This window comes from Talpa occidentalis, unplaced genomic scaffold (genome assembly GCF_014898055.3).
Source record: "Talpa occidentalis isolate TD23 unplaced genomic scaffold, MPIMG_talOcc4v2.1 talOcc4.4, whole genome shotgun sequence".
Lineage (NCBI taxonomy): Eukaryota > Metazoa > Chordata > Mammalia > Eulipotyphla > Talpidae > Talpa > Talpa occidentalis.
In genome coordinates this window covers 39,172,428-39,244,516 of record NW_023604295.1, presented here as the reverse complement: position 1 = coordinate 39,244,516, position 72,089 = coordinate 39,172,428, and the positions used below count along the sequence as shown (strand labels likewise).

The following is a 72,089-nucleotide window of genomic DNA, read 5'->3' as shown; positions in this document are numbered from 1 at the left end:
GGAAAAATAGGACATCAAAGTGACAAATAGACAAGGATGTGCTCCCGCAGACACCACCTCCTGTCTGTGGGCTGAGTACCTGCCTCCTGTCACAGCTTTTTCTGCGTCTGACACCTTGGTCTCACCCACGCTGGGGTGACCAGGGAGGTGAGGTGGTGAACAGGGGCAGCTGCTAGAATTTATGGGACCAGTGCAGCCCCTTTTCCCACCCTCGTGGTAGGAAGGGGAAGCATGATCCATTTCCTCCTGGGTAAACATTTTCACAGGAAGCATTTATCAAATGTCAGCAGGGGCAGTGCAGGGGCCTGGGATCAGTCAGACAGGAGCTGCTTCCCTCTCCTTTTCCAGGCGCAGGCCTGGCTTTTCTCCTCCACGCTCCCATCTTGGCACATCTCTGTCTTGTGTCCTCTTTCTTCTCAACCAGCGGAGCTGAGGACAAGAGGACAGATCCTAGAACGTGCAAGTTTACCCCATCCTTTTTAATAAACATGGTTTCTGTCAGGCAAGGCAAGTATAATGAAGCAGATTGCTCAGAATTTTCCAGAAGGAATGCTGATAAGAAACTGTCTGGAAAATGCTCCAGTAAATAAAGCTCCTTGAACCCCTGTGAGCCGGGCACTGCTGGCCTTGGGCTCTGCGGCCACTCCTCCTGCTCTGAGGGAGGCCCTGTGACTCAGACTTGACTCCTCAGTTTGGGGAAGCCTGGCCAAGCAGGATGGCCAATACAGGGGTGTCTCTTGGATTTTCAGACTCCAGCCTCCCTCTACTGATGCAGAGGAAAGAAGTCTCTCCTTACCACACACAATTTCCCTCATGGTGACCACAACTTGTCATCTTCTCCTTCATAAGGAACAGTTTAAGTAGAAAAGCCAGAGGGACTTGGAACTCCACTTTGCGGCTATGAGCTGAGTGACCTTCAGCAAGTTATTTAACTGCCTTATGCTGACTTTCCTCACCTCTTGCTTCTTTTTCTAAGTTACTGGATTCCATTCCCTATGCATTGTTCTAAGTGTGGGATAAAAATGTTAATTTCTTGTAAAGTTGTTGTGAGAATTAAATGAGAAGTCAGGGAAACATTTAGAATCTGCATAGAATTAGTACTCAATGATTGCTATGTCATTGTTACTTCTGTTTGTCTCTGGAGAAAAGCAGAATTTGAGCGTGTGGCTGACTCTCTCCTGTCCTGACCTTTTCACCAGGTAAGGATTGCTGTCTTCCCAGATGTCTCTGGGAACCACCATCTGTTCACATACACTGTATTTTAGTCATTCAAGGAAAATATCCTGAGTGTATCCTTTATGCTGACACATAGATTGAGCATAATGGAAGATGCCAGGAAGAATAAGCAAGGCACCAACTAACGGGCAGCTTATAGGGAGGGAATTATACCTAACTGCAGGTAGGACACCAGCAGGTGAGATGGAGAGAAGGGGGTCTGAAGCAAGGCAAAGAAAGGCTTTGTAGATAGCCTTTGGGCTGTGACTTGAAGAAGATTGGAGAACTTGCTGCATCCAGTAAGGTGGGAAGAGGGCCCTGCATGAGCTGTGAGGCCCATTGCCAAAGCAAAGGAAACCATTTTAGTCCATGAATATAAAGTCTTTGGTCTTTGGGTTGTCACATTTTTTATTGCACAGACATTTTAAAGCCTCCATTGTACTGTTGATAATACTTTGGGCCATTTTTCATGTACATTATAATGTCGGAATATTACAAAAATTGAGTGAGTCAGACAGAACCAGAATTATGATGCCTGCTTTCTGGATAAGGAAACTGTGACTCAGAGAGGTAAAGAATTTGCCTGAGACCAACAAGATGGCCAGTGGGAATGTGGTTGCCAAGCTCAGGTCTTTGGTTCCGGGTCCAGAGTACTTTCTGTGTCAAAGCCAGAAAAGCTTCAGTTTGGTCCCTGGTCTCAGCTGAGACCCTATCAGTGCTCACCAGAACTCTGCAATAGTACCCTTAAGGTTCCCCTGTTGTCATCTGAGGACCTTCACTCCATCTTCTGTAGTCACATCTTACACACAGACTAGGCTTCCTAAAGCCTTTTAAGGCAAGTTATGCCTCGCCTCAAGTTCATCTCTTTTAAAAAATATATAATTATTATTATTTTTATTGAAGTATTTTTTTTTTTCCATCCTTGTTAGAGTGTTGATAGTATAGGATTCCTCCTTTTGGTGTGGTCATCATAGTGCACCCATAGTCCTTCACCATAGTCCACTGTGGTCTTTCCTCCCCCATTCTCACCCCTCTCTCTGAATGCCTCAGATCTATGGTCAGCTTTCAAGGGTTGGTTTTAAAGTTTGTCTTTGTCTGACCTTTTGTTTAGTTTCTCTATATTTCACATATAAGTGACAACATCCACTATTTATCTTCTCCCTCTGGCTTATTTCACTTAGCATAATCCCTTCCAGCTCCATCCATGTTGTTCAACTGCCATGAATTTATCTTTTTGATAGCTGAGTAGTATTCCACTATGTATATATCCCACATCCCCTTGATTCACTCACCTCTTTTTGGGCATTTAGATTGTTTCTACATCTTAGCTATTGTACGCAATGCTGCAGTGAACATAGAAGTGCAGGTTTCCTTTCAAATTAGAACCAACCCAAACTCTCACACCTATTCTTCTGGGCCCTTCAGAATCTATCCTGCCCTTATGGTGTCCTCAGCTTCCTTTCTTACTGACCTCCCTTGTGCTTCTTGTATGTGAGACAATGAATTTCTTGTGGTTCCTCAAGTGCTCCAGTCTGTCTCCTTGTAGTTTTGTGCCACATTAGCTCTGCTATAAGAACACTTGGGTTTGAAATTCAGAACCAGCAGTTTGGAGATTGAGAACTCACTCCTGAATCTTGCTGTGCCTCAGCTTACTTATCTGTAAAATGGGAAAATAATAGGATTCATCTTGACAGGGTTGTGCAGACTCAACTATACTTAGTATATACTTAATATATGTAGTGCTTAGCCCAAGGACTGCACACAGTAGGTGCTCAGAAAAATATTGTGGCCTTTCCCAGGGCAGGCACTACTTTCCCAGCTGGTGAAGTTTTGTGCATTCTCCAGGGCACCTTCTCGTCTTGCCCCTCTGGGAAATCTGCCCTAACTGCCTGAGTGTTCTCTCTCCTGTGCTCACAGGTCTCCTGTACGATCTCCTCATTGTACAAATCCCTGCTAAGTCAGCCTCCTCACCACACTTGGAGCCCTTGAGGGCAAGGTCTTGACATTTTCGAAAGTTTGCCACGCCCAGCACAGCCCTGACACACAGTAGGTACTAATATGATTTTGTGGCAATTGTGAATGATAGACGTGCAGGACTGGCACTAGGGCTTGTTGGTGGCATGACATGAATGATCTGGGTGACTGTGCTTGGTGACCACTGGTGACAATGGATACCTCTCTGCTCTTTTGTTTCCCAAGAAATAAGATTAATGTCCTTGGCCTCCCTGGTGGCGCAAAGTGTTAAGACGCTACCTATGAAGCTATTGGCAGCCACTGCAACATGAGTTTGATCCCCGGCCAGGGAGCTACCCACATGGGGCAGCAGACCTTTCCTGACTAACCCGCTAGTCCCCTCAGCACTGTATTTCAGTCAGTCTGCCTGTTCTGTTCCCTACTCTGTCTCTGGTGTATCCTCTCACCCCCTAAACCTCTGGCCTGTACCCCAGTTCTTGTATGCATAAATAAATCTTTAAAAAAAAAATAAAATGAATGACCTGCCTCTCCTGCGTGACAGGGCAGCCCAGAGATCACAGTACCTACAGAAAGCTTTGGAAATGAAAGAGTTAACACCCTATCACAACCACTGGCAGAACAAATTTACCTGGGGGTGGAGGAGTGACGCTCAGTAAGGACAACCTCATTTGGCCAGGTTTTCTCCAAGGCTCTGTATTTCTGAGTTGTACTTGTTGTTATAGATGCCCTCACTCACAAATTGTACAAGGTTTAGGACCCCTATATCCTGGTGGCCCCTGGAGTTAATCTTTTTCTCTAGTGAACTTCTTCATCTTCTCTGCTTCGGGAGTCAGGGAGGAAGACCAGAAGCTGGGGCCTCTGTCACTCTTCCCTCTTCTGACTCCTCCCCCCACAAACTCCCCCACAGGTGCTTGGCAGTTGTGGGAGCTGCCTGCCTTGCCAAAATCAGTGCAAAGCCCCTCCCATTGCCTGCACTCCCTGTTCCTCCCCCAGGGTTCTGGGCTCCTCTAAACCTCCCTGTGAGTTGGCTCTGTACCATGCCCCACCCTCCCCACACGTCTCCCTGTCTCCCTCACTCCACCCCATGTGGGGCCAGCCTCTTGGAGTGAAGGCCTTCTTGGACTGTGGTGTTGCAGCCTCTCCTTCGGAGGGCTGGCCTTGGGCTCCACAGAGCAGCTATGGCACCGGCCCGGCTCCCACTGTCACCAACACCGCAGCCCCTGACTCAGAAGGCCACCTGCCCCTGAGCAGTTCCCTTACGTGGGGGGAGGGAACAGCGGAGCTGGTGGGGTGATGGCAGACACATTTAAACTATTTCCTTAGGGAGGAAACGTCACTTTTATAAATGCAATATTTAAGGCGACCTATACACACCCTGCAGGGTGTAATTCTCAATCCTGGTGGCACTTTTGAATCACTGGGGGAGCTTTACAATGTACTGAGCTTGGGTTCCGCTCCCGAGATTGTGTGTTAATTAGTGTGGGATGCAGTCTGGGTACAAGAGCTTTCTAAAGCTCCCAGGTAATTCCACTGTGCAGCCAATATTGAGTGCCTCTGTTATAGGGAACACACCTGTGAGTATAAAGGCAGGAGAAAAGTGAGGGCTGGCATGTAACCATGCTTGGTTCTTTTTGCCTTGAAATGCCATTGCCATTCCTTTTTCCAGCTGAGTGCATGGGAAGCAGGCCCAAAGCTCTGTGTGGTGGCTTGGGGTCACACTGACTCGACCTGACCCCACACCCAGGAGAGGGAGGAGTCAGGGCAGAAACGGTGATTTTTAGGGTAACAGAGCCAAATAGCAATCATTTTGGTGTTAGCTAGGCCTGAGTGAGAGGTCATGATCTTGTCCGGAGCTTGAGCCAAGGGTTTAGTGTTTGTATTCCAGCTGAGCCCTGGTGCCACCCCTGCCTGCTCCTCAATCCTGGCCCATCAGCTCAGAGAATTGCGCCATCATGCCCTTGGCTGTTTAGTCATGGAATTCACCTACCCCAGACTCTGCCTTTTCTTCTCTCCAAATCCAGTTGGTCACCATATACTGTGCATTCACCCCCCTGCCCATGCCCTTAACCACCCTCCACCCGGGACCCGCTGCCCAGCCCCACTTACAGTATTTATTGTTTCTCCTGGAAGCCCCTGCCTCTGCTTCTGGGCTGCCCTGTGCTTCCTGTTTTCTCCTTCCATTCCAGATCAATGTTCCTGTGTTAGTAAGTCTCCAAGGGAGCCAAGAGTCCAAACTGTCTGTGATTGCCTGGGCCTAGCACAGGGGTTCCTGGTGCCTTTCAAGGACCAATAGCATCAACAACACTTGGGAACTTGTTAGAAATTCAGGTTGTAAGGTCCCAGCCCAGACCCAGTGAATCAGACTCTGGGGGTGGGACTCAGTGATCTGTTTTAACAAGCCCTCCAGGTGATTCTCATGTGTGGCCTCAACAATTGAATCCACATTCCCGGTGTGTGGCCTTCCCAGCCTTCCACACTCTAGCCCCTATTTAACTGTTTGCCTAATTCTCAATTATGACACCTTCTCATACCCCTTCCTATGGAACTCTGTGCTTACTGATCCCTCTCTCAGAAAGCATTTTACCCAGATAATTTTAATGTGTATCTGAAATTGAGACCTTCCTCCAAAAGCAACCAGAGGAAAACTGTGGTGGTAAGAGACAGGAATGTCAGTTAGGAGATGCAGTTCTGTACGAGGGCCCTGACCTAATTGATTATTCACCTCTGGGTGAATCACTTCCCTTTCTTGGTGTCTGTTTCCTCCAATGCCAAATGGGGCATTGTTTTAGATCAGTGGATCTCAAAGTTAATCATTGCCTGGGCCCCACCTTCAGATATTTCTATTTAACCATTTTGGGGGGTGTGTGTGGGATTTTAATTTCAGCCTAGGTGGAGAGCCCCTCTCTTAGGTCTTATCTCAGGGCCCAGCAACTATGCCCAGTGGTTCACGTTGGGAAGAAAGGATGTCTGACTGTTCAAACACGTGGACTTGTCTGCCCTGGCACCTATTAGTCTCTCTTCCCTGTAGGATGGACCCCACAGCTGTTGTTAGTGATGAAGGGCACATGAAGACACCCTGTCTAAGAGCAGCGGGCCAGGGGCATCCAAGACCTACTATAGTCAGGTGACTGTATGCTGTGTTTGACCATGATGGAGGAGGCCGATTAAGGACCAAAAATCCTCCCCAGCAGCCTGGCAGTGGTCACTGAAAGGCCCATTCTTTTGCAACCTCAAGGCCTTACCTCATGCTTCTCAGCTCTAGAAAACCTTGTCACACTAGCACGATGGGTGACAGGGTTTTTCTTCACAGACAGTTCAGGGTCTTATTTCAAGGCAGGTGTGAAAAGAGTGCATCTAAGAAGAGGAGGACAGGCTGCATCAAGGGCAGGTGAGGTCTGACCCTGGATAAGAAGTTGGGCCCCAGCCTGCGGTAGGTAAAATAAGCCAGGTGCAGGGTGAGGGCTGGACATAGCAAACAGCTTGTTGTTTAGGGGGCAGCTGGGAGGGGAAGCCAAGGCTTCTATAAGTACCTCTCTGATCAAGGTGTGATTGATCCCCAGAGACTCCCAGCTGTCATCCACAGTGGAGGCTTCCATTTAGCCACACATCAGGCTGTTCCCTTCAAAGGGAACAGGCCCACGAGCAGTCCAGAGCTGAGACCTCCCCACCTCAGGGCCAGAAGACTGGAAAATGTGACGATGGCAGGAAGTTGCCTGAAATCCTCATCCTCATCCCTCCTGCCTCCACCCCACACACAGTGAGCCTTCTCTGCTGTTCTCTTCCATTCACTGCCCCACAGTGATGTCCTCTCCCCAATACATAGCTTCCTAAGGCCAGCTGCTGCCAGAGGAGGGAGACAGCCATGCTTTTGCTATGAGAGGGGATGCCCCTCAGGGAGCCCCAGTTGTTTTGCAGATGAGAAAACAGTCCAGGGGTGCAGTGTCTGGCCAGACCAGGGTGCCAGGGTGGAGGTTACATTGTCTGGAGCTCGGAGCACCAGCCCATGCTCCCTAATGACTTCACCGTCCAGGCCATGGAGGAAGAAAACATACTTGGAAAAGGAGCTTTGTTTTGACTCCTGACGCAGGCTGGGCCTGGCTTTCCCCACTGGAGGTGATGTCACAGGACACCGGGTATGACTACCTTCCCTGTGAGGGGCCTGGTGAAGGCTGAGAAGGGGTAGATCCCCAAGGTTTTGCCCTAGGAAAACTGAAATTTTTTGAGTTTGAATATCAGTCAAATAAAGCTTTCTGGTTCCAAGGAGAGAGAGACATCTTTAATGTCACCCACCTGGAAGGCTCACAGAGAGCATGGGATCCCCTTTGCAAGGCCATTGTTTAGCTGCCTTTGAGGTAAATGGATCAGAAAGTCTGATTCCATTTCCTTGGCCTGCCTGGGCTGGGGAGGAGTAAGGGAGGGGCTGGGCCCTGCACTTGAGCTGTGCTTTGGTGTACCCTCAGCACTCTAGCCAATGGAAAAAGACCTAGGGGACATTTTCAGACCCCTAAACTATAAAGGATTCAGAGAGATACAAAGTTGGAAGGCAACGTAGACAAAGTTAGTATGTGTTTGCTTCAACTTGTCTGATCTGTTAGCCTTCCAGGTGAGGAGACTGATGCCCTGGGGTGCAAGGTGATGGACTCCCCAGGATACTCAGCAGGGTAGGCCCCAGACAAGCCCTCCAAGGTCCAGTGCATGCACTCTCCTGGGCTCCTTGCATGCTTTCCACCCCAGGATGTGATGGTGTGTCCTTGGGCCTGCTCTTAATACCCATGTACTCTGGGAGGGCTATCCCAAGCTCTGTGATTTTTGGCAAATCTCTTAACCACCCTGTCACTCAATCCAACCCAGCTGGGAAGCCAGGCACGACCCAGCTCCTGGGAAACCAGCTGTGGCACCCAAAGAGCCTGTCTCTGCCAAGCCCTCCACAGGTTTGGAAAGAAGAGTTGGTTGGGCAGAAAGGTTGGGTAGAGTTTGACATGACTTAGCAACACCCCAACACTTAGCTTGGCCTATGTACCCCCCCACCAAATATCTAGAGAGAAGATACAGAAACAACCTAAATGATGAGCCTTGACAAGGTCTTCACTGGTTCCTTCCCACACGAATCTACAGGATTTGTTTTAAGAGGAAAAAAAAAAAAGAAGGTTGAAAAGGATTGAAATGAGGCCAGACATGGTGACTGCCTCCGGAGAGAATGGGCCAAGAATCCACTGCCAACTGCATCAATTAAGGCTGCCCACGGAAACCCATTGAAGAACCCACAGTTTAAAAATGCTATTTCCCCCCTCAGAGAATCTTAGAAGTGGCAGACGCCTAAGGTATGTCCCACCCTTAAAGAGGAAAACGTAGGTTCAGAAAAGAGAGAGAAGGCTGGGATGTTGCCGAGGGCCAGGCAGCAGGCTGGTAGTGCCAGGGTGAAAAGAAACCCCAGCTCTTTCCTGCCTGAGCAGAAGCTCAACTCTATCATGTGCGCTGTTTGCACAGGTGAAGATCAAGGCGACAATTCTGTATTGGTCAAGCAGCTTGCCAAAAGAAAGCATGGGCCAGACCCCTGGCCTAGATAACAAACTGCTTTGACTGAGGAATCACACTACCTTTTGAGCTCCTGGAGGGATTAGAGGGAAGCCATCTGAAATGTGGCTGCAATTCCAAGTCTCTTCAAGGGCTGCTTGAAGCAAAGTGACCACGGAGGAGTGTCTGTACAGGACCTCATACCCTGCCCTCTGAGGTTCCCAGCTGACAGATGCATCAGGATGGGAATCACACTGGGAGAAAGCAGAGGCCCCAACCAGTGCTCGGCAATCACAGTGCTGCTGCTGGGTGGTCAGCACAGCTGTGGGTCTCGCAGAGCCTGGCCCCAGTGGGCGATGGGAAGTCTGCAGTAGGAGAAGTTAGACAGGTAGGGATTCCCCTGCCCCACCCAGTGAGTGACCAGTGTTGGAGCCCTGGAGCTTAGAGGTTAAGAATACAGGTTTTGCGGTCAGAGGTCCTGACTCAACCTCTTTTTAGCTGATGAACATGGGCAAATTACTTAAGGCCTTTGAGCCTCAGTTTCCTCATTAATAGGATGGGGATTAGAGCACCTGCCTCATAGATCATTGTATTACTGTTTTTTCCTTCAGGGATTGTTTCCAGACTCTGTGAACCTGCTGGTTTATAGAATAGGAAACTTTCTTTTGGCATTCAGGAGAGATACAATAGAGGAGGAACAAGGTCTATGGTGTCTTTTTATGGGACATCATTTGTCTGTGTTACTTTTTCAGGTGGAATAGAGGAGGTAAGAGGTGAGGTGGCTTCCCGGGCAGCCTGCAAATATAGGACCTCATAAATGCTTCCAAAGTTCAGAGGGGCTTCCTCCTTTTTAGCACGTGTGCTGGAGTGAGACCTGTCCATTCTCCATGGTCACACAGGCTGCTTTTACCCAAAGTTCCCTCTCATACTGTGACATTCTCTTCAGGTTCCTCACAATTGGCCTCACACTGTGAGAAAGGGCGAAGACAGCTAACGTCAGGTCTAGTTCAGGCCTTGCCTCCCTGAGTGTGATCTATCACTTGCCTCTGGGAGCTGCCAAGGTCTTGGCACGCTCTACCTGGAGCTGGGTGTCCTCTGTGACCGTCCTTTCTCTGCAAGCTTGGGCTTGCTGGCTCCTCTGATTCCTTCGGAATATTCCTGGTCCCAGAGTTGCCTCCTCAGCCTTAGGGTGGGACTGCACCCCAGGGCTCTGATTTGCATGAGGATTAGGAAAAGGCTGCACTTTCAGGCAGTACTAGAGAGGGACTGTCATCAGGAGGTGGCTCAGGATCTGTCCTCAAGGTTTGGACAAGGTACAGCTTTTTTCCTCCTACCTCCACATCTACCTTACTTTTAAAACTGAGGTAAAACTACCTTCATTTTGCCTCAAAATAAACTTTGAACAAATACCTAAGAATTGAAAGGGAGGGAGCAAATTGTTTACCTTCTTGCAATAGGTCTTCATATGACCTGATTCCACATGAGTTCTTAAAGCAACAAACTGGCAGAGGCTGCTAGCAGCTGAGGAAATCTCCTTCTCTTTTTCTTAGTTATTGGCCAGGCTGCATTTCTCAGACTCCCTTGCAGCTAGGCATGACCATGTAACTGAGTGATAGTCAATGGAATGTGAGAGGAGTAAGGAGATTGCTTCCAGGCCTGGCCTATCCACATACCTCAGGTGCACGCTTTGTGGTCTGTCCCCCTTTTGACTGAATAGGGATAATGCCCAGGTACCCCTAAAAACCATGTATTGTAATGGCAGTGTCCATAGAGTCTGGATTCCTATGGAGCTAAGTGAAGGAGGGCAATGGATTGAGTTATTCACTGGTTCAAAACTGATTTGTGAGCAAGGAACAAACATCCACTGTGTATGAGCTCTGAAAATGTTTGCAGTCTGTTTTCTAGAGCAGCACACTTATACTAACTCATACAAAGACAATCATTTGAGCTGGAGAGACAGCCTCTAATCCATGCACCATCCACTGCCTATATGGTCTTTCTCAATATTTAATGTAATTTTGTTCTATAAAGTCACTGCAAACCCTGAATTAGCAAATACTGAGCCATTGCTCCGAGGAGAAATTCAGTACTAACTTCCTATGAACCTCTGGTCACATTTTTGTCAACTGAGGAACATGTAATCGGGTTTACCATATGTTTCTGTTTTAAGACAACTTATTTCAATATATTATTGATTCATTAATAATGAAGTGAGAGCCAGCAGTACTATAACTCATGCCTGGACGAAACTTATCTAACACACACATGACTTGCTTCATCAGGCATATCACAGCCTTCTTGCGCTCAGGAACACTAGACAGCACGTTAGCACTATCCTTGGGGATTATTTTAAACAGTGAAATCACTTATAAAAAAGCACAAAAATGCAGAAAGAAAAGTGGCTCTAAATAGACTGTGAAAAGGCTGCCTTCCAGTATGAGCTGAAACAGGAAGGCGCAGGGTGGAGCTCAGCAGGGCATGTGTGTGTGGGGAGACTCAGATCTTTCATCTCCAATCTTTCATCTCAAATGTCCATGGAGGACTGCCAGTGCACCACGTGTATTGACTTTGGGCCTACGAACAGGGGAGTCCACAAATGATAACGATAGATTTTTAACTGGATACCTTCAGAGTCCGCTGGCCTAATATCTTGTGCAAATGCTGGCTGATAAGGAACAGTGGAGTCAGATGGATTGAGGGAGATCTTTGGTTAGTACTGGGAGTGCGGCATGGGGTCTGGAAACTGTGTGTGGCTCCAAAAACTGTGGCTCAGTACCTGCTCCACTGCTTCTGCAAGGATGCCTTGGGGCTGGAGCTGGCACCAAGCTCTGGCCATCAGGCTGCAATTCAGTTAAAAAGAATCCCTGGCAGGATATAGGGTGCCAAGCTCACAGGGCTGCTTTTTAAGACAGACCTTTTGTTGCATGAAAGCACCATGTTCTCTTTCACTTTAAGTTATTGTACATACTGTTCTCTCTGAGTGCAACTCTTGGCCCCTCCACCCCCTTTTTTCTTCTTCCCCTTAAGTTGCCTGCCTAATGCTTCTCCACCCATCACATCTTGCTCAATTCTTCCAAGTTTGAATTAGGTCAGCTTTATGCCTCTTAGTGTGCTCTGTTTCCACCAGTTTAGTGTTCATTATATAATATAATTTTCTCTGTCTTTGACTAGACTGTAAAATTCATGAGGGCAGGAAAGTTTTCTGTTGTAATCCCAAGTTCAACTGTCTTAACTAACAAAGATGTGCATTGGCCCTTAGAAATAAACATTCTAGAAAGCAGATTGCTTCGTTCAGTGATTCAGGGAAATAACCAAGGATCTACTTTCTTTTGATTTGCCTTCTAAATGTCAGTTTCCTTCTAATATAGGCTCCTGTTCTGGTTACATGGTATAGCTAAGGAACCCCTCCCCCTCCCCTTCCCTCCCTTCCCCTCCCTGCCTTTTCCCTCCCCTCCCCTCCCCTCCTCTACCTTCCCTTCCTTTCCTTTCCCTTTCTGTCATGTGCAGAGAAAGAAAGAAATCACAGATTTTTTCTCTTCCAATCATCAAACAAAAGTCCCAGACTTCTGTCTGATTGGATGAACTGATGTTATGTGTCTACTCCTGAACCACGGAAAGAGGAAGAGGATGACTATGGTCGATTTATTTATTTATTTATTTGTTTGTTTGTTTATTTTAAAGATTTATTTATTCATGCATACAAAAGCTGGGGTACAGGCCAGAAATGCAGGGGGCAGGGGAGAGGATTCACCAGAGACAGAGTGGGGAACAGAACAGGCAGACTGAATGAAAATATACTGCTAAGGAAGCAGCGGGTGAGACAGGAGAGGTCTGCTGCACCATGTGGGTTGCTCCCTGGCTGGCTGAGGATTGAACTCATGCTGCAGAGGCTGCGGATTGCTTCATAGTGCGGTGCTTAACCCCTTGCACCACCAGGGAGGCCCGACTATAGTTGATTTAGATCTTGGAGATAATGCGGGACCAGCAGTACAAGACTGAATGACTGCTATAGAGTAGGGGAGGGGTGGAATAAATGTTGGGGAGCCAACCAGAGAGTAAAGAGTGGTGGCAAGAATGTTCCTGAGAGTCCTAGATGAACTGGCAACCGGGACAAATTATCAGAGAAGAAACACCAACTTCCACATGGATCCAGAGAGCTACCATTTCCTTCTTAGTGAATTTGCAGCCAGGCTGGCATGACTTTGAGAATGAAGAAGGCCCAGATGAGGTTAAAGAGTAGGGTGGATGCCAGATCCTGCTGAGCTCTACAGGCCATTTTAAGATTTGAGTGCTCAAGCACGAGCAGGTCATGTTTCACCATGAGATGAGAAATGACAGCCAAGCTCGCCATCATTGGCACAGCTTCAGCCTTTGCATCAAGTTAGAAGAATGTCGCTTACCTTTCAAAAACCTTTCATGTTAAAAAAACTAGCAACAACAAATGTTGGTGAGGGTGTGGAGAAAAAGGAACTCTTCTGCACTGTTGGTGGGAGTGCAAACTGGCCCAACCACTATGGAGAGCTGTGTGGAGATTTCTTGACCTACTAAACATAGAGCTTCCATATGATCCAGCAATTCCACTCCTAGGTATTTACCCAAAGGACACAGAAACATCAATTCCAAAGAGCACCTGCACCCCTATGTTTATAGCAGCACTATTTACAATAGCTAAGCTTTGGGAACAGCCCAAATGCCCAAAAATAGATGACTGGATCAAGAAGATGTGGTACATATATACCATGGAATATTACTCAGCATTCAAAAAAGATAAACACATGCAATTTGCAGCAACATGGATGGCACTGGAAGGGATCATGCTCAGTGAAATAAGCCAAAAAGAAAAAGAAAAATACCGGATGGTCTCACTCATAGCAGGAATCTAGAAAACTTAAATAAGGGACCAGGAAAATGAATAACTATAAGAAAGTGAAAATCAAAATCAACAAAAAACTATGAACCAGAGACACTTTTGGGGGGGTGGGTGGCGGGAGGGGAGGGATTGGGGTCAGAATGAAGGGGTTGCAATTGTATGGGGAATATAAAAATAAAATTTATTATTTTTAAAAAAAATTAAAAAAAAATAACAAAAAAACCCCAAAAACCTTTCATGGCGACAACTGAAAATAATATAATAGGGAGACTGCCCAAATGTGTCTGCAGAATGATTGGCCAGACCTTTGCTTTTCTAAGAGAAGTGATTGTGAAAGACCATGCTCTCCAAACCAGCCGGGCACATGATCTTTTGGGGATGGTGACCTAGAGGAATACGTTCATCCACAGGATAAACATGGCAGATTTTCATGGGATATAAGTTCACATAGTTAGTTAATAATAGTTAATAATTTGAAATATTCTGATAGCAAAACAAAGACAGTATGGAATAGTAGGATATGAATTCTGCATGAATTTCTTAGCTTAACCACAGGTCTTAGGGAAAGTTTGGGCATGCAGGTAGGTGGGAGGGAGGTTGGGGGTGGGTGGATAGAATTCACAGGATGTTGCTGGCAAGCCTCTGAGGGTGTGATTTCATTTTCCTCTACTACTTGGGATACTTTAGGGAGAAATGAGAAACACTGGCTGCAGATGACATTCACTCCTGTCTGTGCTTCAGTGATGGATGCTTTTACATTCTTTGCTTATGACACTGTCATACCACAGAGCCAGGTTAGGGGGCAAGGTCTGTCCTCTCCCCACTAGGTTGTAACAAGATCCTTGCAGACTTTTGGCAGGTTATGCCCCCTTGGATTTATCCAAGACAGGGGAAAATGCATAAGTGAAGTCTGCACTCGAACAAGTTATCTGAACGTGAGGTAGGTGCTGGAGTCTGCTGAGTTGCCTAGTGATGTCATTTGAACCCTTTGCTGTGACCCAAGGAGAAAGGGGGTTGGGGGTGAGGAGGGGGCATGGGCCCTTCATAAACATTCCACCTGTCATTCGCCTCTGTGCAGCAAAGGTTATGTTTGTTTGAGGTCATTGCCTCTTGTCCATTTTCTCTTTTTTCTTTTTCATAAATCTCAGTTCTTGGCACCACATTTCCCCTCTCCTGGTGCATTCACTGCTCTCTGCATTTCTTCTGGACAATGGGTGCTAAGCTTTTAATCTTGGTGATTTTTTTCTGAGTGCCCACTCACATCGGGAGGGAAGTGTCTGTTCAGTTCCTCAATGAGTTTTTGTCCCTGAGGGCTATAAGGAGGTGAAAGGATTGGGGATTCTTTTTCTTTCGTATGAAGAACTTTCTCTGTTCTTCCACGGGTAGTTCTTGAATGGTCAAGTCCTGTGGGCAATTAACCTCTTGATATCTGTGAGTGTTCGAAATTTCCTGTGTGTGCCTCAGCAACAGCCCTCCCTGGAATGTGTTCTCGAAGCCCTGCCGGGTGGCCTCTCTTCCACAAAGTGGGACCTGTTCTACATGGGACCCAGAGAGGAAGGAAATGTCAGACAGGTGGAGTTATGAGAATTACATGGAGGAAACAGTCAAATTGTCACCCTATAACTAATTCACAGGCAACAGAAATGTAATGATGTACAGTGACCCATTTTGCATTTACATACCTTCTTTCATCTGACCATGGAAAATATTAATCTTTTCAGCCCTGTGGTCAGGTTTATGTGAGGAGTCCCGTCTGTGTTTTGTTTTGCTTTTTTCCCTCCTCCCCAAGGCAAAGAAAGAGTCACTGACTCATTCAAGTTGGTACAATAGCCCCTCAGATTTGAGAGAAGTTGGTGTTGGTGTTGTTTTCAGGCCCCGGGGATAGGAGAGGGGACTGGAAAACAAAGATGGCTTTTCTCTGGCCCAGGGGTCACCCAGTGAAATCCCCTCTTGATGGGCCAGCTCTTTCAGGTGAGCACACCCACTCAGTTAAAAATTATGAAAACAAAACAAAACAGGACCAGTGTGGCCTCCCTGTTCACAAGTTTCTGTGAGAAGTGAGGGTGCAGGGGGCCCTGTGTTTCTGTGATCTCTGGCGGTTTAGGAATTTTTCTGGTTCATTCTGAATGCTGCTGGACATTTGACAGGACATATTTCAGGCATATCTCTGAAGTAAATGGTGTCAGAGTTTGGGGATCACAAGAAAATATTAGCAACCTCTAGGAAGATGGGATGAGGTGGATTTTATTTTATGATCTCATCTGTGTTCTTCCCAGTTCTAATTACACTGTGTCTGGGGAATAAATTAAATGCTTCTGGAAGCTAATTGTAGATCATTTGTGGATATCACTTGATGAGGTTTATGGAGATCATTTGATCTGTGTCTGTTTATTTATCATTTACACCTCACTGATTTCCACAAGAGATCTTAGGCGTCTAATAACAAATGTTTGAAATGAAGCTCAAAGATCAAAAATGGAAAAGGGAGGGGAAAAGGTACTTGAGGTATCAGCTGATAGAATCACAGTGTTGGGGCAGCAGCCTTAACTCTGACCCAGAGGCACCTGTTGATAAAAAAGGAAGCACAAAATAATGATGTGTCTTGTCTGGTAAGAATAAATATGTCAATTTTTGAGTGGACCTTTATCTAGTATGGTACTGATTACTGAAAAAAATTTATGGCCAGGATCTAAATACCAAGCACTTTGAAAAACACAATGATTGTAATTTTAGCAGCACTTTCACAACAGATGGTGCTGTGTATGCAGGTGTGGGGGTGATCTTGACATTTTGAGATTCCCAGAGATTCCTCCTGCCCCCTCTTTCTTTGAGTTCAGGGATTGAGGGTGTCTCCATTATAGAGTTTTGGTTGTAGGCAATAAAATCAGCTCTGACCCACTCAAGAGAAGAGGAAACCTTTCCAGAGGACAGAGTAGTAGAGACAGTGACCAGACGGCAGATCCCATGGGATGTCCCGCTGAGGATCCCAGCTGGATGGACAACACGCTGCATTTCCTTCCAGCATCACTGTGCTTGGGACAAAATTCCCATAAGACAGTCCAAGACCGAAAGCATGGTCACGTGCTGTTCATTAGTTAGGAACCTCAAGGGACTTTGATGGCTTCACAGGCTTCAAAAACACTGCATGCAGTGGGGTTCCCTAAAGGAAACTAGGAGGTATTATTAAAGGAAGAACCGGCTTCTAGCAGGTACTCGTGACACCATCCCTGACTTTGCTTAAGGAAATTCCCTGATTCAAAAAGAAAGCTGCTTTTTACTGTTTTCTGTAATCTAAGCTTATCTGAGCTTTGTTTTCATTCTTCGCTGACTTAATGAACGTTCAATGATCAGCCTGAAAGCCAGTGAACATGAATTTTCTGTCATCATGAAGGGACCTAGTGAGCGGCTTCTCTGTTGCCGGAGAGGCTGGCCACAGGCAGGGCCCGCAGAACATGTTCTCGGAACTTTTGAAAGCTAGAAGTCTGACACTAAGAGGTCCGCAAGGCCATGCTCCTCTGAAGGAAGGCTTCAGGGAGGACTTTGTCCTTGCCTCTACCAGGCGTCTGGAGGGTAGTGGGGCAGGGGGCTGGCAGTCCTTTGCTTGGCCCTAATCACTCCGGCCTCATGTTCATGTGGCATCCTGTGTGCCTTCGTCTGGCTGTGGTGCCTTCCTTGCTGCCTTAGGGACATCAGTGATGGGGTTTCGGGCTCACTCTAAACCAGTGACCTCATTGGCTCTGTTCCTAACATTTGGGGTTCCCCCAAATTCATATGTTGAAATCTTAACCCCCAAATGGGATGGAATTAGTAGGTGGAGCCTTTGGGGGTATGCTTATGTCATGCAGGAGGAGCCCTCATGTGTGGTATTAGTGCCCTTATAAAAGAGACCTTCATCCCTGCCACTACTGGCCAGGACACTGGCCGGGACATTGGCCGGGACACTGGCTAGGAAATAGGAAGAAGTACTCTTATCCAGCCATGCTGGCATCTGGACTTCCAGCCTCCAGAATAAAATAAATACATTTATTTAGCTTATTGTAAGAAAATTTCTATTATTTATATGCTACCTAGCCTGTGATATTTTTGCTATAGCAACCTGATTATACTAAGAAAACCAGTATGACCTCATCTTAACTTACAACTTTAATTATATCTGCAAAACTCTATTTCCAAATAAGGTCCTCTTCACTTTTCAGCTGAACGTGCATTTTTCAGGAGAGGGTGGGGGAGGTACATTATTCAACCCAGTACAAGCAGAGAATGGAATTGGCTCCTCTGGTGGTTGATGAAGTTAACTTTAGATATTAAAAACAAATAGATTTAACCAGGAATTCATTAGGAAGGAAGATTCCTTCAAGTGGATTTAGCAGGGACTTTTGTTTTCCGACACTAAACACCTTTTTGAAGTGTTTGGGTTTTAGAACTGGGGAAAAAGGGTATTATAAAGTTCTTAGATAAGTATGTCAAAACTTAGTTTTAAGGAGTCTAATGTTGAGTTAATTACATTGTTTTGCTCTGAGGACAAGATTTTTTTTTTTGGATGACTTAATGCCTTGCAACCTGGGAATTCTTACATCTTATTGTTTCCCTTTATCTCAGTGTGTTGCCCCCTGAGCTTCAGGACTACTTTTGTTTCTGGTCTGCCCCTCTCACCTTCTTTTCCCCAAATTTAGAACTGATAATACTTTGAGTTACCTTAAGGGAAGAAAACAAGGGGTCTGGTCTCTAAGGGAGATTCAGAAAGAGACCAGGAACTCAGAAACATGAGGTGCTTCATCCCTCTCAGCTTTTCCACTCCCTCTGGACTAAGTCACAGAGATGTGGTTTCCATGGTGAACTGCAGGCATGGCTGCAGAGACTTCTCTGGGTGTCAACTCAGCGATTTTTTTCAAATCTCATATAACACAGCAGTCATATGGAGAGATGCAACTGGGTTTGAATTTTGTGGCCTTTTTACTTTTCCTGATGCGGGTCTGCTCTGCAGAATTAGGGTGGGATTTTGAGCAGTGAGGCTGGAATGGTAGACAAGGACCAGATGACCAGGATCACTGAAAATGATCTAAAAATGGACTTTATCCAGAAGGTGTCTCTTTCTCAAATTGTGGTGCCAGACCACCTACATCAGAATCCCTTGTGGGTATGTGTTAAAAATGTGGATTCCTGAGCTCCACCCAGACCTCCTAAACCAAAATTCAGGGAGTGGCTCAGAAGTTTGCATTTTTTGCAAGCACCCTAGGGGATTCTTGTGCCAACTAACTCTTTAGAATTACTGCTATCAATCACATGGATCCTGACAGGCTTGGGTTTATAGCAGGAGTATTTAGATATCACAGGAAGAAAGTGATGTTATAATCTAGCTTCTTGTGAAACACAAATTCTGTGCTAACGATGGGCAGTGTACTATTTCAATTGTTTTAGATACACTAACTCATTTAGTTCTCATAACAACTCCAAGGCTAACTTTTGTTACTATCTCCAAATTCAAGATGAGGAAACTGAGGCACAGAAATTACACCCAAGTTATGTGACTTCAGAGCCCATGTCCTCAACTACAATGTTGATGTAACTACAATGTCCTCTTGTAACTACAAGAGCCCACGTCCTCAACTACAATGAGATGTAACAGTGTGGTGGTGATCTTTTGCAGGAGGGACTTAAAAAAGGAGTCTAGTACAACCAAGAGGATGATGAAACCATTAACCAGAACCTGAATGTGAAGCTGTGCTGGTTTTTATGTACTTATGTCTTCAGTATCTCCTGTATTAATTGTAAGCTCTTTAAAGGTAAGGACACAGGAATCATGCATAGCTTCCCTGATGTTACACCTGTCAGGTGCACGGGCAGCGGACACACACTCAGGGGTCAAGTTTCTTGCTGTGTGGTGAGTTAGTGAATGTCAGCTTCTCCAATGAAAAGAAGGGTGCTTTGAGACCCATGATGTTTCTTCCACTTTAAAATGGACAAGGCTGCAGGGGGTGCCACTCCGAGGGGTGCCACTTACTTGGCTTCTCATAGATCACATGAGCAGTGGCATCCAGAACTGTGCCAGCTGGGGCTACTGAGGAGGAGGGTTAAGTGAGTCAATGCAGGTTTAGGTCATGTCTGGGATATGCAAGTAGTTATTGTTATCTCTGCATTTCTATAGTTTGAACATCTGGTGACTGAGATCCTATGATTTTTTTCCTCCTAGAAACAGGGAAAGTGAATTTCACTTTGAGGGGCAAAAATAGCTTATAGGCTCTAAGCTGTCTTAACTGTCTTATTTTCCCTGACCAACTACCTCTATTGAGTTCTTTTGCCCACTTTTCTAGCATCTTCTTCTGTGGAAATTTCCATTCCAGGCAAAGGAGGAAAGCACAATCCTTGGCTGAGGCTGAATTGACCAGCCTTCTCCCTTGACTGGCTGGCTGATAGCTGACCAAAGTCATCTGTGGACAATACACTTACTTCCCAGTGGAGGCTGCTTTGCCTCGGGTTGAACACTCACTGCTGGGACATCTGTACATGGTTGCAAGAAGCCTGGAGAAACAGAAGTCGGTGTTCACAAACTACTTCTATATAATAATTTTCTTTCTTTTTTAATTTATGCATGGAAGAGGTGAGGTATAGGCTAGAGGCACAGGGGTGGGGGCGGTGAGATGATTCACCAGAGACAGAGTGGGGAGCAGAACAGGCAGATCTACTGAAATACACTGCTGAGGGGCGCAGCAGGCAAGTCAGGAGAGGTCTGCTTCACTATATGGGTTAGTCCCTCGCTAGGGATTGAACTCATGTTGCAGTGACTGCTGATAGCTTCATAGTGCTGAGACTTTAACTCCTGCACCACTAGGGAAGACATTCTATATAATCATTTTCTAAAGAAATCTAGACTACAAAAAATGTTTTCTATTGGTCCTAAACAATATTAATTAGGCAAATATACATGTGTACATTATCTGAGGATTTGTGATCTCATATTTAAATCTGGAAATGGTGCCATCTGAGGAATTTCAAGATGAAGTTCAGTTTCTATTTTTCATTCATCATCCAATGGACTTGCATTGAGAGTTTCCTGACTCCATGTCAAGCATACATTACATGTCAATGACCCTGTATACTATTTATGTAGATTTGAGGTCAGAAGATTGTTTTAAAAATTCTTTACTACTCATTGACTTTGCCAGCTCGTTGAGCTTCAGGTTTTCTGCTCTATCTCCCAGGGGTGCTCTAGGAGTGAAATGACTTTAGACACAGCATGGAACAGGGAGATGTCACCTTCAGGACTATGGGCCAGGGCAAGCCTTGATTGTGAAGGTAACCATGGAATTCTTTCTGAACAAAGAGCACGTTTAGGTGACCTCTGTCACTAGAGACAACAGGAGCTGTTGTCTTGCGGTGGTGGGAAAGCAAGTTTTAGACCACTTGCTTTATCGCTGGATTAAATATTGAAACCCATGACAGTTTTGCCTCAGTAATCCTCTAAGGCCATTTGACACCAATCATACATTTCTCTCCACCACTTTTCTGTCTCAATGACAGTTTCCTGATATTATATTGTCATAATAGACCTGTTAGTTTGCAGGAAAAACTCTTTCTGCCTCCCTAGGGATGGGCTCCCAGAAAAGCCAGCCTGAAAGGAAACTGAGGCATGGACAGGTAACAAATTTCTTATTGTGCTTATGTATTTCTACTGGGTATGGGCTCAAGTGATTTCCCTGAAATTCTAGCCCATCAATGGCAGAATAGAAGGTTGAGGTGAGTGTTCTTGCTTGGTCCTCTTCACCAGGTCAGAGTTGAATGGTGTGGGGGAGGTCAGGGTCCCTCTTGATCAGCCCATAAACTCTGGAATTTGGAAAGACAACATTTGATGAGGCTCCAGTCAGTCTCTAGGCAGCTTAGAAGTTCCAGAAAGCACTGATTGCTCTTGAGGATCTTATAACAATCTCTTTAACTTCAGACCCATCCTGCTCATTCATTAAACTCTCACTGTCTGTGTCTGTTTCTTTAAAAAAAAAAAAGATTTATTTATTTATGCATACAAGAACTGGGGTACAGGCCAGAGGTGTGGGGGTGAAAGGATTCACCAGAGGCAGAGGGGGCAACAGAACAGGCAGATTGACTGAAAGACACTGCTGAGGGGAGCAGCAGGTGAGGCAGGAAAGGTCTGCTGCATCATGTGGGTCACCTCCCCGACCAAGTGCTACTGTGGCTGCGGATTGCCTCATAGTGCTGCATCTTAACCCCTTGCGCCACCAGGGAGGTCCTCTGTCTGTTTCTTGGGCCACTGTGGGCCTGGCCACTTTTGGATCTGCCCTGTCTTGGACACCCATTAGCCACATGTGGCTGTGAAGCTCTAGAAATGTGGCTGGTCTGTATTATCATGCGCTGTCAGAGTAAAATAGCCTGAAAACTGAATATAAAAATAAGAGTGTAAAATAGCTCATTAACAATGTTAAAATATTGGTTACATATTGAAATAATAATGTATTAAATATATTGAACTAGATAAAGTATACAGATTTCTTCTACTATCTGAAAGTAGAACATTCCTATTTTGTATGGTTTAGTAAGTTATTTTGGGGGGCCTGGGAACACTCAGGGATGTTTCCAAATAAATTAATGGCAAAGCGTTCCCAGATCACAAAAAATAAGCCACTAACGCATGCCAATTAGGAGCATTCTACTTTTGAATAGTGGGAGGAAACCTGTATTTAAAATTTAATTCTACATTTTTTTTAATGTGGCCACTATAAAGTTAAAATTTGCCCATGTGGCTCATATTATATTTCTATTGGGGAGTACTTGTCTCAGTTCTAAGATTCAGAACTCAGATGAAGATGTGTGGCCAGAAGAGACAAGATGTGGCCTTCCTTTAGGGGTCATCTCTCACTTGCTGTAAGTCTGCCCCCCTCCACCCCTCCCACTCAGGCTGGGAAATACTGTGAACTCAATCACACTTCTTCTTTGACTTGTTTTAAAAACTCTGAAATCCTACTAATTGGTTGGATCTTAACACCTTATTTTGAAAAGTACTTCCTAACTGGTATGGGGTGAACTGTGAACACAAAATTCATCCATTGAAGTTCTTCCTACTCCCCATCAGAATCCAGCCACAGGTGAGAATCAAGCCTCTGAGAGATGATAGTGTTAAATTAGGCTGTTTAGTGGGTATTAACCTATCTGTCCTGATCAGAATAGGAAAGTTGAGCATGAGAGGAGGCATGAGTGGTGTGCACAGAGGAAAGGCCCTGTGCAGACACTGAGCAGGTGGCATCTGCCAGCCAAGGAAGAGACCTCAGAAGAATCCAGACGGCCACCAGCTCAATCTTAAGACTTCAAGCCTCCAGAACTGCGAGAAAATTCTGTGGTATTTTGTTATGGTTGCCGGAACAAACTAATACACTAACTTATTTCTTAGTAGAACTGGAGAACACTTAAGCAACAAGAGAAAACTGTTTCTCCAAGGCCAGAAATCTGGCTTCTTGCAACGGTCTGTTGGGACCTCAAAGAGAGTTGCAAACATTTCTCTCTCATGTTGTTTCTGCCTGAGCTCTGTGTCTGTTTTCCAGTCCCCGTGTTCATATTGCATGCTCCTCGGTGTCCTCTTTGTTCTCTGACAGATGATGAAGATTTAAGAAGCAGTAGCGTCAGAGAACCAGTGTTTTGAAGAATCGAGGGAAGGGCTGGCTGCAAGATTTCATAAGTAGGTCTATGCAAACACACAGAATCCTTTCTTCCATGTCTAAAATTCTTTCAACAAACTCATTTGGGTGAAGGTAAGAGCTTATATATTCAAATATCCAGGAGATTCTGAACATATTCATTGGCAGAAAGGGTGTCATTTTCTAGAAAACTTATTTCTGCAGATAGTGGAGGTAATCAACTGTTTGGGAAGGAGGCTGCTGAGCCAAATGACCTTAAGAGTCTTCATCTAGTTTTAAGATCAGTAAGTCTGCAACTCTTTGTCCAAGGGTTTCATCCACTCTGAATGGGAGCTATCTCAGGGTCAGAGAGAGAGCAAGCATTTAGACCAGCCACATGTGGGGGGAAGAGGGTTGGGGTTTACCATAGTGGAAGCTTCATCTTCATAGGTATTTGCCCTCCACAGACAAAGTTACCATCAAAGCCTTTGCCTGGGAGTCAGCAAACTGACTTCTCAACCAGGTCAGTTACTGGGCTATGGCATGGAAGGCCTCAAGTAACATCAAGTCTCCTTAGAGACACTCTTTCAACTTTCAGAACATGTATCTATAAACTGGCATGAACCCAGAATTCACCGAAGGGAGAAAAATACAAATGATGAGGATAGACCCAAGGATTATCTTCTTGGCATTCCTTAGAACAGCTGTCTGGCAAATGTTACACCAAGTCTGAAATTATTTTAGCAACTTTGCCTTGAAGAAGAACATACAGGGAGAACACCAGACAGATTTGCCTTCATTTTTTTGTTACAGAAAAGAATTTCAAGGACATTTGTATGTTTAGTGAGATCACGCTGGTGATGGGCTTATTTTTTTTGAAATTTAAATCATGTCACATCTAATAAATGTACAGCCAAGTATAGCTATAGCACTGAGTTCATACTGATAGCTATTAAGGTTTTCTCCTTTTTTTAAAAAAGATTTATTTATTTATGCATATAAAACTGGGGTGTAAGCCAGAGGTGCGGCGTGGGGGGGGGGGAAGAGGATTCACCAGAGAGAGTGGGGCACAGAACAGGCAGATGCACTGAAATACACTGCTGAGGGGAGCATTGGGTGAGACAGGAGAGGTCTGCTGCGCCATGCTGCAGTGGCTGGTGATAGCTTGATAGCACTGTATCTTTAACCTCTGTGCCACCAGGTTTTCTCTTTCTTATTGCTTTTCCTCATGATCATGACAAATAGAATATTGTAAACATGTTTTAAACAAGAAAACTTCATCAAGTTTTAACAGAAGGCTAAATAAAATACAAATTTAATGGCAAAATAGCAAAAGATATCTGCTTTCTTAAGTTTCCTTTCAGGCCCCATGTTCTGGCCAAATGTCATATTTTCTGGTTCAGTGAAGTAGGATCTGTGAGGGGTGGAATAAAATTACAGCAAGACAAGGTTCAGTGTACCCGTGGGGTCTACGGCTGTGGGAGTGAGAACGGTCTACCATGAATACCTCACCATGTTCTTGTCTACAGTGCTAAGTGGAACCATTTGTCACTGTGTACCACTTACACCAAGGTAGTCTCTGATCTCTGAACACCTGACTTACTGCCATTTTCAAATGTCACTTCAGCAGTTCTAATGATGAAGTTTGGGATTGTGTGTGTGTGTGCGCGCGCGTGAGTGTGTGTGCACACTAGGGTAGATGAGAGAGTGGGGGCCTGTTGGGGATGAGATTTCCTTCTTAATCAGTAGCTCTGGCCTGAGAAGCTGAGAAAGGGTGACCATACTTATCAGGGACAAGAAAGGGACTATACAATGGGCAAGAAATATATTCAGAGGCTTGAGTGACAAATTGGATTCAGTTTGCTTTTTCCTAGTGAAACACGTAAAAATGGTTACAGCCCGAAGCTAGCCCATAAAAGATTGCTGATGCGTCAAGTGGGGGATATACCTGCATTTCCCCCTACTATTGTCACTGTGCATGGGAGGTGTTGTGTATTGGTTTAATTTTACACTAATTACAGGAAGTTTTTGAGATGAATTTGGAAATCAAACTATAATTTGTGACATCTTTTCTTCGTGATATTTTTTCTGAGCTCTAAGAAATAATTTAAAAAGAACTTTGGGAACATGGCAGGAGTGTGAGTTGGGGACATCTTGTTCCACTAGAGAAAATGGAAGGTGGTGCAGCTTCCTATGCAGCCATGTAAACACTCTGAGTGGTCCCTAGGCAAGTCATTTCTTTGAAAAAGCAGAGTTGTAATAGCTAGAGAGTCCAGTAGGTCTAGCACACTACATAGAATTTTTTTTTTAAAGATTTATTTTTTATTTATGCAATAGCTGGGGTACAGGCCAGAGGCACAGGAGGGTGAGAGGACTCACCAGAGACAGAGTGGGGAGCAGAACAGGCAGATGGACCGAAGGCACTGCTGAGGGGAGCAGCAGGCGCAACCAGAGAGGTCTGCTGCACCATGTGGGAATCTCCCTGGCCAGCCAGAATTGAACCCGAGCTGCAGAGGCTGCGGACAGCTTCACAGTGCTGAGCTCAACCCGCTGCGCCACCAGGGAGGCCCACTACATAGAACTCTTAATGTTTGCAGACTCCTTCCGTTTTCAATAATGAATAAAGTATGTGCTAACTTCATGTCTCCTCTTATTCATAGCCTTCATTTTCTTTCTCTTTTGTCTTGCCCAGATTATATTACGCTTGATTATAGGTTCACTGGGTGTTGTAGATTTCCTAAAGTTGGCAAGAAAAATAGACTTTCAGATTGACCCAGATAATACTGAGTGCATTAAGACAATGAAGAAGGAAGGGAGAGAAGCCAATCATTGGTAGACAAGAAGAGAGACACACTGTACAATATTTCACTGGAAACTCATCACTCAGCAGGAAGGCAGTAGAGAGCACAAGGAATTCCAATTCAGGAAGGTATATTGTTTGAGGGGTGGTAAGATGGTCTTAGTTTTGTTTCTCTTACACTCTGATAACACATTCATTTCTGGTGTTCCCCCCACCCCCGACCCCGCTTTACGAAAACCAGCATTTACAGCATAACATTTATTAAAGTGTTCTTTTAGATGGGAAACTTTTTCAATGTTCTTCAGTGTTTTCATTAAATGGATCAGATTTAAATGTAAAATGAAAGTACCATTGTTAACTACAGGTTGACTATAAAGGATGATCAGGATGGGTATGTAGACATTTACTGTACATACACAGTGTGCCAGGTTGCCCCAGCTGACAGGTTACCACACTGTCGTGGAGGAAGCCAGACTACTGTCTGGGCAAAGTGACAAAGAATGTTTAATAGTTACTACTTTGACTTGCTTTTGTATGAATTTCTTCTCTAAATGTTAAATTTTGAAATGATTTCATACTTAACCCCAAATTGCAAAAGTGATACAAAAAATATTTCCCCTGAGCTTGAATATTTAATTCATACAAACAAGGAAATTCCCATCTAAAATTATAATGCAATGGTTAAAATTAACATTGATACATTACTACCATCTAGTCCTCAGATCCCATTGGAATTTTGACAAGTAAATACTATGTGTGGTAACAAAAGGATCCACTGCAGGATCACCAGCTGCATTTAGTTGCCAAGTGTCTTTAGTTCTCTTTACTCGGGATGGGTCCTCGATCTTTCCTTGACTTTTATAACTTTGCTGCTTTTGAAGATGACACACTGATCACCTTGAAAGAGTCCCTCATTTTGCATTTGTCTGATATTCCTCCTGGTTCTACCCAGGCTATGTATTTCTGGCAGAATTCCACAGAGGTGATGGTGCATCCAACCAGGTGGCTGGATTTCAGTTTGACCTATGATCCGTGATTGCTCATCGTAGGCACTCAATTTAGGTGGTGCCTGTCAGGATTTTTCCATTATAAAAATGACTCCTTTTCTCTTTGCAATTAGTAAGAATTTCTTTGTGGAGGTACTCTGAAATTATGCAAATTTCTATTTTCAGCACACTTCCACCCACTAGTTTTAAAATCTGCTGATGTTTCTTGGTTGAATGAGTGATCGCTATGAGGGCTACCACAGGATGACTTTCTAATTCCATCATTTCTTCATTTCCATTTTACTTTAAGGAAACGCTTTCTCTCTTTATTTATTTGTATTAGTATGGTTTTACCAGTTCTCATCTTACTCAATGATTACAATTCATGACTACTATCATTTAGTTTGACAAATAGTCCCTAATTTAACCAGTGGGTGCACTTTCAAGCTGACTTCTTGTCTTCTTGATCTATCTCCATCATTCTTTGAGAAGCGGTAAGTCTTCCAAATGGTAGCTCCGCTGGGCTCAGTGGAAAGGGGGATTGTCTAGAGTTTGAAGACCTGGGCTGCAGCCTTCTTGGTTTCTTCCATTCCTAACTAGGTATACTTGGGAGACCTGACCTTCTGGTTCAGGGCTTAGAGTAGGGATAATCAGACCCTCCTCGGAGGAGTTGCTGTGAATTCGGCGGAGGGGGGAGATTGTAATCTGGATTGGCTTCCATACCTGGAGACTTTTCAGGATCATTCTGTGGGTGGGTGTATCATGATTGCCACATGAGTCGCGAGGTACCCTTTGAGACATATGCCTGTCCTGTTTGTAGCTTGCGAGAGTTTTATGTTTCAATTAAATATGTGTTTGAATGACTCTTTGCTCTCCCAGATGTTTGATACAATGCAGACTGGAATCCTTCCCACAAGGATGCACTGGCCTGGGTGGTATAGAGGTCAGTGCAGCTAAGCCACTTCCTAGGACGACAATCCCCAACCACTCTGGCGCTGGAGTGTTGCCTGCCTTATCTTCCATTCCCAGCAAAGCCCTATCTCAGCTGGCCTTCAGCCATAAAGCAGATGGAAAAGGGTACAGGCTGGCACAGGGCTCCAAGTCATGTCAAGGGAGCTGTGTAGAGGCAGGGATCCAGAACCAGGAATGTCCCTCATGGTTGTCCAGGGTGCGGGTGGGTAAGAATGGCATGTGAAGTCATTTGTAATTTGGCCCTGCTTGGTTTTTAAGGCTTAGAGGAGATTATGGCGATGGCTATAGAAGAGTCTGGCTCAGTGCCTGGTGTAGTCTCTTGCCGCTCCCCTGACAGTCATGGAGCTCACAGGCCATTTGCTGAGTGTTTCACACACCACCACCCATCCACATGACTTACCAAGCACACTCCTCCGTGTGCAGGCTTCCCGAGAACCTCCCAACCCAGAAGTTAAAAGGCAAACTGAAATTAATGTCTGTATTGATTGAATTAAAGTTGTACAAAAGGAAGCATGATATCAATTTTATTAATCATGAAACTGAGTATTTATAAAATTTTAATTGCGTTCGAAAATAATCTCTGCTCAGATTTTCCTGAGTGTTTATGAGAATTGCTGAGAACATTTTAGACAATCTAAAATCAAAGAAGTTACTTACAGGTAATTACTTTCGAAAGAAACATTTTTAAGAAACCATGAAAAATTAAAAAGATAAAAATGACATTTGATGTGGGTATGTTTGCATTTTAAGACGTTTAAAATGAAATTGAGTGGATCCTCCAAATGAGGATAGTTGAGGGCTTGTGAAAAACCTGTATCAGTCAGACTAGATAGGTAGTGAGACCCCCTGATCAGACCCCATGATCAGGTCTGAACACCACACAGATTGGGCAGAATTTGTGGGGGAAGAGCCTTACTATGCTTGATGCAGTGGGAATCAGTCCCTAATTCGTTTGTAACACTAGGAAGATTGGTCTCTCTCTGGACTTCAGTGTCCTCATAAAATCCCCCAGTACACAAATATGCAAAATAATAATAATAATAGTAATAATAATAATAATCCTGCAAGATCTTTCATATGTTTAAAAACTTTGAAGATTTTGGACTACATAATCGTTCTCCTTCCTTGACACTCTAAAATTCCATGCACCGTCCCCTGAGTTTTGATTCCAGGAGTTATTTATTTTGGGCATCAGTTTCTGCACAGCCCATAATCAAGGACTCAGCCTCTTTCCCTGCTGGAGTCTCCTCTAGAGAGGAAGCAGACCAGTCAGGTTTTGTGAGCTGGCATTCTCTCCCCTTTAAGCATAATTAAGGCCCTGCCCTAGGGACGAAGAAGGGGGGGGAGGCTCCCTTCTGCCCATCCATTAGTATATGGGTTTATAGTTCTTGCCTTTCAGGGTTATGTCAAATGGAGGAACTCTTGAAGAAAAGATTGTTTGCTAAACTGGAGTGTTCACTTTCTATGGTTACCATAACAAATTACCACAAGCTGAGTGGCTTAAAACAACAGAAATTACAATAGAAGTTGATGCTTGTGCAGTTTTGGAGGGCAGAAGTCTGAAATCAAGGTGTCTGCAGGCTGCAGGCTCTCTCCCCAAGCTCTAAGGAAGAATTCACTTTATCAGCTTCTGTTGGCTCCAAATTGCTTTTCATCTGGAGCCTTTATTATTCTAATTTCTCCCTCCAACTTCTCTTCCTCTCTTATAAAGGCACTGGACATGGCTTTAGAGTGTACCTGGGTCATCCTGGTTGATCTCATCCAGAGATCTGTACTTAATTGCATCTGCAAAGGTCAAATGAGGTCACATTCACAGGTTCTGGGACTTAGGCTCCAGACATATCTTTTGGGGGGCTACTTCAGGTGACATGAGGGCTGGCCCACTGGTTCTTAGCTGAGCTCTGACACGCTGGAGTGATGGTGGATAGAGGGCTGTTACACTGTCAGGGAGAAGGAAGGCTGCACTGTGAGGAGTGTGCCCAAAGCCAGGGCTGACACTGGCTGGTCAGCCCTGATGGTCAGCGAGGGCCATCCTGACCCCCACCTCTCTTTCTCTGTGAAGGAGGATGCTGTTTCATTAAGTCAGGCTTGGTTCTGCTGAGCTTATAAACAACTCCCAAGTCTCAGTGGCTTACATGCAACCAAACTTTTACCCTTATACTTGCCTCAGCTCTAGGACAGGGGGACTGCAACACCTCCCAGGTGACCTTCACTCTGGGGCCAGGCTGGTGGAGTGGATCCAGAATAGGACCAGTTTTGTGGTAGAGAGAGAAGAGCTCATGGTAAACTCAAGCTGGCTCTTGAATGTTCTGCTTGGAAGTGACAGATCTCACTTTGGCTCATTTCACTGGCCAGAGCAAATCACAAGGCCATGTCTGATGTCAACGAGGAGGAGAAATATCCTCTCCCAGGGCGGGGCAGTGAATATTTTTGAACCACAGGAAGACAGACCACCCAGCTATAGGAAGACCCCCTCTGTCCTTTGTCTATAGAGAGGCTGCATAACTTCCTCTACCACTTCCCACACAAGGAAGGTGGCTGCTCACTCAGGCTTTCTCGAAACCCTCAGCACTCATTTCCCCAAGACAGTGCTGCCTGCATGTTTTCAATACACCCGACCCTGCCCTGTACTAGCAGCTCTCCCAACGCTCAACCCCCAGGAAAAACGATGGACTTATCATTTCATTTCATGCCATTGTCGAATGAACTGTTTGTGAGATGTGCTTTCCAAACAACCTACAATGAATGTTTAAAGCATGGTTATTTTCAGAGAAACCGCAAGAAGAACATTTAGCTCCTTTTTCTGTTTGTAGTGGCTCTGAGAAATGGTTAAGGGTTTGGCCCACCGTCTGAAGATTCCAAAGATCTCCAACAATTAAGGCCGAAGAGACCTTAGAGAACTAGCGGGCAGCTTCCACGAATCCAGTGGTCCACCGTGGGCTGCCAAGGTTCTGGGAGCTCCCTAAATTGTAAGTCAAATTGTATGAGAGCACGTGGGTAGCACATGTGTATCTTCTGGAGCCAGAATCCATAGCTGGCATCTGATACTCAGAGTCTGTGACTCCAGGACGATGAAGGCTCATGAAATCTAATCCAATCACATCATTTTACTGGTGATACAGAAATTGAGGCTTGGTTCCTTGCATCAAATGGACTGATTCTATTGAATATATTAGCTGATAAATTCATCAAAAACTTTTCCCTAAACCTTGGTTTTGTTTCAGTGAGTTAGCTTTTTTTTTTTTTTTTTTTTAAATGTTATAACCTACTCAGGGAGAAAGGAGAACTCTTTGGAAAGTTACACTGACTTTTAAAGCCACAAGGGTATCATTTGGTACATTCCTACCCCAGCAATTATTACCCTTTGAGTGCCTGCAGAGCTACCTCCAGCCTTCCCCTTGGTCTCCGTGGGGACTCATTATGTTTCTAACAGGCAAGTATGAAAACTTACAGTGCTGGCTTACCAGAAGAGTTTGCTTCGGGAATTTCAGACAGGGCTGCTTCTGTCTTGTAAGGATCCCTCCAAGCAGAATAGAGAATGACTCTGGCAGATGATGGTAATAGGATTGCATCAATATTACATGTCGGCCAGGCAAAGAACCAATATGTCTTAATAGCACAGGTCTATTTATCTTCCTCCTTCTCCTCTATGAAGCTGGTTGGAGCTGAGTAGTCTTTCCTTTTAACAGATAAGGAAACAGAGGGTCAATATTTTATTCACCTCTGGAGCAGAGATTCTGAACAGGGTTCTGGGATGCAGCTTAAGGGGTTTGTGAAGTGATCCACAAAGACACTCGTGTATTTGTATATGAAATTAGAGGGGGCATGAGATTTTCTTCAGATTCTACAAAGTTTGGTGGCAGCAAAACGTTCAGAACCACCATCTCAGGGTTTCTATTCTTGTAAATAATCGGCAGGTTAGCCCAATCTTGACATTCAGTCCTGTCTCTTCTGGCGAATTCTCTCCTTTTTTTCCTCTTGGTTTTGGACCTCCACAACAGCTGACAATCGAAAACAAGAACAATTGTAGAGGAGTCACATTTAGAATAGTTTCCCTTACTCCTCTCTGTGGAAAGTTTAAAATTTTACTTCCACTCATGATAGTCCCATGCCTGGGAGAGTCCCAGCACGATAGCGCAGACAGATTCATCGATGGGATTCCTCGGGGTTCATGGATGGAAAACTGAGACCTACAGTGTTGATCCCAGTCCCATAATAGACCAGTGATTGAGTTAGTGCTTGTTCCTTTTTGAAAAATCAAGTTCAATCTCAGTTGGGAACCTCTTGCCAGTACTTCTTAACAAATGACAATTCAGTGTGACTCATTTTTCTGGACATGATGCAAATGAGGGAAAAGACTGAGTGGCCTTCTGTCCAGAGAGCAGGAAATGAAGCCTGTCTGGGGCCACACGTACCCTGAGGACAGAAGTGGGCCCTGGAAGAAGCAATCCTTTGTTCATTTCTGTTTCATCGTGAACTCCTCCTCTTGGCCATGGCTGGAGGGGCAGTTCTCAACCCACACTCCCTGGGAGAGTTAAACCAGACCATCTCATCAGGACTTCCAGCTTCTGCTATCTCCAGAGCTGTCATCATACTCCTTTCCTCAGCAGTCTGGCTTCCTGCTGAGGCTTTTCCGGATTAGTTCTTCGGAGCCAACCAGTCCCTCCCAAATGAAGCACAAGCGCAGTCACAAGGCAGCTTGCTCTCCCAACCCTGAGAAGCACTGAGCTAACGCCGTTAGAGTCAGCTAGATTTTGTTTTTAAATCTTTTTGCCTCATTGGCTGACTTCATTCTGACTGGTGGGACCTCTGTAACCTCCATGTGGCGTTATTCTTGCTAACAAGGGGTCGTTATGGAACCTGGCTGGCTGGCCTTGGCTTCTTCCAAGGAGACATAACAGTTTTCTTCAGAGGGGCCTGTGACAAAACACCTCAAATATGTAGTGATTTATAAGAAGGATGTTACTGCCTTTCAGAGCAGAAAAGCCAGAGGTCCTTTTTTAACATCATTCACTCATCACCCAGACAGGGAAGGAAACTGATGGCATAGCAGAGCAGGCCTGAGGCTTGTGACTGAGTGGGCATGCTTGGTGCTACTCTCCAGGCCTTTCTGTATTCTTTCATATTCCTAGACTCTTCTCAAACTGTAGTCTTCCAGATTGCACCATAGGTTCACCCCCACCCCCACCCCCTAGAATTTCAAGAACTAAAGAATATTGCTCATGACAAATGCTGAGCGAGCTATGCTGAATGACAGTGGCTTTGAACACTTTTTCCTAATATAAAGGCCCTGCACTTATGCTGTCCTCTGCCTCTGCATAGTTGGGGTGCAGGCCAAGCAAGCTCTGCATCCCCACATATCCAAGGCCACCAGAGACTTCAAATCATCTCTGTCCTCCCCCTGCCCGACCTACCTTGTTCTGGCCCCTTGCTGCGGCTGGAGCCAAAGAGGATTGCCGTAACAGGGCCCCGGGCACAGGGCCAGCCCAGGCCTGACCAGAGGCAACAGGATAACCCAGGGCAACCCGCTCCAGTCCCTGGGCATGGCCAGGGCGGCCCGGCAACCAGAAGTAAAACTCCCGGGCTTTTTATTGAATCCATAAAACTGAAGGTGAGGGATTTCTGGGTAGGGGAAGAATGCATGATTATTTATGGCGCTGGTCTGGAGCGGAGGAGAACATGGAACTCTTCCCAACTCGGCGTGTGATTCACTTCCCCCGGGAGCTGCAGGCCGGGGCGGGCGTGCGCGCCGGCAGCCGCACACTCCGGCCGCTCGTTTATTTATGGTGGTTTATCAGCGGCTGTGCACGGCGATAAAGTTTATGAAAAGAGGCGGCGTCTCCGGCAGGCGGGTCGGCCCTGCTTCTTTCCCACACTGATTAGGATCAGCCAGGGCTTTGGAAGCAGCAGTTAAGGATCTGGGTGCCCGGAGCCGCGTCTCCCCCTTCCTGGCCCGCCCCCCGCCGGCTGGCCGGCTGCTGGCGGCGTGGGAGCTGAGGTCAGGGCCGCGGCCGGCCGGCGGTCCCGGGGGGCGGGAGCCGGCAGACACCCCGCGGGGAGGGCGCACCGGCCCGGGAAGCAAAGAAGCAAAGGAAAATACCATTAAAATAAAAACGCGCAGTCCCTGGTGACAGGAATTTTTCTCCACGAAAGTGTGGCAAATTTTCATCCCCACCATTGATTTTTCTGCATGCCTCGTTTATTGTCCCTTTCATGATGCTCCGTTTCTCTCTTCAGAGGACGGAGACCAGAATGCACCGGTATAACCCCTTATTCAACTCCAGGTAACCGTATTCATCTCTGTGACTCCCACCTCCTAATTTGTGGGGGAGGTGGGGAGAGACAGAGAGGCTGATTCAGATGCCAAGAGCCTGTGTCTGGCACCTCCAGTTTCTCCGGGTCCTGAGCATGGGTAGTGCTGTGGAGACTAACACCAGCCCAGGGCTGTCCGCCCTGGAGCAGACACTGAGCTGGGGCTGAGGCAAGTGATGTTCTAATGCTTTGGGGGCATCAACGTGTTCAATCCTCACAGTGACTTCAAGAGGGAGGAGTCATTGTTAAGCCATTTTACAGATGGTAAAGCTGAGACCCAGAGAGGATAAGTGACTTGCTCAAGATGACTCAGAAAGGCAGGGGCTTGAACCAGGCCAGGATTTGAGCCCAGGCAGAAGTACCGGAACCTATGCAAATCTTTAGTTTCCCAGACTCTGGCACTTATGGAGGTCGGGAATGGAATGCAGCAGCAGAAGCAGGGATAACTAATCCTGCCTGGGAAAGTCACAGTGGGCTTGGGGGCAGGGGCATCAAGTCTTATGGAGGGTGGGACTTGATGAGTAGGTGTCACAAGACAGACAGGACAGTGAGGGAAAGCAATTTTAAACAGAAAGAACGATGGTCCTGGGTTCTCAGGGCCTAGCACATTTCCCCTTCCACATATTCTTTCTCCCAAGAATGGGCATGCAAAAGGGCTGAGCCTTTATATTGTGTGACAACAGAATCACCTTTCCACCCTGCTCCTTTGATCTGAAAGTCTCTATGTGTAGCTGCCAGCTCTCAAGTCTTAACAGTATCCTCCCCTCCTGAAAGCTTTCCTAGACTGCTCCTTACCATCCTGCCAGTGACTAAAAGCCATCCTTCCTTCTCACTCTCTCATCCTGCCTGTGTGCAGCACAGCTCTCCATCTGTTTTTATTGCTAGGCTCTCAGCTCCTGGAGGGCACTGGGGTTTTCTTTCCCTCTTTACTCCCTGCTGGCCCAGGCCTGGTTCACTGCCCTGCACATTGTGGGCAACGTGGGAAAGCTTCTGATCCTATCAGTGACTTATTTGCCCCTTGATGGATTCATAATTAAGGAAGCTAAAAATGGAGATGACATGTGTCCCCCTGGAGAAGGTCTGGACCACACTCTGCCAAGACAACTTAAAAGCAGTGCCATCTAAGCCCAGAGTCTCTTAAAATCCCTCCAGATTAGGGACAGGATTAGTCCTGGAGACTCTGCATAGTATAGAGTCACCAAACGGAAGTCTTGTTGCCCCAGTTATGGGAAGGGTTGTGAGGGGAGCCAGGCAGATCATTGCACGAGCTTCGTGATTTTCGAGGCCCTCCCTAGGGCCAGAGGCGGGCTGGTGGACATTTGACTCCAAAGGGGATGGTATCAAATCTGGGCACCTGTCAGTGTCACTGCTCAGGGGGCCAGGACTGGGTTTGTTCTTTGTTTTATATTGTTTGCATAGAAATAGCTTTTAAAAATGTAATTGGAAAAACTAATGCATGCATATGATTTTAAAATTAAAGTGATTCAAAAAGGTATACAATGAAAACTTTGCCTCCAATCAAGACTCTTTAACTTATATCTTCCTAGTGTTAGGACAGCCATCACTAAGAGTTTTTCCCCAGAGATGCTGTATGCACATGTGTATGATATTTTTGTATTTTTTATGACAACTTCATGAGATTGTTAATACACTCAATGCATTTGTAGGTGATGGTGATGTTGTTATGAAACATTATGTTATGGAACAACATGTTACCCTCTGGAAAAGTGGGTAAAGGTTCATTGATCTTGAGAATTAAGGAATCATTTTGGACATTCTGGATAACGTTTAGTGACAAACAAACAAACAAAACAACCCTGTGATGTAATAGAATCTGGATGTCTTAAACACTCCCTGCAAAAAAGATTGGTCTGTTCTAAGGTCTGTAGAAAAAGGGTCCAATGAAGCAAGGTTGGCCACAGATTTGATATGGACAGGAAATGTAAGCCCCTTTTTACAACTACCAGTATGCTGTGAGGGTGGATCAATAGGAGTATAACTGATGGAGATCAGCAAATTATTTGTTGGATAGATGCTCATCAAAGTAGCCCTCTCAAAGCTGCACTTCAGTTTTCCACAGTTTTAATTACCAGTGGTCATTCAACTATGCCCCCAAATATCATGTACAATAAGGTGCTTTGAGAGAGAGCTCACATTTACAGAACTTTTATTATAATATATTGCTACAATTGTTTTATATTATTATTGGTTATTATGACTCTCTCACTGTGCCTACTTTGTAAATTAAGCTTTTTTTTTTTTTTTAGGTATGTGTGTACAGGAAAAAACAGCATATGTAAATAGGGCTGTGGCATCATTTTTGGTATGAGCTAGGTGTCTGGAACACATCCCCCTCACATAAGGGTGGGGGGCTACTGTTATTTTTAAATATGCTGATGGTTGTTGGCTACTCTGCTATATATACTTGTAGGTGGGAGAGCCATTTAAATGAATCAGGTAACTTTTAGTTGAATAAGGAGGACCAAATTGCACTCATATAATGTTAAAATGAAGAATACCCACAGTAGACCAGCTAAAGGAATGCCATCATTTAATCTAGAGGAGGAAGGGACAAAAGGACTTAGTTATTTAATACATGCCAAAGTAAACTGAGTCTCCCTGGTCTTCCTGCTTGAGTGCAGATCCTTCTTAGTGGCCCTATATCCTAAGGCTGCTGATGGCAAGGGTCTTCACCCTCTTCACAGCCTCTGTATGTTATTTTAGGAGGCCCTGGGCTGGGCCTGTTCCTACTGGCTACTCAAGTTACTGCTGGGCACCTCCAGGCGCTGAGCCAAAGTTCTGGGGCATGCGGAAAGGTCCTCCTCCCACATCCCCACTGTGCGCTGTCCCAGGAGTGCCCTTGCAAAGGTCTGATTTCCTGCAGAACGCCAACATGTGGTCTTTTCAGCTTTTCCTTATGGCGTCGCTGTCTCTGGCTGGACTCAGACATTAGTCCGAAGCCTCAGGAAGAATTGCTCTTCTCCTCCGCTGAGCAAGACTACCTCTCTGTCTCCTTTCCCACTGAACCAGCTCCTCCCGAGAGACTGTGCCACCTCTCCCTGTGCCACCTCACCTCAGTTGTCAGACCTGCTCAGGCACAGCCCTCTCCAGCTCAGGTTCAAACTAGAACTTCTGCTCCCCTCCTCCCTGCTCTTTGTAATAGCTATCAAATTTTCATTTGTTTTGATGAAAGAGTCTGATCAATTATTCCACAAGGAAGGTCAAACAAGACGCTGTGATAGAAACTATAGCAGGAAAGATTTTGGTGAGTGCAGAGGAAGGATTTCTTTTATCAGGATGATAATAAGGAATGCTATTTTGAACTCCATTAGGAAAAGCCCCAAGTTTTCCTTGAATAGCTCAGGAATAGGAGACAGTTCTTTCAAGCTGAACCCTCAGGCATCCTGAGGTGGACTGAGATGTCCCACTTTAAAATCCAAGTGTAGTGGCCCTTTCCCCATTCAGGCAATGTGATTTTTCCATATACATTTTTTCCATGCATTTTTCTTAGGTCTTAAAACTTTAGCACCTGCAGGCAAGAAACTAATGAACAAGTAGTAAACAGATATGAACGGGAAAGATTGAAAACCACTGATCACGCTGAGTTTGTTGCTTCTTTTTTTTTTTTGCAAAGAACATGTGTGCTTGTGGTTTTATGTTGCCTGGCAATAATGTAACTATATTTTTTTGCTGTTAAAATTGTTAGTAGTTCATGGGATGGAATGAAACAGACCATTATTCCAGGGTGTTCCCGGAAGAGCCTCATGTTTCAGGAAGCACACCACAGCTTTTAGCTTTCTACCACCTGAGTACACTTGAGCGCGACTATTGTAGACCTTCGAGTATTGGTTTCCTCTCCTTCCCCCTATCCTCCCCCTACTGTTTCACATGATGGCCCAGACTGACTCACAACCTCTGCCAGGCTAAAGATAACTTCTCCCTCTGGGACATCACCTACAGGCTAAATTTGTTCTCAGGGGTGAGCTGGGGCTACCCTGACCCACCGTGACTCCAGGCAGGCGTTGACATAGCCTGGCCCCTACAGGATCAGAAGAGATGGGCTTGGGAAGGGGTGAGGACCCCTCAGGGAGGTATGAAGAGGAATAGGAATGAAAGACGCAGACAGAGATTGCCAGGAAGCCGGCCAAGGGCTTCAGACAGAGGGTGACACACTGTGACACAGTGTCAGCATAAGCTGGGCTGGGCTGGAAGAGCTGATAGCTCCCAACAAGGATCCTTTCCTGTCAGTTATAATATTACTGTAATACAACCCCCAGAGGGAAAATCCCAGTGTTAATCAGGGCTCGAGAAGTCAGTGGACTTGATGTACAGAATGGGGTGTTTAATTTTATGATGTGGCTACGGGTTACATGGGAGACTAATAAAAGAACTCCATAAAATGTGGCTTGGAGCAGTGGGGTTGCAGCCTCTGCCAGAGGGTCAGCCCTGCTCAGGAGTGGTTTTAGAGCAGGGCTGATGTCTAGCTGATTGCACTGGTATGACCATTCTTGTTCTTAAACTATTGAAAACCTTCTGTACCAGTTGTTAAGGATCTGCTGCTCTTGGCTTCCTAAGTGCTGTCCTGTACCAGCTGCCCAGTCCAGGACCACCTCTCTGATCTCCCAACCAAATGCAGGGAGCCTGCAGATCTGGTTTTCTGCCATGTTTCCAGCACCACATGGTTTTCTGAGTAGCTGGTGCCCATGCTGTATCTGTTGCTGTATACTTAAAATATCACCCATCCTACCACATTCCTTTCTGGATACTGGGCCTGTCAGATATCTGTGGGAGGTCCAGGGACAGAGTTCCATAAGATTGGCTTCACTGATCCCAGGTAATCCAGGGTGCCCAAGGGAGGCTTTCTTGCAAGGTGCCTGCCACTCTCCTGCTTGCTGCAAGGACACACCCAACTATTCCCTTGAATCATATTTGGCTGCCTCAAAGTCAAGCTTTGATAGGCACAGTAATGGTGTCAAGGTTGAGGATATTTTTGGAAGAGAGACAACTTTGCATAAGGTTTCCCTTAAGGTTTCCCATAAGGAATTGCATTTGTCATGGAGTTTGTTTAGAAGGCTACTTAGAGGACATGTGCTCGCACTCCATAGCCAGCATGGAGGCTATGGCGTCCTCCTATCACTTATTGAAGGAGGTAGCCAGCTGCTGGGTCATGTCCATTGACAGGGTATTCAGTTCTTTGAAAAAGCCTCCTGTATGAACCAACAGAAGCTGAAATCTTCCTAAACAAAGCAGAATGTAAGCCCCTTTTGTTGAGCTGAAATGTTCCTATACCTTTTGACCCCTCAGTTAGATGAAATTGCAAGTCCAAAGATGGCTCCAAAGCAAACAGTACCATCTACTAATGTATATTATATATCTAGGGAGCTGAGAAGCCATTCAAACATGCAACGGTGTTTATTGAGCAGCTACTATGTACCAGCAAGTGAATGCTGGAGATTCTGGTCAATTGGAAATGGAAGGATTTCACTGGGGCCCTAGACAGTTGGGGAGCCCAGGGGAATCAGGGGTAGCTGAGTTTGACTTCTTAACCCTATTCCAGGCCTTGGTCCATGCTAGGTATGGGCTGTCCTAGATGACTCTAGGCAGGATGCTTCTGTCTGTGGTTCTTCTTTGCCCCCATACATTACTAATACCCTTGATGATGAACCCACTGAGAGCCTGGGGTTCTCAAGATGGGCTCTTATTTTGCTGACAAGGAGTTGGGGAGGCCAGGGGTTGTTTGCCATCTACCACTCTACACTCTTTAGAAATGCTTGTGAGAGTCAACATTTTATACATATTTTGCTGAATTAACAATTGATTGAAATAATTTATCTTTCATAAACAAGAAATATTAGATAACCTGGATTTAAAAAGATCATAAATCCATCATCTTGAGATAATAATTTGGCATCTGTCTATGCCAACTTCTTTCTGGGTTCATTTCATGTCTCTGTGGGTGTGGGGGATACATACATATGTACATGCACATATGCACTTTGTCATCTGCCTTATCACCCAATTTCTTTCCCGGTGAGTACAATTTTAAATACAATTATTCAAATAGCTATTGAATGTATACAACTTTAAAGATTTCGCCAAAGAAATTAGTGGAAATCTAATAGTTTAATCATCTTAAGAGTCAATTAGGAATATGCCAGGGACAACAGATCAAGTTGGTACTTTGAGTTATTGGGATGTGGCGAAGGTTTTCACATGATATGCCTGAGCTGCCTCAACCCCTGAGTCCAGCCTGGTGGCTGATGGAGGTGGGAACTGGAGGGGCCAGCGTGGCTCTGTTAGACTCCTGATGAGCCAGCCAGGGCAGGGCTTTCCTTTGAGTCAGTGGATGCAGAGTGTGGAGGGGAAGGCTGTATTTATGTTGGACCCTGAGCTGCATCAGTGCTGACGGGGACCCCAGCCCGGTTACTGAGGAGCCAAACCTGGCTAGAGAGACAATGTTGCTGAGAGGCCTCCTTCCTCCTGGAGACTTGACTAGACGATTCCCTCAGTGCATCACTCACAGAACCACTAAAGACCCCTTTCTTCCCAGAACTGTCCCTGAGCTTCAAAGAACAGACAAAAGAAAATAACTGTGCCTAAGAGCACTCAGCTGACAGAGAGCAGGAGGAGAGCCTGGAACAGTCCCTCAAGGAAACACACCGCTGGATAAGATGCCCAAGCAGAAGCACAAGGACATTCAAACACAGTGAAAAAAAATTTCTGGAGCTAGAACTTTTAAACTACTCATCAGATGAATTAAGGCAGACTTTAGAAATCAGTGCAATAATATCCCAAACATGCAAGGAAAATACACAAGATGGAAAGCATGAGGGCAAAATTAGCAACCAGAGGGCTGGATTCAGAAGACCCGAGGTGTGTTCTCAATGAGAGTTCCAGGAGGGCAGGTCAACGTGAAGGAAGGGATAGTCAGACAACCAAGAGAAGAGAATATGGGGTTTAAAAATGACTTGTGCTGTACTAGGACCAAAACCATACCTCAGCCCATCCAGGTAAAATGCTTAACGGTAGGTATGAAGAGATGCTTGCACCCCTTCAACACAGTGGAGGACATTAAGTACAAGGACAGGGGAAGCGAGGGGCATCCCATCTCTCATTGACAACGGAAACTTAAAGACCTCCAAAAAATATGAGTTAGCTGAAATACTTCTTCTAGTTAGGTTTGAAAAAAAAAAAAAAAAAGGTATCACACAGTTACTTATCTGAGAAAAACACTATAGAAAGAACAAATGAAAAAAATGAGCCAGAACAGAAAATTCAAGATAGGAGAAGATGAAGAGATGCTCATATGTCTGATTCTGTGTGTGTGTGTGTGTGTGTTTTCTCTGTCTTTCTCTTTCTCCCTGAGGCAGTTGTAACAGAGACCTAGGCTGAGCTCAAGGGGAACTTTGGAGCTGGAGCTGTTCTGAATTGAGGGGTAACTGGATTTTTCACCCAGTACTGACTAGTAGTTGCACCATAGGATGTCCCAGGAAAGGAGCCACTACGGGGTGTGCAGCTTCCTTAGTTTCCGTCAGTTCCTAGAGAGAGAGACTTAGCTGGGAACTGTTAGCAGCCAATGCTCCTTCAGTTTGGGGTGGGATGGAAACCAGCTGCAAACCCCGCATCCTGAAATTACACACACACTTCGATCTGTATGTACCGAGCTGAGCTGGGCAATGTTAAGCAGTCAGCAATGGGGGTGGTGGTGTGTGGGCAGCTCTGATGTGTAGCTTCTGCTGATTTTTCTGGAGTAAATACAGTTAACCCTTGAATGACATGAGTTTGAACTTGTACAAGAATTTTGCTGTAAACAGACAATGTAAGCATATTTTCTTTTCCTTATGATTTTTTTTTAACATTTTCTTTTCTCTAGTGTACTTTATTATAAGAATATAGTATATGAATCATACCACATATAAAATATGTGTGATGTGACTGTTTATATTATTGATAAGTCTTCTGATCAACAACAGGCTGTTTAGTAGTTAAGCTTTTTTTTATTTTAGTAGGTCAAAAGCTATACACAGATTTTCAACTATCCAGGGGAACGGGGCTCAGCACTCCTAATTCTCAAATTGTTCAGGGCTCAGCTGTACTCCTTTACGGTGGATAGCAAGCTCTCGATGTGGTGCCACTGCACGTAAAGCCAGGATAAGATGCTTGCAACTGCTGTCAGGAGCTGCCAGCTGACTCCTCCCTACCCCTGTGGGTGCAGGAGGGGAGGGGAAGGCATGGGAGCGTGGCGGCATCCTCCTCTGGGCATCTGGTTCAGTGGGAGAGCTCTGTCAAAGGAGTTATTTCTCTGTTTGACTCATTTTCTCTCTCTTATTTATTTATTTATTTATTTTTATAGAGGCATGTTTTATTTATTTATTTATTTGTTTGTTTGTTTTGTTTATACATGCACTGGGTACAGTCAGAAGCACGGGAGGGTGAGAGAATTCACCAGAGCCAGAGCGGGGAGCAGAGCAGGCAGAAGGACCGAAGTACACTGCTGAGGGGAGCAGCGGGCGGCAGGAGAGGTCTGCGCGCCATGTGGGACCCTCCTCCGGTGGCCGGGGAGCAGCCGGGGATCGAACGGGCGCTGCAGAGGCCGCGGGCAGCTTCGCAACCCAGCGCTCAACCGCTGCGCCACCGGGGAGGCCCTGACTCATTTTCTCTTTTTTGATCACTTTCTAAATCTTGTCCCTATAGCCCCCTGCCCCTTTCATGCTCCTTCAGCCCAGTAAGTTGGTATTGTTTGCAGGTAGGAATCTCAAATGCTTGTCATTCTGAGGTCCAAGTGACCATCTAAAGGCGAGGTTGCTTCTTGGAAGGTGCTTCTGAGGCTAAGGAAAGAGTGGCCCGAGGGCTTGGCCAGTCTCTGGAAGGACATATTTTTGGCTTTGTAGGACATATGGTCTCTGTTGGAACTACAAACCCCCCGCAGGACATAGTCTGCTGACTCCTGTGCATATGAACCCACTGTATCATAAACCTCTGTGTAAGTGTTAATTATGGAGATTTCAAAGGGCCCAGAGGAAGGAATCCCTTAACTAGCAGATCAGACCAACTGATGCAGGGGAGAGATTTAGGCCTTGAGGGAGGTTTTGTGGTTCAGTTGGCTTTATGAATGTAGCCTTACTCAGAAATGTTTTCTTAGCTTCTTTTTCTCCAGGGTTAAATAAAGTGAAGAAATAAGATCCCTTGGATTAAATAAAACAAAACAAAATAGAAAAAGCCACTCTCCCAAAACCAAAAGACTGATTCTACTATCAAACCCTTTTATTTATTATGATCCCCATAATTCTGAAATAGACCGGGGAAGGAGGCAGCCCCTAGCCAGTGCTTTATCTCTGAAGAAAGGCATAGTGAGTGGATTAACAGAGTTAACCAGGTCAAGCAAGCAGAGCCTATGAAATGAAATTCCCCAGCTTTCTAGCAAGTGAATTATTTGAACGTTAAAATGAAATCCATAAGTTTTCTATTATCAGTGTGGATGGTGTAGGATGTTTTTGGGCAATTCTTGATGAACACCTCCAGCGTATTGGTGTCGTTGGCCTAGAGGCTAAAGTTACAGTTTTTCAAATATATTTAGGGCAAGTCTCTTTTCCCTTGGCTTCAAGTTTTCTGTAAATAAATACGTTGGATTTCATGGATATTTTTATGATTTGTGTTGGTATAGATTCCTAAACTTCACTGAAACAATTAAGCCCTCTTACTGAAAAGAAATGCCTTGTCTTTTAAACACTTTTTGACATTATGAAAGGCCAATTCAGGTTTGGCTTCCAGTTGCCTTAGTCTGTGTGTGTGTAGTTATTTTCTAATATAAAGTATTTGTCTTTTCATTGCTTTGTTGATTCTCCCTAGTGACCAGGAAGTTCAGAGCTGAATTTATGTCCAGACCAGCCCCTCCTTGTTATGTTGCAATTGCCTTTCAGTTCATATTTTCTGGTTCATAGAATTCTATGCGAATTTGATGAAAGCCAAGGGGACCCAGCGGAGACCATTCATAGATACCCACAAAATGTATGTGGTGTGTGGATTGTGATTACCCCTTTTGGAAATTTTCACCAGCCATATTTTGTGTTTTATTTGTGTTACTTTCTAGTGCCTCAAACGTTAACTTCCATAAGGACTTCAAGACAGGAGAGACAGAGGTTAGCCTGGAAAGGAATCATTTGTTTTTATGCAAAGAGGAAGAAATAACGAACATTTTCTGAGGAAAAATGTATCTCCAGGAATGTAATGCAGCTTAGTCTGATAGTACCTAAGAAAGCACTAGACTAAATTGAAGCCCTGGTTTTATCCCTGGCTAGTTCTGAACTTCAGCATGTCCTTTCTCTGCAGCGGGCCTGTTCTCTTAACTGTAAACTGAGAATACTACACAGGTGGTAGGAGAGTAAGTGTGAAATTCTATGTGCAAGTGTTGACTATACTGTAATGTGTGGTGCACAGCAGAGGATCCAATAAGACTGGTTCCTCAGGATTCACCATAGCCAGCATTGGTTATTCCAAGGAATGGACATGCCCTTGCCTTGTATAACAGTCACTACTTACTGATCACCCCTAAAATCTTGCTGCCATTTGTTTTTTGCTGCCCCAGGAAAAAGATAAACATTTAGGGAGGTTTTGTCTGTCTTGAAATGAGCATGTAGAACTGTGAGGCCACTGAGACCATGGGCTCAGGGATGCGCATGAAAAATGCATCCATCTCCTACACATCTTCTCGGGGCCAGCGCCTCCGTGGACCTTACCTGACTGTTCTTTTCTTTTCTCCACACTATAGGATTCATCTAATTCCATTGACTGCTTGTTCTTTTTATCTGTTGCTAAATTTAAATTAAATATTCTATTGAGTATTCACTATATGGGAGACTTACACTGATCACAATTCTATACTGTCCTGATTAATTATTTTCAGATACTCACCTGTCTCTGTGTCACACATTTGAAGGAACAGATCACTTGTGATGCACCATTCTTCCTGCTGTCCATTAAAGGAGCTGGCAGCTGAACACCTGGGCCTACGTCAACCCTGGGATACCACTGAAGAGTGGAAACCATGATTTACCTGCCTGGTTTTAAAAGTTTGGAAATAGATACAAATGCAAATTATCTATAACCCCACTGTCCATAGATAACTGCTGTAAATATTTTAGTATGTTTGATCTTAACTTTTTAAAAATCTGTGTCTCTACTTAACTACTTTGGAAATTCCATTTGCAAAATTTTATATCCCACAATTTTCTCATGATAAAAAAGTTTAAAAATGTGATTTAAATGGCTGCAGACTATTTTATCATGTCAACGAACCATCATTTATTTACCAATTTCCTTGTTAGACATGTAGTCTCTATCAATAATTTTACTATTACAGAAGTTATTTTAGTGGGGATTTTTGAATATATATATTTCCCCATGTCTGTATATATGAATATTCCCCTTTGACATATTCATGGAATTTAAATTACTATTTAAATAATGTGGAACTTCTAAAACTACTGCTTTGTATTACTAAATTGCTATTTATCTTTTCTAGTCTCTATCTTTTCTAGTCCCATCAGCAGAGAGAAGTGCCTAGTTTATCATTCCTCCACTGATATTAATTATCTTTACCAATATTTATAAATTTGATTAAATCATATGACTTTCCGCTTTGCTTTTATATATTTCTTTTATCAATACTGAACTTAACATTTTTTACATATTTATTAACAACTTTATTTCTTCACTGAATTATCTGTTTGTTTTTGACCATTCCAAAAGATGGAAATATTAGTATTTGTCCTGTATGCTACAGATGCATTAGTGAAGGTTTTACAAGAATATTTTAAAATCAAATGCATATTTTTTTATGCCACATCATTTATGGTCACCTTGGAAGAAAGCCCAATCCCAGATGCAAGGGGCGATTCCTTCAAATACAGCCTCAGTTGTTTTGAATTATTGAACCATTTCTCATTTGGATAGATGAACCATAAGAAAATGTTAATATAGATTTTTCCTCAGTTCAGTTGGTTTCCATTAAGTGAATCTTTTGTTTGACATAGGTTTTCACATCCACCAGATGGGAAGATGCTGCTGGCAGAAAGATGGGCTTGCTCTGGTGTTATTGCAAGAATGAAGAGATCTCTGTGGCACAACTGCAGGAGGTCAGCCAGAAGAAGAATTTCATTTCCGTTCGTTTCCCCCATCCTCCCTTCTTACTTTCTTTTTACTTTTTGTAATTCTAAGGTGTCAACAGTGGCTTGACTTGTTAGATGGAACATATTTTTCAGAAAGTCTCTGTTTTACACATTTTCCCCAGGTGCTATAGATTCCTGAAAGCACTGATAGAATAGATTTTTTTGGAAGTCTAGTCATAAGATACACAAGAGCGATTCATCACAGAGACTTCCATTAATCCTAAAAACTAAAACAACCAAACAGATTTCAACCACACTCTGCAATTGGGTGCTGGCATTACCTTGATTGTACAGATGAGATTTTTGAGTAGTGAATCCATTTCCTCAAGACCAACAGCCAGAAAAGCCACAACATCCAAGCTTAGACCCTATCTGCTGATGCCGAGGTGCCTGATCCCGCCTGTCAATCACTCAAATGGCCTTAATAGTTATAGTTCTTACATGTGACCAGAAAGCTCTAGTCAGTCTTTATGTGTGATCAGAAATCTGTAGCAGATCCACAAGGCAGGCCCTGCAGGGGGCAGGGTGCAGAGGTGGGACACTGCCAGAGTGTTGGATCCTGGGGCTATGAGTAAGCAAATTAATGGATGAGACAGAACCCTTAATGAAGCCCAGATAGACTGTTTTCCCAGTGAAATGGCAAAAGGCGAAAATGGACACAGTATGAAAGAACAGAGGTGAGTGCTGTGTGAGTCTGTTTCTGAGTAGTTATGAAAAGCTATGAGGTTTCTAGGACTAAAGGAAGAACAGGGGGCCTCAGGAAGACAGAAGTGAGGCAGATGAAGCTATACCAAGATAGAGAAATAAGGGCCCGAGAGCCAGGGGCCAAGTTTCTGGCTTAGTGGGCCTAGAAAAGGAAGAAGACACGCCAATGAATTGATGTGAATGGATGCTTCTTGGTTTCCCATGGCAACTTCTCTCATAAAGTGTGTGAGGAATTGTTCCATTAATTGAGTTCCCCATCATGACTGCAAACACTGCTCTGGAGAACATGTATGAAGGGGAAGGATGCTTTCGGGTTTCATGTGGTAGATTTTCCAAGACAGTGGGTTTCATACTTTTTTGGATTATGGCTTTTCTATCACAAGCTATCCATATATACATATGCATATAGAGCCAAATCAAAATTTCATGGTACAATACTCACCCTTAGAGGCAAGAGATACTGATATTTTCTAGTCTCTTGTATTTCATTTAAGCAAAAGTACTGGCACCTCTCACTACATTGATTTCTGAATCTAATAAAGGGTCATGACTTATTGAGTGAAAAAAATCACTGTTGTCAGTATCATAGAGTGTGCACAGAAGTCATCGTTTAGGTACTTTCTAACCACAATCCACAGCATTAAAGTTGTATATGGAAATTTTTTTCAAAGTAGAGGAGATAAAAATAGATGTTTTAATTCTCATTAAGCTTTATCCTTGTAGCCTGCAAGTAACTTCCACCATGGTGGATTTCGGATTGTCTAGAATGTGAGTGTGAGGCCAGGATTGGAAGCCCATTCTGAATATGGGCAGAAGTTTCCCGAGTACCACTAAAGTCAGTCAGGCTATGGCTGAGATAGGGCGTCATCCTTCCCCAGCTTCCCAGGACCCCTTGGCTGTGCACACAAAGAGAACCAGGCTTTTCTTGTTTGGGCCTTTGCTCCTTCCTATTTGATTGAATTTGAAGAGGAACTGTTTGCCTTTGGCTGCACATCCTGAATCATAATCAGGATGCTGCTGGCACAGAAAACCTGTTCCCACCCTTGCCTGAAATAACTGAACAGGGAAGTAGAGTTCCTCCCTTTCCAACCTTAAAGAAAGAGGCTCATAATTTATGGTGTGCTGGCAATACATCAAAAGTCAATTCAGTCACTTACAGTAAAATCAAGGAGGGCAGAACAATGAATATAAAAAGTGAGATTGAAACACCTCATTAAAGGAACAAATTGTTCAGTTGACACTAGAATAATGATACTTACATATTTGTCTGCCAGAGTCCAGTGGCCTTCAGAGATACTTCCCATGGAGATGTCTGTGGGGTCTGAAAGAGGTATAAAGTCTTACCCTTAGCCTTTTTAATTCTTCAACAAGCATACTTTGCTCAAACTATCTGTCAGGGATGGTGCTACCAGGATATATCGGTTTCCTAGCACTGCTCTAACAAATTACTGTATATCTGGTAACTTAAAATAGAAATTTATTCCCTTTCTGGAAGCCAGAATTCGGAAACAGGGTTTTGGTAGGGCCACTCTCCCTTCAAAGGTTCTAGAGGAGAATTCCTTCTTGGATCTTCCAGGTCCCAGTGGCCCCAAGCATTCCTTGGCTTGTGGCTACACCACTCCAATTTCTACATGTGGCTTCTCATGGCCTTCTCCTTCTCCTCTGCATGTCTCTTGAGACTGTGCTTGGAGGTTCTATCAGGGGAGTGCAGCTACTTATATACCCTTGACCAAAGAATGCACCTTCCCTGTTCGGGGGAAGTTTATCCTCTTGGAATTGAACTTCGGGGGGGATGCACACGGAGCAGTGAGGGAAGAAGGGGACACAGGCCTAGCCAGCCATATCAGCTAGTCAACCCTGGTGAACAATGGGGTGACAGATGTTGCTACCAGATCGCCCTCACCTCCACCTATCTCTTGTCATTGGATTTAGGGCCCACGTGGATGATCCAGGCTGATCTCATCTGGAGATCTTTTATTTAAATATATCTACAAAGACCCTTTTCAAATAGGGTCCCATTCACAGTTACTGAGGGTTACACTTGGACATATCTTTTGGGGGGCACCATTCAACCTACTAGACAAGGGATGCAAATTTGAAAAGGAAAGGGGTTGTTCTTTTCTAGGAGTTTGGTCAGGTCAGGGAGACAAATAATTAAATAATATCAAAAGAAGAACCACAGACAGAGCTGTGTTCCAAATGCTAAGGGGATCTTAAAAGAATTTGTATGGGGGTTGATGTGGAGGTTATGGGCTGGGATATTTTTTCTTTTCTAACTTTTGAACTCTACACTTTTCTGGCATCTAGAAATCACCATTGAAGGCAATGAGAAAAAACAAATTGAAAAAAGAAGTCTTGTCTACATCAAGAGGATTAATATTGATCTACCCAGATTTTTCAGCTCTGCCAACCCTACTGGTTAACTCTAGGTTTGGGGGAGTTGGCAAGAAAGTGAGGGAAGCTGAAACCCATGCATTGGTCAAGAGTTTTGATGGCAGTCTGCCTGGGAGGTGAAGAGCTGGACACCATGACATGGTCGCTGACTTTCTATGTGGTAGGGAATGGGAAAGAAGAGTCTTTGCCACCCAGCCAAGGTCAGAGCATGTGTGCCCCTACAGGGATGCCACAGGCCAAGACAGCTGCCCACTGAGCTCTCCTGCTTCGCTCTAAGGCCTCAGGCTAAATGTTCTCCATGGCCTGTGTAGAAGCAGGGTGGGCACTGAACAGATTCTCTATGATTCAAGCAGATGGGTGAAGGAGAAGTCTTGGAGCTCTTGGTGGCTTTTTCAGGCTTTTATTGAGTTTACCAGGTACACGGCAGGCAGGGGTGCCGGGGTGGGGAAGGGGGTGGGAGGCTGGCAGGCCTCCAAGCCCCCAGCAAGTCTTCACTCTTTTTGGGCTCTACAATGTTCTCTTGTGGTCTTTGCTTCTCTTCTCCTTTTGTTTTTCTGGCATCCTTATGATGCTGCCCTTATAATCCCAGTCTCTCAGCTCAGGTGTATCCCATCTGCATAAGCCTGCAGGTGCCTGCCGTCAGGCATGCATTCAGGACTGCAGGGATCCATCATCAATCCTAATGGCGGGAGGGCAGAAAAGCCTGATACTTTTTAACCCTACCCTACAGCCTGATGTGGTGGGGGCAGGCAGCTATTGCCCCAAGACATGCTCGAGAGACAAGATGGGGAGGTTCTGCCCACTGCTCTTTTTGGAACAGTGTATTTTTTACAATCTTCACAGAATATCACTAGTGGCTCTTTACACTCTTCTGAGACTTCACAATTGTAACACAACCAACCCATACTGGGTAGGTTCATTACCGGTTCTAGCAGCCCTGTAGTGCTCTGCCATTCTCCACCGCACTCCTCCATCCTTGGCACCACACCACACTGCACTCTAAGGCAAAACTCTCCGGCTGGCAAGGGGTGCCAGGGGGCTGAGAGGCCTGCCAGCAAGTCTTCACTCTACCTGGGCTCTCCGGTGTTCTCTGGTGGCCTTGTTCTCTGCTGCTCTTGTGGTTCTGCTCTCTGCTGGCGTCCCCATGATGCCACCCTTATAAGCCCAGTCTTAGCCCAGGTGAATCCCATCTACCTATGCCCACCCCCTACTCCAGGTGCCCGCCATCAGGCATGCATTCAGGACTGCAGGGATCCATCATCAATCCTAATGGCAGGAGGGCAGAAAAGCCTGATACTTTTTCACTTACCCTACAACCATCTTCACGATTGTTTATAACACTAAAAACATTCTTGATAGCTGACCATAGATCTGAGGCATACAGCCAGGGAGGGGAAGAGGAAGGAGTCATAACAGGGGAGGGAAGAGCACAAGGGACTGTGGTGATGGGTCACTTGTGCCATGGTGGTGGGAGAACTACGGGAACCACACCAGAGGGGAGAAATCAAATACGATGTAGGAAAATAAAAATAAATAATGAAACACACTTGTTAATAGATATTATGAAATTCTTCTTAGTATCCTTGGGTATAATATGCCTGTTATAAAGAAGAATGTCTACTTTTAAGGAGCACATGCTGAAGTATTTATAAGCAATGTGCTAGAATGTCTACAATTTTCAAATGTTTCAGTAAGAAAGTAAACAAATCTAGTATCGCAAAATATAAAGAATTGTTAAGTAAGTCTGGGAAGAAGGTATATGGACATTCATTGTTCTATTCTTTCAACTTTTCTCTGTGTTTGAAATTATCTAATAAAAACTTTTGGAGATGGAGAATTTTTTAATAAAAATATTTGATCATATATTACTTTCAATTAATTTTTTTAACTTTTAATTTTATAGATTAGAAGCCATGATGTTTTTTTTTTAAAGATTTATTTTTTATTTATTTATACAAGCACTGGGTACAGTCTGGTGAGAGAATTCACCAGAGCCAGAGCAGGGAGCAGAGCAGGCAGAGGGACCGAAGTACACTGCTGAGGGGAGCAGCGGGCGGCAGGAGAGGTCTGCGCGCCATGCGGGACCCTCCTCCAGTGGCCAGGGAGCAGCCGGGGATCGAACCGGTGCTGCAGAGGCTGACGGGCAGCTTCGCAACCCAGCGCTCAACCGCTGCGCCACCGGGGAGGACCCATGATGATTCTTTATATCCCTTTTTCCCTTTCCCTCCACTCTCTTCCTTAATCTCAGAGTTCTGAGGATATTAATTGATGACCACTGGTTTTTGAAAGTGTTTTATGCTATCAAATGTCTGCTGTATAAAGGTCCATTAGTTGTTTATCATTCTGACTTGCAACATATAAGTCTCTCAAATTCTCTTCATTTTGTTGAAAATGGTTACATTTCATACTTTCTTGTGCCTTTAAGTTATCTCAAAGAGCTTTTACACTATTTTTATTTTTTTTTAATTCTTTTTTCTTCATATTGTTCCATTTTTGTGTTTTCCAACACTGCAACTTCAATCTTATTAATTTTCTTCATTTGTTTTTGTTTGTCTGCTGTTGAGGACCTCAATAAATCAGTGACAGTGCTCCTACTCTGTTATTTCTAATTGTTGCTGCCTCATGTTTTCTTTATCTTTAATCTATTCTTTTATAGCCTCCATTTTTCTTCTTTTTTTTTAGTTTCCTGAGCATTGTTAGAACTGTCCCTTGAACTCTTCTTTCATCTTCTTCTTTTCTGCAGGGTTGGGGTTTTTTTGTTCCAGCATATGTAGTGTGTTCTATCTTCTTAATTGCAGTATTTTATGAATTGTAATAAGGCTGGATTTTTTCACTGTTGTTTTTGTCCCCATTGAAGTAATCTGAGGACTGGTAGCAGCAAGGGTAGTACCAAGGCAGTTGGGTAACTGTAAGGGCAGGACTGGGCACAGTGCAGGTTTTCTATGATCCAGCAGACCGGGTGAAGGAGGAGTCAGATTCCTCAGTGGTTTTTGCAGGTCTTTTATTGGGATTTAACCAGTACACAGCAGCCAAGGGTGCTGGGGGGCCGGGAGGCTGGCAGTCCTCCCAGCCCCCAGCAAATCCTGGCTCTATCTGGGCTCTCCAGTGATCTCTGCTTCTGGTTCTCTGCTTCTCTCTTGGCTTCTCTTTCGTCTTCTGCTGGCGTCCCCGTGATGCAGCCCTTTAAAGCCCAATCTCAGCCCAGGTGAATCCCATGTACCTAAGCCCACACCTTACACCAGGTGCTCGCCAATAGTCATGCCTGAAGGACCACAGGGTTCCATCATCTATCCTGATGGCGGGAGGGTAGAAAAGCCTGACATTTTCCTTACCTTACAGTCCACACCCTCAGGGTTTTCTGCCATATAGTCTACATATATACAATTTTCTTAGCAAACATAAACAATGCAGCCATGGCCCACAAAAGAAAATACATCACAATATAACAACAAAATACAACAGAACACAAATAAGTCCAGGCAGGGCACCAACCTAGTGGCAAAAGACAATCATTGGTACTGTTAGGGGGAAAAGGATGTCCCAAAGCAAATTCCATATAGGCTTTGTGGACTCCACCCCCACCCCAGGTCAAAGCCAAAGACACTGGGAACTCCAAATCCCATCACCACCAAAGGGAAGGTGGCTGGGACCTGAGGGTGGGGTTAAGCAGCCAGGTGGATACAAAAGGCAGACACGTGGGCTTTGGGGATCCCCCATTTTGGCTCTCCACCAGCTCGCAGCGTCCAGCCAGCTCTGAGAGTGACTTTGGGTTTCCAGGTCGTCGGATCGGGTAGGACGCATTAAAGACTTTATTTCCCTATTTTCTCCCTGAGTTGTACATTTTCCTTATTTCCTTTTCTCTTGTAAATAAACCTTTTATTAACCCTTTTGTGTGTGTCTGTAGTAGAGTATTCATAAGTCCCTTTAAAGCGCGTGGGTGAGGACCCACAGCCAGGAACCCGTTTAATATCGGGGTTGCCCTATAACAGTACCAGTAGATGAGCCACCAAATCTGCTGCCGAAGGCACTGCTCATACGAGGGAGGGGAATCACTCACGGCATCTACTGTAACACACCAGGAGCCTTCAGGCTTCCTGGGCTTTTCTGGCTGTAGTCTCGGCTACAAGCCACACACCACATCCACCCCCAGGATGCACTCACTCTGGGATTGGCGATTCTATTCTGTTGGGGGTAATCGCCAACCCTCAGGGTTTCTGTCTGCAGACGCTCCAACACTCGCGCTTCATAGCCACCAATGCGACTCGCAGACCCCTGCACTCAGGCCAACCCACTGCACAAGCACATGGGTCGGGGATCCAAACTCTGCATTGGGCTTGGGCTCCACCCCAAGCCACGTTCCCCACCCATCCGCTAAGGACGGGTTCCTCAGCTCCTCACCCTCACTCAAGAACGAGCAGGACATCACCCACAGGTGATTTTACGAGACTCACTGGTCTACAGCATACTTAGGCTGCTTAACAGCCACTCAGGGCTTCTCAAACTTAGCATCAGTACCAGCTTTTGCCTTCTCAGTTGGCTTTTCTCCTTTGCCTAGATGCTGGGCATACACAGGCTGCTTTTAGCCATCCCACTGGCCACCCCCAGATTCCCAAAAGACATAACCTACCAAGGTCCTCCGCCTTCTGGCGGTATTGTCAGTCCAAGTCCATTAGGCCTCTCCCTGCCATCAGCACCTGCGAGCTCAGAATCGTGGCCCTCTCTCCCCCACGATTCTTGCTGCCTCAGGGGTCGTTGGCTGGTCTTCTCTGGCGTCTCCTCTTTCAGCTGAGGTCTCGTCCCACAGCTCCTGGATGGTGTCTACTTTCTGTCCCGCCATGGCCCCTCCAGCATTGTCACAGGCACACATTTGTAGTGTGTTCTATCTTTTTATTAGTCTGTTACTCCTTAGTGCCTTCAGGTCTTCGGTGGGCTCCATACCCGTCTGCATGGATCATCTTGCCGACTTACGCCAATTGTAAGGCGGGAAGGACCATGGAGCAGGTTTTCTATGATCCAGAGGATCGGGTAAAGGAGGAGTCAGAGTCCTCAGTGGTTTTTGCAGGTCTTTTATTGGGATTTACCTGGTACACAGCAGGCAAGGGTGCTGGAGGCCTGCCAGCCTCCCAGCCCCCCCAGCAAATCCTCACTCTATCTGGGCTCTCCGGTGATCTCTGCTTCTCTCTCGGCTTCTCTTTCGGCTTCTGCTGGTGTCCCCGTGACACCGCCCTTAAAAGCCCAGTCTCAGCCCAGGTGAATCCCATCTACCTATGCCTACACCCTACTCCAGGTGCCTGCCATCAGGCATGCCTGAAGGACCACAGGGTTCCGTCATCTATACTGATGGTGGGAGGGCAGAAAAGCCTGACATTTTTCCTTACCCTACAGTACCACAAGATCACCTCCAAGAAACTCAGGAATTCTGATTTCCTACCTTGCTGTGGGGGTCAGAGTTGCATGGTAGGGATCCACAGTGATGTCCCCTCCTTTGGGTCATCTCCTCAGTCTCAGTGTCTGTAGGGTAGGTAAAAGGTATCAGGCTTTTCTGCCCTCCCGCCATTAGGATAGATGAGGGAAACCTGTGGTCCTGAATGCATGCCTGATGGCGGGCACCTGAAGTGGGTACACCTGGGCTGAAAGACTGGGCTTTTAAGGGTGGCGTCATGGGGACTCCAGAAGAAGCCAAGAACGAGTAGAATCCGAGAGAGAAGCAAGAGAGGCAGAAGCTGAGAGAAGGCCGGAGAGCCCAGAGTGAAGACCTGCTGGGGGCTGGGAGGACTGCCAGCCTACCAGCCCACCAGTGCCCCTGCCTGCCATGTACCTGGTAATCCCAATAAAAACCTGCAAAACCACTGAGGGCTCTGACTCCTCCTTTACACGGTCTGCATGAGATCTTAGAAAACCTGCACAGTGTCCATTCCTGACCTTACAGCGTCTCTTACAGTCTCATACACACTTCTGTGCTAGATTATTTTTAAGCACTAGATGCAGCACTGGGCAAGCATTATAGAAGATATGGGGTCACTGGCAGTAGTTGTTTTCTTTTCTTTTCGAGCCCTGGGCCTTATCCTGGGGTGTTTGCTCCTCTTATTGACAGGTGCTTGAGCTGTAGTTTGTTCAAGTGTTTCTTTGTTTTGGTTTTAGCCCTGGGGTGGGGAGTGGCAGGTGTTTTGAATATCTCAGCCTGGGCTTTTCTCTAAGACCCAGGTGCTCTGACCTGCTTTTCCCTGTTGATTCAGGCTCCAGCTGTTCTATGTTGTGAGCCTCAGGCTCAAGCCAAGAATCCTTGCTCTGAACCCCACCCCTGCAACTCTCCTTTCTGTGTGCCAACTCCTGTACCTCCTTATCTTTGTGGTTCGAGGTCTCAGAAGCTCCGTATTGGCATGTGCTCGTGTCAGCAACTGTAGGGGGCAGCTGCCCCTCCTTCTTATGGGTTATAGTGCTCAGTTATCACTATTAACAAGATTCACTTTAAGTTTTTCCTACCCTTTCCTGCAGACTGTTGCTCCTATTGTTGCTGTGGTCATCTGTTTTTTCTTGTTGTTTTTTTTTTTTTGTTGTTGTTGTTGTTCTTGTTTGTTTTGCTGCAATTTCAATGTGAGCATCTGGAGGGGGTAAGCTGGCTTTTTATGCAGCCATCTTGCCAGAACTCAGAGAACTCAAACTGAAGCAGTTTCTTAACATGTGTTTCATTGGCTGAAGTTGGTTGGGGAAGAATTGGATGGTGTCAGGGATCTGTAAACTTCTAAACTTTTATGTAAATTTTTGTGAGGCGCACGCACACGCATTTCCTCTTTGTGGGGGAAAGGTTTGTTATTTGAGAGTCTTCTCTCATTCTCAAATGGGTCTATGAAACCACCTTCCACAAGGTTAAAGATTATTGCTTAACACTTAGAGATAAATTTAATGCGTTATACCTTTTGTAAATAGATTCAAAACAGCCAAACCAAATTTGTTTCTGATGCATCATTAGTACTTTATTGCAAAATTTAAATTATATTTTCAATATAAATTATAGTCTACTCTCTATATTCATTAGCTATTTCTTGATTTTTCTTAATTAGCTCTTTTCCAATTGTATTATAACTGAATTCTTAGACTTTTCCACAAATTTAAAATACTGCTTGCTGATATGAGCAAATTGGTTTCCCTGGCATTAATTTAAACTGGAATAATAATTTTGGCATCTTTGCAGATTATGAAAATAATACAGATTCATGATATACATGTTACAAAATACAGAAATGTATAAAGAAGGAAAAAAATTAGCATTAACACATGCTCCAGAGGTTAACCACTATCAATGTTTTTATGTATTTCCTGCTTTGGTATGTTTGTACCTATGTGTATGTATGTGTGTGTGTTTGTGTGTATGAGTGCGTGTGTGTGTGTGTGTGTGTATGAAACAAAATGGGATGAGAAAGAATGTGTAGGTTTATATTATGCAAAAAGAGAACATTTTAAACTTCAATTTTTAATGCTTCCTCAATGTTTTTAAAAAAACATTCAAATGGACATCTCCAGCCTTTGTATTAAATATGCTTGTACAAATCCATGGTTTTAGGTTTTAGTGGACCCCTTTCCCTTGAAATCTCTTATCTCGCCTCAGGACTTAGTACTCTGAGTACTATAAATACCTAGAGTTATAATTTATTTTGCCCTTTTGAGTTGCACCACTGAGATGGGTAAAAATGCATTTTTTATAAGTTCATGTTGGTTATTAAGGATGGAACCAGGGCATTTCTTGTTCTTACAGATCTTATTTTGCTGAAATCAGAACAGTGCTAGGGTAACACAGTTTGGCTTCCCACAGAAGCCAATGTCCAGCGAGCCAGGAGGCCTGACTTCTGATGCATGGAGACATCATGGAGCAGAAGAAAGAGGGACTGTAGGCAGAGCAGAAGTTGGTGGGGCCTGGGGTGCAGCACATGCACTCCCCTGACTTTCCGTGGCCCTTGGGGAGACCCTAGTCATGTCTTGGTCGAACCAGTTATTTATTTCTGCTAACTGGTGTAAAGCCATGACTGGGACGATTTCTACTGCTCATTGTTTCTATCAGCTGCTGAGTTGTGCCTGTTAACCCCTCCACTTAATAAACACACATTCCCTCCCATTATAAAGGAAATGAGTTCTCAGGAGGCATTTGCATTGTTGAGTACAGTAAATAAGAGCAAGGGGCTTGGATCCTGACAGAGCTACTTAGGGTCTTGAGTTTGCCTCTTATTAGTTCTGTGACCTCAGGAATCTTGTTTAATGCCCCTGAGCCCATTTTTCTCACCTGGGAAACGGGGAGAGTAATAGTTCCCATCTCCTTATGTTATGGAAAGGACTAACTAAAAATATGTAATCATGCCTAGCATTTAGCAAGGGCTTACCACATTCATCTTATTTAATTCTCATAAGTCTATGAGCTAGCTGGTAGCACCCCCATTTTGCAGGGAAGTAAACTGAGGCACAGAGATGTTGCACGACATGCCCGAGGTCACAGTGCTTTTGTACAGATGAACTCTGATTTGAACTGAGGAAGCATAGTACTCTCTCTGGTGTCTTCACATCCCACTTTGCACATCCTGACCCATGGCCATCCTCTTGTGGGTGTTTGTGTAACTATGCACTTGGTACATCCTCAACTATGCACTTGGTACATCCTCATCCAACATTAATTACAGAAATGTCTCCAGGTTGCTAGTTAGAAGAGTTCTGAGTGTGTCCTGCTGTGAATATGAAGATGCACTTATTTAGAAAAAATGCTTTCTGTGAGCCTGATGTTCAATCCTTTGAATCAGTAGCTTTAAGACTCCTGTTTGAATAACTTGTTGGCCTGGTGAAGACCTCTGCGTTCACTGCTCCTATCAGCTGCTGAGTTGGGCTGCATCCAGATTGATGACTCTTCTCCCCTATGCAAGAGGGTGAAGCACGAGGGTGTTACCAGGAACTGAGACCTGGACAGGCTTGCAGGGCTGGCACCCAGCCGAGTCACACCCAAGTGGTGGGCGCTTGCCAGCTTCGGGGCTAAGCTATTGCTCCTGAGAGGCTGGGCAGGGCGGGCAGCTCTTTGCTTGCTGCTTCTCTCCTCTCCCAGGGCAACAGCCTGAGGCAGCCTGTGGTCACCCGTGGGAATGCTCCTCCTGACTCAGTGGCCTGCAGTGCCCCAGGGCGTGGCTGTGTGTTCCACTGGGTCCCTGACAGATGGCTTTTATCACAAAGGATGTCAGTACGCCATCATGGGTTGAGGGCTGGAGCTGCAGGACAGAGGCTGATTATTCTGATCCCTTTTAGGTCCCCAGAAAGTATCAACTATTTGTACTTTTCATTGTGTTTGAAAAGTGTTTGCACATAAAGTGTTCGCGGTGGGGACATTTTAAGACTGAATATGAACCAGTGCATAGACAGCGGTTCTAGAATCAACTCTTCTCTGATTTGTTGTATAAATTTGGGAAGTTCACTTTCTCTCCTCTAGGCCTCAGTTTCTTCATCTGGAAAATTAAAATAACTTTCTTCTGCCTCACTGGATAATGCTGCGAATCAATGAGATGATGAATCTAAAATTGGCCGTGACTGCAAGGTGATACTCAAAGCAAGGAGCCATTTCTTTCCATGCAATTGGATCTCACTGTACTAGCTCCTTCTAAGTTGTTCTCCTATTTGAAGAGTCTCTGGCCAAAGCCAGGCTCGAAGGGCTTGGTTTTGATTTTATTAGGAGAGATGGGGCATTCCTGAGCTGAGAGGCCAGTGGGGTCCCTAAGATGAGGAAGGTCTCTGGAAGCCAGTGTTGGAGGCCACGAGATGGTGCACTCCTGCCCCATCTGGGAGCCTTGCTCCATGCCCAGTTGGGCTGTCGTTTTGAAGGGGAAATGAAGTTTTCCTTACTCAGTGCCTTTTAGTCTTGCATGGCACTCTTTGTGAGTTCTCCTATTTGGGGAGCACTTATTGGGGGTAAGTGAGGATTTCCTTGGGAGGGTGAACAGTTACACTTAAACAGATCTGTGGAGGAGGCAGAGAAACTAACAAGGTTAAGAATCAGCACAGTAAGGACTGAAGTGGAAAGGGAGGAGGAGAGAAAGGTGACACTGGCCCCAAGGTAGCTATGATGGCTTGACCCCTTCACCACAGGTTTTTGTCAGGAACAACACAAACTTTGCAGCTGATTGGGGGAGGGGGATCTCTTGTTTTTCTGTGTGCATCAAGATAGAGTTGCTGTTGTATTAATAACCATCTGATGCCTCCCATAACAGCAGAGAGGATGAAGCTTGTCCTCCGGAACTTCTGCACTCTGTTCCAAGTACAGGTTGGCCCAGGACGTTGGCTAGGTGAGTGACAGACTGGGACTAATGTCACACCAAGCAAAGGGTTGGTAAGTTTGGAGCTTTAACCTGTCTTCATAAACCTGAGGGCCAGGCATGGGCAGGGTGGCCAACTTGTCATCTCCCAGTACTTCCCCCTACTCCTCCCCTGCTTTCCATGGGAAGAATATAGCTCATCATAGGAAAGAACCTTCTAGAAGTCAGATACCTGAAAATGGTAATGCACAAGTTGGCTGAGCACATGAAGCAGCCCATGGGGAGAGGGTTTTGGACAGAACGAAGGTTGATCTAGATATCTCCCCTCCAAGTCCTGGGGGCGATGATGTCAAGGACTGATTTTGCAGTTATGATCTAGACCCAGAGGACAATCACTCAGCAATACTCCCAAAGCATCCTCCATTATGAAAACATCCTGCAGGACCCTTGTGCTTGCTCTTCCCCCACAGCAGTAAGCCTCTGAAGTGCTGTACTGCTCCTCTTCCCTCTGGTTTTGCTGGGATGGAGGATGCCCCATGTTTGTCATCCTTGATTTCTCACTATCCCCCTGATGATTCTTTATTCTCAATTTTTTGTTCTTGGCACAAGAATTTGTGTGAATTTCTTCATAACCATTACTCTCTCTGCCTTGAGAGGTGCATAAATGACATTGTTTGATTAATCTAAAATATTGATTATGTTCTAATATTTCTATAAAGTCTTGGACCATATTTTTATGGCTAGAAATTAACCAGAGAACAGCAAAAGTATGACTTTCTTGTTTACCTTTTACACCCTGAGGATAAGCTGCCACCCTGAGGATAAGCTGCCTCTTGCCTCCCACTTCCGTCTTCTAGATCTATTGGGCCATGTGCACTTCTTGGACTGCATCTTTCCCCTCTGTCCTTCTTGGATTTTAGGATTATTTTCAGCTCTGTGTTTTATCATCAAGACTTTTGGTCCTTTTCTCAAGTCCCAGACTGCCACAGTCCTTGATTTCCTTTTTCCTCACTTTTCTCTTCTAACTTAGAAATCCCTACCCTTTGAAGGTGACTGTCCATCCCAGTGTTTACGCCTGCTTCCTAGGAGACTCCTGGATCATAGATATTGGGGTGGAGGTGGAGGTAGATGGGCTTTGGTTCTTTTTGAAGAGACTTAAGCCATTCAAACTACCTTTTCTCTTGGGAAATGAATTGACAGGCTGGTGAACTCCAGCAAACAACCTTTTGCTCAATCACGGTTGTAAAATCTTGGTTCACTTGCACATTTCAAACATTTTGATCATTCTTTTAAAAAAAAAAAAATATATTTATTTATTTATTTATTTATTTATTTATTTATTTATTCAAGCACTGGGTACAATCAGAAGCGTGGGAGGGTGAAAGAATTCACTAGAGCTAGAGTGGGGAACAGACAAACTGACAAAATACACTGCTTGAGGGGTGCAGCGGGTGGCAGGAGAGGTCTGTGTGCCATGTGGGACCCTCGCTGGTGGCCGGGGATCAAACCAGAACTGCAGAGGATGCTCAACCGCTGCGCCACCAGGGGAGGCCCCATTTTGATCATTCTTTTCAGCCTCCAATATAAAGAAATTTTTTTCTGTTGTCTTTCATTTTCAGATTTTATATGATAAAGGGAGGACAACTGAATCTGGAAAGGGAGGCAGAGCTCCGTTTGTTGTGGTCTGACTCCACATTAACTGGGCACTGACTCTGTGACAGGTGTTGGGGTAGGCACAGGGGAAAAAAGAGTTGCTGTGTCAGCTTCCTACTGTCCAGCACTTGGAGTCCAGTTAAGGAAACTCCCTGAAAGCACAATAGTGGCCAAGCAAAGTGATGTGGGTCCATTAGGGGAAAGACTTGAATTCTGCTTGAGTAGAGATGTTGCAGGGGGTGGTGGGGAAAGTTTTTCAATAAAAGATGAAATGTCATGAGTAGGACTCTGCTAGGGGCCAGGGTATTATAGGCAAGCAACAGTAGGAAAAGCAAGGGATTACGAGAAGAGTGGCTGGCTTAGGGACCAAAGATGTAGTAGAGGGTGGGTAGAAATGGAGGGGAAAAGGAGAGATTGGGGAATCGTCTTAGCTCTCCTGAAGGGTCTGGTGTGCCATGAAAAGAAGTTTGAACACTGTTGATGGGAATCATTAATCTGTCCGCCCATTTCCCATCACCATGACCTTTCTAAAGGATTTCTGCCCATGGTGGATTTGACATCTCCCTGTGGGATGCTCTGAAAGATAAGCATGAGTTTGTATTTCAGGCTGCAAAGTGAAGAACAAACAGGAATGATGAGAGACTAGCCACAAGGAGAAGTCTCTGAGGATTTTGTGGTAATCCAGGTGAGAGCTGCAGAGTGGCTTTGAAACTGGTAGCTCCTGTCTGGTGGACTCCAGATCCACACAGCACCACCACATCTGGTGACGTGCTTAACCTGGGGCCCAGGTAGCCTGTGGCTTGACTCCTATCCTTTGTGGTCTGTCACCTCCCTTACCCGAACTTATCCTCTCATTCAGAACAGCCCTGACTGAGGCTGTGATACCCATACTATCTCCCTTAAGGAACATGGCAGAATGGATGAAGTGTAGCCTCTTCACTTCAGTCTTCACCCCTTTCCCTTACCCCCCACCACCCAGGAAGAAACGCTTAGAGAGGAATAAAGATTCTTCATGTTTCAGCGGAGCTTGGGACAGTCTCACTATTTCCTTAACATCAAATGAATCCTTGTTGCCACCTCATTTAAGGAAATGGAAAGACCTACCTCCATACACGTGAACTCAAAGGCTCTCATCTCACCATGTGGGATGACTTCAGACTTGTTTCTGCAGGCTTTTTGGCTGTGCTGGGTAGGTGCTTGTATTACCTCACCAGCCGAACATCTGTCAGTGTCATCTTCGGGAGCACTGGAAGCTTCCAGATACTCTGCCAGCTTCCATTTCCCAGAGAAGGCTTGTAATCCCAACCTTTCTTTCCCACTGGATTTTGTCAACAAAGGTTTAGAGCCGAGTTTGCCTGTATGTTCTAGGTGTTCAGAAGACAGAAGGTCTCATGGTAATCCAAAACTTCTAGAAAATCTTGGTTGAACAGTGCTAAGTACGTTAGGTCCTCACCAAATGTCATCGATAGGATCTTGGGAACTTTAAGTGAAATGATGTGTGAGAAAGTCACTTTTACCACAGACTAATTGGTTTAACAAAAGTTAAGTTTCCATGGTATGTTTCTAGTCACAAGAACACCACCAAGCTTCCAAATAAAGATCCTAAACGAATTGTATTCATTGATCGATTCATTCATTCATTTTCCAACCTATTTATTCAGGGTGGCAGGTGGCAGGAGTCTATCTAGCAGCTCTGGGCACAAGGTAGGTACCAACTTTGAGTACAAGACACCTTGCCATCACAGGGCATGCTCACACCTACTCACTCACACTGGAACAGTTAAAATACCAGTGAATCTAACACATACAGCTTTGGGATGTGGGGGGAAACCAGAGTGTGAGGGGACTCATGAGATGCAGGGAGCACCCACAAACCCCACACAGACAGTGGCCCTGACTGGGAATTGAAATTTTTTTCTCTCATCAACAATATAATGAGATGACATGGAAAAAAAATATATTATTCGAGGACCTGCTCCAGTTTAATTTATGGCAGGCTTTCAGCTTTTCACCATTGAGAATGATACTGGCTGTTGGCTTGTCATATATGGCCTTTATGATGTTGAGGTACGTTCCTTGTATCCCAAGAATTTCAAGGGCTTTTATCATGAATGGGTGTTGCACTTTGTCGAAAGCTTTCTCAGCATCTATTGATATTATCATATGGTTTTTATATTTCTTTTTGTTGATGTGTTGGATAACGTTGATTGATTTTCGGATGTTAAACCATCCTTGTGTCCCTGGAATGAATCCTACCTGGTCGTGGTGAATTACCTTATGGATACACTGTTGGATTCTGATAGCTAAAATTTTATTGAGGATTTTTGCATCAGTGTTCATTAGGGAGATTGGCCTATAGTTTTCTTTTTTTGTGTTGTCCTTGTTCGGTTTTACCCAAAGAACACAGAAACATCAATTCCAAAGAACACCTGCACCCCTATGTTTATAGCAGCACTATTTACAATAGCTAAGCTTTGGAAACAGCCCAAATGCCCAAAAATAGATGACTGGATCAAGAAGATGTGGTACATATATACCATGGAATATTACTCAGCATTCAAAAAAGATAAACACATGCAATTTGCAGCAACATGGATGGCACTGGAAGGGATCATGCTCAGTGAAATAAGCCAAAAAGAAAAAGAAAAATACCGGATGGTCTCACTCATAGCAGGAATCTAGAAAACTTAAATAAGGGACCAGGAAAATGAATAACTATAAGAAAGTGAAAATCAAAATCAACAAAAACTATGAACCAGAGACACTTTTGGGGGGTGGGGGGGCGGGAGGGGAAGGATTGGGGTCAGAATGGGGGGATTGCAAATGTATGAGGAATATAAAAATAAAATTTATTAATTAAAAAAAATAATTTATGGCAGGCTTCTCAAGATCTTTATCTTACTATGTTATACTATGTGACATAATTTATATAATATATTGCATATAATTTTCATATATAATTTATATGTATAATATAGGTGTTGTGAATACCCCAGAGGGGAAGAATGAAAACAGCCCATTCCCACACTTGGTTGCCTTCCTGGGGCCCTACTCCTTGACACCGTGGAGGTGTCCCCTTGGGAAAAGGAGCACAACTGGGGGCCCTGCTACACTTTACCTCCTGGACTTCGGGGGGATATATAATTAGGATGGACAATGTCCCAGTTCACCTAAGGAGTTCAGGCTTAACGGGTGGTCTGTTGTAAGTGTAATAGACTCTCCCTCTTTTACTGTTAAATATGCCCAGGCTGATAAATTACGAGCACATTGCAGACCACTGAGCCTAGTCACTTGCATTTTGGGGCTCAAGGGCTGCCTGCTGTCAGGCCTTGCTTCTAACGCTAAAACACAGTCTGATATCACCCTTTGACTCACCACTTGCTCCATGACAGCCTCTGATTTTTGCCAGTGGTTCCCAAATTCTTTCCCCTTTCAGCTGGTGAAATGCTTCACTTTCTCAAAAGTTGATTCTCTGGTTGACCCTAAGAAACACGACATTTTGTGTTAGGTGTGCCTTCTCAATGCCTGTCTTCAGCCCTGGCATTTCTGAAGCTCCGGAGCTGGTGAACTTCTGCCTCTGCTGCTCTGATGTTGCATTGTTTGTCTGTGTCATTCTTTCTCCTGCTCTTGTCTCTTTACTCCTTGCTACTGAAACAGCCACCTTCCTGCTGGCAGATGCTCCGAAAATAGCAAGATACCATTATCATTTAGGAAATAAGAGAAATAAAAGAGGAAAAATCCTAAGAGGTTAAGAAAGACACCAAGTGGCTCATGAATTGGAACATCACAGAATTCATTGAGGAAAATGAAAGAATTTAAATTTTTCTTTGTTCTTTTGAAGGGACAATTAATGGCCTATAGGATTTCATTCCAATTTACATTGATTTTCTTTTAAAAGATACTTTTGTTAAGCATCACTTCCAAAATATTAGATATTTAGCTTCCCAAAATTCTGTAGTTGGAGGCTCTAAGTGAAAGATGGGGTTTTATTGAAGAATTTTTTTTTTTGTGTGGGACCCTTGTGGTGGGGGGGTGGGGTGTGCCGGGGAATGAACTGGGGCTGCAGAGGCTGCCGCTGCGCCACCAGGGAGGCCCTTAAAAAATATTTTTTATTTGACATAAGTGAACAGTGAGGAGCAACGTTAATATTTTCAAAGTCTCAAAAAAACTAACCAGTTAGAAACACTAAAGGAAACTAGTCATTTAGTATTTGGCATCTCTTTTTTAATTGTGGAGTGTTTTTAGGTTTAAATCCTACTATCCTGAGTTTTATCTGGTTGTCAATGTCCCAAGCAAATAGGACTTCCATGGTTTCTTCATGGACATTTTGTTCAATGTTCTTAAAGACGTCTGGGACAGACTCTTAAAACCCTACTTCTTTCTCAAAAGAAAAAAAATAAACATTTTGCCTTTAAATTTCATCCTTTTAAAAAAACTCCTGAAGTTATAGATCTTAAAAATTAGCTACTTTTTTGGCCATGATTTTGGCATTTTTTTTCTGTTGCCCTGTGCCTCCCCCTTCCCCCACCCCCTATGGCTTCCCAGGCAGCGTAGATCTGCTTTGTTTTCCCTTGAGCATGTAGATGCTCTCTCAACTCTTCCAAAAGCATAGGGTTATTTGGCTTTAATACTATCATTTAGCCTTTTCTTAACATGTTTATAGCAGTTTTAAATTGGCCTAAATACCCTAGTTTTCAACTCATCTGCTTGTGATGGAGTCTTTTTGTGATGGAGTCTTTATGATGATTTTCTCTGACCAAACCAAACCCAAGAAAAAATCAGAGCCCCATCTCAAAAATAAAAGAAAACTGTCCCTCTGGCTCATAAGAGATAACTGACCAGGTTTCTTTTGCCTTGTTCTTTTTTTTTTTTAATCTATATGTACGCACATAAATATATATCAGTATTTCATTTCAAAAGATGCTTCAGTCCCCCCATTATGTAAATCCTGATTGAAAAGTTTAAAAGAAATATTTGTACATTGACATTAAAATCAAACCTTGATTCCACAAGCTCCGCCTTATTTTGTTGACTTTATTTTTTAAGAGAAGACCATTTAATTAAAAAAAATTCTCTCTTTCTTTCTTTTCTTCCCCACTCCCTTCCCCCACTACTTTGATTGTCTCCTGGGACCAGGAAGTTTATATGTAAACAGAAGCCATAATCAGACCCCTGACCTCCTCTGGGCTTTCAACCCAGTGTTTCCACAGAGGGATTAACCCCGAATACCAACTTGCTCTCAGAGGCAAAATTGTTCCCGAGGCAGGCATCACCAAAGGGTTTTCTTCTCTCTAGGCTTTCACATTCACCCTGCAAATAAGGTCTTCTCAAAGGGAGGCTTAAAGGCAGCCACTGCAAAGTAAAATTGCTGGGCAGGCTGGAGCCGGGAGGTTTGCTGAGAATTCTCTGGACCCTCAAGCCCCAAAATCTATACGCCACTGGCCTAGTGAGTGTCCTAACCTTTCAGATCAACTGGTGCTATGGGAGAGGAGCAGGCTGTTCGATTTAATAATATATCGCTGCCTGAGTGTGTCTGTACTGGTGTGCCCCCACCAGTGATGGACTCTCGGGGAGTCCTGTGGACCCCTGGGTCCAGGCCATCTCAGGGAGCAGACTGTGGGGTGGGTGGAGATAGGATTTCCATCTCGGGGGAGACATGAGCAATGGCTCTGACCTTCGTACAGAACCACAGTCCTGTGCCTGCAAGGGTACCATTACAAGTTAGTTGTTCTTTTTCCTTCCCGGAAGGTCTTAGAATGTCCACTCAGGAGGGAACGCTTTGAACCAGGCATCGGACTCTGGGCGAGAGTCCAAGTCAGCTTTAAAAACCGTCAGAGTTACTCTTGGTCCCCCTGGCTGGGGAGAATGGCTGACAGAGTGGGTTCTCCCTTCTGCAGCTCCCCCCATCCCTGAGTGGTCTCCCCACCTTGCCAGAGCAGCCCTGCTCTAAGCCAAGGTGGGGGTACAAGACAAGGTGCCTTTCTTAGGCAGAACATCCTCTCCCCACCCAGACCCCCAACAATTCTTACCAGAGACAAAGTATCTTTATTTTAAAGGCTCCGTGTAGTAGGTCCATAAATTTCTCATGTTATTAAGAAGGGGTTGGGGGTAGGGAAAGGCCCGATGAGGCTACTTATTTAATAGCTCCTAACAGCTGTGGAAAGTTTGATGCAGCAGGAGCACCCAGACAGAAAATTAAAAAACTAATAAAGTCCTCAGTGTGGGGGCGCTGGCATCAGGACAGCTTTACTTCTCCAGACACCTAATAAAGAGACATTCCGGGACACTCACTCATAGGGGAGTCTGCAGGGGTCACCGAGATCAGTGGAAAGCCAGCCATGGGAACACAGCAGTCGCTCCCATGGCCCCAGGAAGGTTCCTTTGCTTCTCTTCTTCCACCCATCCCCCTTTCCTCCATTTTAGAGAAATGACAGGGTGCTCAAGAGCCAAAAGAAAGGGGGGGGGGGCCGGAGGTGAGAGAGAAGGGGGTTGACCCCTGGAACCCTGCATGTAAAGCCTCCCCTCTAGGGACAGAAGGCTGTGAGCCCCAGGCTGAACAGGGTAGGACGGAGAGGGGCTGAGGGTGAGGGTCGCAGCCAAACAGAGATACAGGCCAGGACTGGGAGGTGATTTGGGTTATGGAAGAGGCAGAGAAAGGGGGTTTGAGAATTGAGGCTCACTCAAATGGATTTTATGAAGCCCCATCTTGCCATGGCTTTCGTCCTGTGGGTTTCCCACTGCCCTTACTATGTCGTGTGGGATAGGATGGAGTTCCTTAGGGTCTGAAAGGTTGTGGGTTACTTGCTGAGTCTTTGGCTTTAGGGTTCACTGATGCCATTCTGTCTTGAGGGTCAAGTCAGGCTGTGTGTATTTGAGGAAAATAAGGGTGATTTTTGGAGATACGAATCACCACCGGTTTGGAGATGTTCCATGAGGGCCAGTTTTCTCACACAGATGAAACATATATGTCCCATGTAGATGGCAGCAGCTTGATCAGAAAAGAGAGTAAAGTCAAGTGTCAGACAGAGGAAGACAAGTACTAGACGACAAGTACTGGAAGACAAGTACTCACTTATATGTGGAATCTAAAACAACCAAACCTGTGTAAACAGAAGAGACTGGTGATTACCAGGGGTGGAAAAGAAGAAAAAGGAAAAGGAAAAATTTTCTCCTCTAGAAGGGATCATGCTCAGTGAAATATGCCAGAAAGAAAAAGAAAAATACTGGATGGTCTCACTCATAGCAGGAATTTAGAAAACCTAAATAAGGGACCAGGAAAAAGACTAATTATAATAAAGTAAAAATCAAAATCAACAAGCAACTATAAACCAGAGACACACTACAGGGGGGAGGAGGGAGTAGGATCAAAACAAGGGAGGTGGGCAATATCCTAAATGTATGGGATGCAGCAAAAGCAGTAATAAGAGGAAAATATATAGCAATAGAAGCTCACATCAAGAAACAAGAAAGAACTCAAAGAAACAACCTAATCTCGAAGCTCAAAGATCTAGAAAAAGAACAACAAAAAAAACCCAAAACCAGTAGAAGAAAAGAAATAATAAAAAACAAAGCAGAAATAAATGAAATTGAAACTAAAAAAACAATCCAAAAGATTAATGAAACCAAGAGCTGGTTCTTCGAAAAAATCAATAAAATAGACAAACCCCTAGCCAGGCTAACAAAGGAAAAAAGGGAGAAAGCACAAATAAACAGGATCAGAAATGAAAGAGGAGAAATCACAACGGACACAGCAGAAATAAAAAGAATAATCAGTAACTACTATGAAGAGTTGTATGGAAACAAGTTCAACAATCTAGAGGAGATGGACAAATTCCTACAACTCTACAATCACCCAAAGCTAGATAAAGAAGAAATAGAACACCTAAACAGACCAATTACAAGCAGCGAAATTGAAATGGTAATCAAAAACCTCCCCAAAAACAAAAGCCCAGGACCTGATGGATTTACAAACGAATTCTACCAAACATTCAGAGATGAATTGGTGCCTATCCTTCACAAACTCTTCCAAAAAATTGAGAAGGAAGAGACAATACCAAACACGTTCTATGAAGCCAACATTACACTAATACCAAAACCGAATAAGGACAACACAAAAAAGGAAAACTACAGGCCAATCTCCCTAATGAACACTGATGCAAAAATCCTCAACAAAATTTTAGCTATCAGAATCCAACAATGTATCCATAAGATAATTCACCACGACCAAGTAGGATTCATTCCAGGGACACAAGGATGGTTTAACATCCGAAAATCAATCAACGTTATCCAACACATCAACAAAAAGAAATATAAAAACCATATGATAATATCAATAGATGCTGAGAAAGCTTTCGACAAAGTGCAACACCCATTCATGATAAAAGCCCTTGAAATTCTTGGGATACAAGGAACATACCTCAACATCATAAAGGCCATCTATGAGAAGCCAACAGCCAGTATCATTCTCAATGGTGAAAAGCTGAAAGCAATTCCATTAAGATCTGGAACAAGACAAGGATGCCCACTCTCACCACTGCTTTTCAATATAATACTGGAAGTCCTAGCCAGAGCAATAAGACAAGAGAAAGACATCCAAGGAATCCAAATAGGAAAAGAAGAAGTCAAACTATCACTATTTGCAGATGATATGATAATATACATAGAGAACCCCAAAAACTCCACAGAAAAACTAATTCAACTCATCAATCAGTTCAGTAAAGTGGCAGGATACAAAATCAACACACAAAAGTCAGTAGCCTTCCTATACACAAACAATAAATCTGAAGAAGAAGAAATAAAAAAAACCATCCCTTTTATTATTGAAACAAAAAAAATCAAATATTTGGGAATAAATCTAACAAAAGAGGTAAAGGACCTATACAAAGAAAACTATAAAACACTGTTAAAAGAAATAGAAGAAGACACAAAGAAATGGAAAGACATCCCCTGCTCATGGATTGGAAGAATAAACATTATTAAAATGGCCATCCTACCAAAAGCAATATACAGATTCAATGCTATTCCAATCAAAATCTCAATGTCATTCTTCAAAGAAATAGAACAATTATTGATGAAATTCATATGGAATCACAAAAAACCCCGAATTGCCAAAGCTCTCCTGAAAAAGAAAGAAGGGAATGGAGGCATCACACTCCCAGACTTCAAACTATACTACAAAGCCATAATCATCAAAACTGCATGGTATTGGAACAAGAACAGACATACAGACCAATGGAATCGAATAGAAAATCCAGAAATAAACCCACAGATTTATGGTCAACTAATCTTTGACAAAGGAGCAAAGACTATGCATTGGAGCAAAGAAAGTTTGTTCAATAAATGGTGCTGGGAAAACTGGGTTGCTACATGCAAAAGAATGAAGCTTGACCACTACCTCACACCATACACAAAAATCAACTCAAAATGGATTAAAGAACTAGACATAAGACCTGAAACCATAAAATATATAGAAGGAAATATAGGCGAAACACTACGTGATTTGCACATCAAAGACATCTTTACAGATACATCACCCAAAGCAGTGATAGTGAAGGCAAAGATAAACAGCTGGGACTACATCAAATTCAAGAGCTTCTGCACAGCAAAAGAGACAATAACAAAAACAAAGAGAAACCCCACTGACAGGGAGAACATTTTTGCACCCAACACTAATGATGAAGGACTGATCACAAAAATCTGCAAAGAGCTGATGAGACTCAACAACAACAAAGAAAATAACCCAGTCAAAAAATGGGCAGAAGAGCTAAAAAGAAACTTCTCTGAAGAGGAAATGCAAATGGCCAACAGGCATATGAAAAAATGTTCAACATCACTTGTAATCAGGGAAATGTAAATCAAAACTACCATGAGATACCATCTTACACCAGTGAGAATGGCACATATTAAAAAAACTAGCAACAACAAATGTTGGCGAGGGTGTGGAGAAAAAGGAACTCTTCCTGCACTGTTGGTGGGAGTGCAAACTGGTCCAACCACTATGGAGAGCTGTGTGGAGATTTCTTGACCTACTAAACATAGAGTTTCCATATGATCCAGCAATTCCACTCCTAGGTATTTACCCAAAGGACACAGAAACATCAATTCCAAAGAACACCTGCACCCCTATGTTTATAGCAGCACTGTTTACAATAGCTAAGCTTTGGAAACAGCCCAAATGCCCAAAAATAGATGACTGGATCAAGAAGATGTGGTACATATATACCATGGAATATTACTCAGCATTCAAAAAAGATAAACACATGCAATTTGCAGCAACATGGATGGCACTGGAAGGGATCATGCTCAGTGAAATAAGCCAAAAAGAAAAAGAAAAATACCGGATGGTCTCACTCATAGCAGGAATCTAGAAAACTTAAATAAGGGACCAGGAAAATGAATAACTATAAGAAAGTGAAAATCAAAATCAACAAAAAACTATGAACCAGAGACACTTTTTGGGGGGTGGGGGGCGGGAGGGGAGGGATTGGGGTCAGAATGGGGGGTTGCAATTGTATGGGGAATATAAAAATAAAATTTATTATTAAAAAAAAAAAACAAGGGAGGTGGGAATTGTATGGGGACTATAACCAAGATGAAAATGCATACAGTGTGCAAAAATGAAAAATGATGT

General features: G+C 44.4%; 1 long non-coding RNA gene across 1 annotated transcript; it reads left to right on the top strand.

Annotated features, from left to right (window-relative positions):
- The first annotated feature begins 21,128 nt into the window (after nucleotides 1-21,128).
- On the top strand, nucleotides 21,129-45,391 carry LOC129146732 (uncharacterized). The gene is made up of 3 exons (XR_008553838.1): nucleotides 21,129-21,208; nucleotides 23,173-23,328; nucleotides 45,167-45,391. It is a non-coding gene; the product is annotated as an uncharacterized LOC129146732 (long non-coding RNA).
- Nucleotides 45,392-72,089: the final 26,698 nt, after the last annotated feature.